The sequence below is a fragment of the Salmo salar genome, chromosome ssa01 (genome assembly GCF_905237065.1).
Source record: "Salmo salar chromosome ssa01, Ssal_v3.1, whole genome shotgun sequence".
NCBI classification, from domain to species: domain Eukaryota; kingdom Metazoa; phylum Chordata; class Actinopteri; order Salmoniformes; family Salmonidae; genus Salmo; species Salmo salar.
Window position 1 is genome coordinate 49,286,138 of NC_059442.1, and position 60,948 is coordinate 49,347,085.

General features: G+C 41.7%; 1 protein-coding gene across 1 annotated transcript; it reads left to right on the forward strand.

The window, feature by feature from the left end:
• Positions 1 to 30,912: 30,912 nt before the first annotated feature.
• On the forward strand, positions 30,913 to 60,453 carry LOC106604231 (V-set and transmembrane domain-containing protein 4). Its single transcript, XM_014198698.2, has 8 exons — positions 30,913 to 31,333; positions 45,292 to 45,750; positions 57,430 to 57,480; positions 57,647 to 57,757; positions 58,104 to 58,137; positions 58,353 to 58,492; positions 58,775 to 58,848; positions 59,595 to 60,453. The coding sequence occupies exons 1-8, from the start codon at positions 31,282 to 31,284 to the stop codon at positions 59,775 to 59,777; spliced, it is 1,104 nt and encodes a 367-aa protein (XP_014054173.1). The 5' UTR covers positions 30,913 to 31,281; the 3' UTR covers positions 59,778 to 60,453.
• Positions 60,454 to 60,948: the final 495 nt, after the last annotated feature.

Sequence of the window (60,948 nt, forward strand, 5' to 3'; positions counted from 1 at the left end):
TTTAAAACGTATTGGAACGAGAGTACCCAACATGAACTCGCGCGCCAGAGTCTAATCCGGCCACCACCGTTCCAAGGCTCTTGTTCGGTCAGATCTCACACTATAAGACTCAAAACACTTTGTAAAGACTGGTGACATCTAGTGGAAGCCATAGGAAGTGCTCAACAATTAATAAGCCCCTGTGTGTTTCAATGGCATAGGCTTAAAGGTAATTCAACACATCAGGTATCCACTTCCTGTCAGAATTTGTCTCAGGGTTTTGACTGCCATATGAGTTCTGTTATACTTACAGACACCATTCAAACAGTTTTAGAAAATTCGGAGTGTTTTCTATCCAAACCTGCACAATAATATGCATATTCTAGCTTCTGAGTTGGTGTAGGAGGCAGTTACAAATGGGCACATATTTTTTTCAAAATTCTCAATACTGCCCCCTAGCCCCAAGAGGTTTAAAGTTATCTTGGTATGCCGTAGAGAACTCAGACAGCTCTTTCTGCATGCTAATCAGAGCTGACTTGTCTCAGGAAGACTCATTTTTCCAGTCCCTGAGTTTTCCATCCATCCCCCCATCCCCACTTCCAAAGCCATCTGAGCTAAAATATTTGATGAGAGAGGAGACTCGGGGAGTGACTGCGGCACTACTGCCAGCTGGTGTCTGACCCGTTACTCAGGAAGGACAGTCTCTCCTCCCTCATAGTCTTCTCCTCCTGAGACACATCCATTAAGGAGCACTGGAATGTGGCAGGCCTAAAATTATTTTGTACTTTTGCCTAAATATATAGAATGAAAGTCTGTGTCTTCAAGACCATCAGTCTTTTTCTTTGTTGTCCTGAAAGGGAACATGCAAGTAAGTTGTCCCATATAGCTTTATATCAACCTACTATAAAGTGCATTAGGACGCCTCTGGTGCTCATTTAGTATTTGAACAAGAGCTATATTAAATTAAATCGATTTTCTGTGAATTAAGTAGCAATGTTTTGCATGTGTGACTGAAAACAGCCTGTACATTTTCCAGTGAGTTTATGTGACCTTCAGGTCCTAGTGGTGAACTGAGACAGCCAACTGTTGCTAGGCACAATAAAGACCTGACACAGGCAGTTGCTAGAGACACTAAAGACAGTGAGAGATCGACTCGCGTGAGTAATTTTAGGAAAGGAGGAAATTTCCCTTCCAAACCATGACGATCATCTAGCCAACCCCCCTCCCCCCTCACAGGCCCCCCAATAGAATGTGGTTCAATACCAAATCTAAAATGACTACCACTAGGACCTCCCACTAACCATCTCCAGTTAATCATTAGAAATTATTATGCAATTTTACCCAACACTTACAATGCCTTCTGAAACTATTCACACCTCTTGACTGTTTCCAGATTTTGCTGTTTTAGAGCCTGAATGTAACATTGATTACATTTAGATTTTGTAACACAACAAACTTTGGAAAAAGTCAATGGGTGTGTATACTAGCTGACCTGAAAGTGAGCCATAGTTCAGAAGGATTTTGAAGTAGCAGTGTCCATCAGTTAGTCAACAGTTAGTCAACGCGACGCCCCTCTAAGGCACTTCTGCTAGCTTGCTAGACCCGGCTTGCTAGCTGTCTGAATCGACGTGTCTCCAGCCAGCCCAACCACTCACTGGACCCCTATGATCACTCGGCTACGCATGCCTCTCCCTAATATCAATATGCCTTGTTCATTACTGTCCTGGTTAGTGATTATTGTCTTACTTCTCTGTAGAGCCTCTAGCCCTGCTCAATATGCCTTAACCAACCATTTAGTTCTACCTCCCACATATGCGGTGACATCACCTGGTTTAAAAGTCTCTAGAGACAATATCACTCTCATCATTACTCAATGCCTAGGTTTACCTCCAATGTACTCACATCCTACCAGACTCACATCCTACCATACCTTTGTCTGTATATTATGCCTTGAATCTATTCTATTGCGCCCAGAAACCTGCTCCTTTTACTCTCTGTTCCGAACGTACTAGACGACCAGTTCTTATAGCCTTTAGCCGTACCCTTATCCTAGTCCTCCTCTGTTCCTCTGGTGATGTAGAGGTTAATCCAGGCCCTGCAGTGCCTAGCTCCACTCCTATTCCCCAGGTGCTCTCATTTGTTGACTTCTGTAACCGTAAAAGCCTTGGTTTCATGCATGTTAACATTAGCACACTCTGCCAACCCGGATGTCCTAGCTGTGTCTGAATCCTGGCTTAGGAAGACCACCAAAAATCCTGAAATTTCCACCCCAAACGATAACATTTTCCGACAAGATAGAACTGCCAAAGGGGGCGGTGTTGCAATCTACTGCAGAGATAGCCTGCAGAGTTCTGTCTTACTATCCAGGTAAGTACCCAAAAAATTTGAGCTTCTACTTTTATAATCCACCTTTCCAGAAACAATTCTCTCACCGCTGCCGCTTGCTATAGACCATCCTCTGCCCCCAGCTGTGCCCTGGACACCATATGTGAATTGATTGCCCCCCATCTATCTTCAGAGCTCGTGCTGCTAGGTGACCTAAACTGGGACATGCTTAACACCCCGGCCATCCTACAATCTAAACTTGATACCCTCAATCTCACACAAATTATCAATGAACCCATCAGGTACAACCCCAAATCCGTAAACACGGGCACCCTCATAGATATCATCCCAACTAACTTGCCCTCCAAATACACCTCTGCTGTTTTCAACCAAGATCTCAGCGATCACTGCCTCATTGCCTGCATCCGTAATGGGTCTGCGGTCAAACGACCACCCCTCATCACTGTCAAACTCTCCCTAAAACACTTCAGCGAGCAGGCCTTTCTAATTGACCTGGCCCGGGTATCCTAGAAGGATATTGACCTCATCCCGTCAGTAGAGGATGCCTGGTTATTCTTTAAAAGTGCCTTCCTCACCATCTTAAATAAGCATGCCCCATTCAGAAAATGTAGAACCAGGAACAGATATAGCCCTTGGTTCTCTCCAGACCTGACTGCCCTTGACCAGCACAAAAACATCCTGTGGCGTTCTTCATTAGCAATGAATAGCCCCCGTGATATGCAACTTTTCAGGGCGAAACGGATGGGCTCTTTACTTGCAAGAACGCAACAAAGTTATTTTGAACTGGGTGACAAACCGCATAAATTATTAGCAAGACAGCTAAGGCATGTACAGGCATCTAGAGCTATTCACAAAATAAAAGACAAGAAGGGTAAAATAGTAACAGATCCGCAGGATATTAATAAATGCTTTGCACAGTTTTACTCGGAGCTATATCAATCAAAATGCGATGCTACACAAACTATGGAATGCTTTCTCGCTGATTGTGAACTTCCTAAACTAGACAGAGGGTCAGCTGCTGCACTCGATGCTGGGATAACTTTAGAGGAAATGAACACAGCAATAGCACAATTTCCAAACAGCAAGGCCCCTGGGCCAAATGGATATGTAATAGAATTCTATAAGAAATACTACACCAGTTTAGCTCCACTTATGTTGCGAATGTTTAAACAATCCAAAGAAAATGCCAAACTCCCGCAAACACTGTATGAAGCTACAATAGCACTGATCTTGAAAAAAGATAGAGATCCCATGAATATGTCATCTTATCGCCCCATTTCGTTACTCCCCATAGAAAATAAGGTGTTGACAAAGATATTGGCAAACCGATTGAAAAAATATATTTATGACATCATACACCCGGACCAGACAGGTTTTATCCCGGGCTGACTTATATACTACAATTTGAGACGCATTTTCAACATAATGTATCATGATCATAAAGTTGAGGCAGTGGTAATAGCTCTTGACGCAGAGAAGGCATTTGATCAGATTGAGTGGAAGTATATGATGTCGGTTCTGGAGCATTTCGGGTTTGGAAAGGAATTTATTAATTGGATAAGAATTATTTATGGCGTCCGTGGTAACCAATCAGGAAATGTCGCAGTCATTCCGCCTGTTCAAGGGCTGCCGACAGGGGTGCCCTATTTCACCTGTTCTCTTCGCTATAGCCATGGAACCCCTTGCTACTTGCGTTCGGGCATGTGCCGATATAGCTTCTGATAAAATAAGACACGCAACACAAAATTTCCCTATATGCAGACGATGTTCTTTTCTTTTTATACAAGCCTAAAACTTCTATTCCCCCTTACTTAACTTGATAAATACATTTAGCTCATTCTCTGGCTACAAGATCAACTGGCAAAAAGCGAATTGATGCTGATATCACGGCCTGTGGATATGCAATTTCTGCAATCTACCCCATTTAGAACAGTGATGGACAAGTTCACAAGCCTTGGCATTGTAGTGACAAGAGACCTTGATCAGCTATTGAAAGCGAATTGGGACATTAAAATTTATCAGCTTAAACAAAAAATAGATTTTTGGAAAACTCTGCCTATCTCCTTGGTTGGTCATATAAACGCTATTAAAATGGTTGTCCTACCCAGGTTTCTTCACCTCTTCCAATGTCTACCCAATTTCATACCACAAAGCTATTTTAAGAAACTGGATTCAATAGTAATTCCATTTTTATGGGATAACAAGGCAGCCAGAATTTCAAAGAAGCATTTATGCAAGTACAAGATAGAGGGGGGCTTTGGCCTTCCTCACTTTAAACTGTATTATTGGGCTGCTAATCTGAACATTGTGTCTTTCTGGAGGGAAAGTTTACCTGGGATGCGACAGAATGATATGCCTTCATGGCTTTTGATTGAGCAGGCCTCCTGTCAACATTCCTCACTCCCTGCACGTGTTAATAGTCCATCATATGTGGAAAAAAGCCACTTATGACTCTAATCAAGTCATTTGTCATACTCAGGATCTGGAAACAGATTAGGTGTTTTCTTAACACACCCACTGCATACATTGACAGCCTGATTTGCCTGAATCATGCTTTCCACCCTGCATTGGAGGATATGGTGTTTTCACAGTGGAGGGAGAAGGGGCTCACATCAATTTGTCATTTATACATGGATGGCCAGTTAGCTTCATTACAACAATTACAGGGAAAGTTCAACATGCCAACAACACATTTTTTCAGATACCTCCAAATCAGGAATTTCTTAAAGGACACATATCCCACAATATGGCATTAAGCCAAATAATCCTACATTAAATAGCCTGATCCTTGTCAAACCCCATTCAAAAGGGTCAGTCTCTAGACTGTATGATGTGCTACAGGCCCACATAGAGGTATCCACAGACACTATTAAAAGGGCTTGGGAACAAGAATTTAGTTCAGAAATCTCAGACGAGGACTGGGTAGAAGCTCTCAGGAATATAAACCACTGTTCAGTGAATGCCAGACACAACCTTGTACAGTTTAAGGTGATACACAGGTTACATTACTCAAAAGTGAAACTGCATAAAATATTCCCGGACACCTCACCACTGTGTGAGAGGTGCAAGCAGGATGAGGGGACGTTGACCTACTTATTTTGAACATGTCCTAAGTTACATGCTTACTGGGCTCTCATTTTTGATTACTTATCTAAAGCCTTTGATAGAGCTCTGTTTGGCACAGTTGATGGGAATAACCAGGAGGGGAAGGCTGTCGCTCTTTGTACTCTATTAGCCAAAAGGCTCATATGGAGACTGTACCTACCTTTGAAATGTAGTTACGAGATTTAGGGAATGTAATACATGGAAAAGATACGATACAATACCTCCAATAGAAGTCCATTGTTTTACAAAATACGGCAGCCGATACTGGATAAATGGTCTAGTCCCGCATCATAACTGGGTTGACGATCTGCTGCTACTCTGTGCTGTACTCCATTCAATATTTATTTTTGGCTTAACTTGCTTGTAATAACTATATGCTGTGTTCTTATACAATGACCACCTAATAGGATTTTGTTTTATTTTGTGTATGTGTGAGTTAAGTTTTGTTTTGTCATCTAAATTGGCCATCCCATTCAACAGTACAATGAATGTCAATGTTTGTATTGCTGTCTTTTGAATTTTTTTTTTTTTTAAATAATAAACATGTTATATAAAAAAAAAGAATCTCCAATCCAAAATTAAATCTAGAATTGGCTTCCTATTTCACAACAAAGCTTCTTTCACTCATGCTGCCAAACATACCTGTCACCAGGGGCGGAAATCCCGGGGGGGACGGGGGGGACACGACCCCCCCATCCTGGGAAAAATATGATTTGTCCCCCCAATATATCACAGAAACATAACTATGTAATTTAAATAATATTAATAATACGCAATGAAAGCAATTGTGCTGATTATAGACACTTAATAGCGCGTTTTTAAGTTTCAAAAGATTGCGACCCCCCCGCCCTTTGCCTCACAATGGTTTGATCCACTGCCAGTTCCTTAGCTTGTTACGTAACTGCCGTGAGGTTCATCCAGTCAATCGCGCACACACACACTAGCTGAATATGCAGAGCTAGCACGCAAATATTAACTATTAAGCTAGCTAGTACCTATTCCATTTATGTGGCGTCGTCAAAGATGGAATCAGCATGCAGATGATGTAAGTTAGTGCTTCAAAGTCCCTGTGATAAGGTTAGCGATAAACTGAAGTCCAAACTGAACAGAACTACACTCTCTTCTACCATTGTCTTAAATATATTTAATGGTCTCGTTGCAAAAGCTAAATTGTCGCAAGGGAACTTTTATTTATTTATTTTATTTCACCTTTATTTAACCCGGGTAGCAAAGATTATAGCAAACACCACTGAAACTGAATTGGTGCTCGCTAGCTTTGCAAATTCAGCTATTGTTGGAAGCCAGCCAATATGAAACAAACGATTAAAATTACAAAAGGTTGCAGCATATGTTGTGTAAATGGTGAACTCATACAGCTGTCAACTCTTGTCATTTTAATCCGTTTCACATTTGCTAGCTACCTTTTAGATCGAAGCCCATATAGAATGATTGAAGATGATAGAAGCCCATCTCCTACTGTAAATAACCTACACACTGTGTGTGTAGCCAGCCAGCCAGCCAGGTAGAAAAATGGCAGAAAAATAAGACGGACATCAGAGTATTTTTCAATACACCAAAACGCATAGTAAGAACCCTAGTAGCCTAATATCTCAAAGACTAGTTGATAAAATGTTCATAAGAAAGAAATGAAATTATAATGGAAATGTTTCACAATGATGTCATTAGGCAGAGCAGGCAGCAGATGGCACACAGACAGCAGAGTTGGGGACAGATATGCAGGGATAGACTGGCAGAGACAGGGAGTCTCAGGTAAGTTTGTTGAATCTTTGTTTGGCAACATTATGAAAGGTTCTCAATTTTTTTGACTTGTAAAATAGGAACATAATTGGAAAATGCCATGGATACCCCCACTCTCAACTTAAACTGGTGACTGAACTAAGATTTGTTAAAGGCAATGGTATTGCTGTTGTGATTAGTTGTGTCGTTTTGGGTACCGGTAGTTAGGAGTACGGCAAACACCTTATTTCTTTGGTTCCTCAATATACATTTACCATATTACAATGTAGGCTATGTGTTACAGCACTACTTTTGGTGTCCCCCTCAGGAATTGCTCTTGAGAAAATTTCATGTAATTGTCCCCTCCAAAGTGGATATCAGATTTTCGCCCCTGCCTGTCACGACTTCCGCCGAAGTCGAGTCCTCTCCTTGTTCGGGCGGCTTCGGCGGTCGGCGTTGCCGGTCTTCTAGCCATCATCTATCCATTTTTCATTTTCCATGTGTTTTGTCTTGTTTTTCCTCACACCTGGTTTCAATTCTCTCAATTACTTGTTGTGTATTTTACCCTCTATTCCCCCCATGTCTTTGTGTGGGATTGTTTATTGTAGTGCTTGTGCACGTTCCCCGAGAGCACACAATGGGTTATTTTTGTGCCCATTTATCTTGTTGTTCTGGATGCCGTTGGTTTTGCTTAATAAATCTCTGGTTATTACCCAGTTCTGCTCTCCTGCGCCTGACTTCTCTGCCGCCAATTACGCACCCCGCTACAATACCCTCGTAAAACTGACCATCCTACCGATCCTCGACTTCGGCGATGTAATTTACAAAATAGCCTCCAACACTCTACTCAACAAATTGGATGCACTCTATCACAGTGCCATCCGTTTTGTCACCAAAGCCCCATATACTAGCCACCACTACGACCTGTATGATCTCGTTGGCTGGCCCTCGCTTCATACTTGTTGCCAAACCCACTGGCTCTAGGTCATCTACAAGTCTCTGCTAGGTAAAGCCCCGCCTTATCTCAGCTCACTGGTCAACATAGCAGCACCCACCCGTAGCACACGCTCCAGCAGGTATATCTCACTGGTCACGCCAATTCTTCCTTCGACTGCCTTTCCTTCCAGTTCTCTGCTGCCAATGACTGGAACGAACTGCAAAAATCACTGAAGCTGGAGACTCATATCTCCCTCACTAGCTTTAAGCACCAGCTGGCAGAGAAGCTCACAGATCACTGCACCTGTACATAGCCCATCTGTAAAAAGCCCATCCAACTACCTCATCACCATACTGTATTTATTTATTTATTTATCTTGCTCCTTTGCACCCCAGTATCTCTACTTGCACATTCATCTTCTGCACATCTACCATTCCAGTGTTTAATTGCTATATTGTAATTACTTCACCACTGTGGCCTATTTATTGCCTTACCTCCCTTTTACCACTGTATTATTGACTGTATGTTTGTTTATTCCATGTATAACCCTGTGTTGTGGTATGTGTCGAACGGCTTTGCTTTATCTTGGCCAGGTCGCAGTTGTAAATGAGAACTTGTTCTCAACTAGCCTACCTGGTTAAATAAAGGTGAAATAAATAAAATCAAAAAACATTATAACATTATTTAGTCCTTCATATGAACCCCGGTAAGTGAATCACAATTTAGAATTGTTTGGACATAAACATTCTGTCATGGAGAAGTGGGTTTGGATCTCACTTCTGACACCATGTTATGTTATTAGCTACAGTGAGGGAAAAAAGTATTTGATCTCCTGTTGATTTGTACGTTTGCCCACTGTCACGACACCGACGGGCGGCGCTCGGCGGTCGTCGTCGCCGGCCTACTAGCTGCCATCGATCCTTTTTGTTTCACTTTCTGTTGGTTAGGTCTAGGTAGGCACGCACCTGTTTTGGTTTAGTTATTAGTAGGGGGGGTTAGTTAGTCTAGCAAGGTATGTCTGTGTTTGTGCGGGATTATTTTCGTCAGGTTGTACGTCTGGGGAACAGGTGTTTTTTCCCTTCTGCCTGTAGGTTTTGTGGCAGTGTGTTTTAGGCTGTGTCCCTACGCTGTGTTCGGGCTGTTTATGGGTATTTGTTTTACCTTGCCCTGCCCTACCGGTTTTTGGCAAGCGTGGATTATTTATTAAAAAGAAACGAGTGTTCACGGACTTGTGTCTCCTGCGCCTGACTTCAACCCTCCTGCTTCCTTGAGCATTCTGACACCCACAGACAAAGAAATGATCAGTCTATAATTTTAATGGTAGGTTTATTTGAACAGTGAGAGACAGAATAACAACAAAGAAATCCAGAAAAACTAATGTCAAAAATGTTATAAATTGATTTGCATTTTAATGAGGGAAATAAGTATTTGACCCCTCTGCAAAACATGACTTAGTACTTGGTGGCAAAACCCTTGTTGGCAATCACAGAGGTCAGACGTTTCTTGTAGTTGGCCACCAGGTTTGCACACATCTCAGGAGGGATTTTGTCCCACTCCTCTTTGCAGATCTTCTCCAAGTCATTAAGGTTTCGAGGCTGACGTTTGGCAACTCGAACCTTCAGCTCCCTCCACAGATTTTCTATGGGATTAAGGTCTGGAGACTGGCTAGGCCACTCCATCACCTTAACCTGTTATGGATAGGGGGCAGTATTTTCACAGCCGCATAAAAAACGTACCCGATTTAATATGATTATTATTCCTGCCCAGAAAGTAGAATATGCATATAATTATTAGCTTTGGATAGAAAACACTCCAAAGTTTCTAAAACTGTTTGAATGGTGTCTGTGAGTATAACAGAACTCATTTGGCAGGCCAAAACCTGAGAAGATTCTGGACAGGAAGTACCCTGTCTGACCATTTCTTGGCCTTCTTTGCCATCTCTATCCATTACAAAGGATCTCTGCTGTTACGTGACACTTCCTACGGCTGCCACAGGCTCTCAGAAGGCGGCAAAAAGCTGAATCGTGGCTTTGCAGGCTCTGGTTGAAAAAAAGTAGCGCGTTTGGGTAGTGGCTGGTTACAGTACTGTGAGACTCAGGCGCGTGCCCGCGTCGAGAGAATGCTTTGTTTTCTTTCCTCTGTTTAGCTAAACGCAGATTCCCAGTCGGAATATTATCGCTTTTTTACAAGAAAAATGGCATAAAAATTTATTTTAAACAGCGGTTGACATGCTTCGAAGTACGGTAATGGAATATTTAGAAATCTTTTGTCACGAATTGCGCCATGCTCGTAACCCTTATTTACACTTCGGATAGTGTCTAGAACGCACGAACAAAACGCCGCTATTTGGATATAACGATGGATTATTTTGGACCAAACCAACATTTGTTATTGAAGTAGCAGTCCTGGGAGTGCATTCTGACGTAGACAACAAAGGTAATCAAACTTTTGTAATAGTAAATTGGAGTTTGTTCAGGGCTAAACTTGGTCGGTGTCTAAATAGCTAGCCGTGATGGCTGGGCTTTCTACTGAGAATATTGCAAAATGTGCTTTCACCGAAAAGCTATTTTAAAATCGGACATATCGAGTGCATAGAGGAGTTCTGTATCTATAATTCTTAAAATAATTATGTTTTTTGTGAACATTTATCGTGAGTAATTTAGTAAATTCACCGGATGTTTGCGGGGGGTATGCTAACTCTGAACGTCACATGCTAATGTAAAAAAGCTGTTTTTTGATATAAATATGAACTTCATTGAACAAAACATGCATGCATTGTATAACATAATGTCCTAGGGTTGTCATCTGATGAAGATCATCAAAGGTTAGTGCTGCATTTAGCTGTGGTTTTGTTTTTTGTGACATTATATGCTAGCTTGAAAAATGGGTGTCTGATTATTTCTGGCTGGGTACTCTGCTGACATAATGTAATGTTTTGCTTTCGCTGTAAAGCCTTTTTGAAATCGGACAGTGTGGTTAGATTAACGAGAGTCTTGTCTTTAACCTGTTGGGTCTAGGTGGCAGCATTTGCACGTCTGGATAAAAAAAATGTACCCGATTTAATCTGGTTACTAATCCTACCCAGTAACTACAATATGCATATACTTATTATATATGGATAGAAAACACTCTAAAGTTTCCAAAACTGTTTGAATGGTGTCTGTGAGTATAACAGAACTCATTTGGCAGGCAAAACCCTGAGACATTTTCTGACAGGAAGTGGATACCTGATGTGTTGTATTGACTTTAAACCTATCCCATTGAAAAACACAGGGGTTTAGGAATATTTTGGCACTTCCTATTGCTTCCACTAGATGTCACCAGCCTTTACAAAGTGTTTTGAGTCTTCTGGAGGGAGATCTGACCGAACAAGAGCCATGGAACGATGATGGCCCATTAGACACCTTGCGCGCGAGTTGATGTTGGGTACCCTCGTTCCAATACGTTATAAAAGAGTATGCATTCGTCCACCTTGAATATTATTCATGTTCTGGTTAAAAAAGGCCCTAATGATTTATGCTATACAACGTTTGACATGTTTGAACGAACGGAAATATATTTTTTCCCCTCGTTCATGACGAGAAGTCCGGCTGGCTTACATCATGTGCTAACGAGACGGAGATTTTTGGACATAAATGATGAGCTTTTTTGAACAAAACTACATTCGTTATGGACCTGTGATACCTGGAAGTGACATCTGATGAAGAGAATCAAAGGTAATGGATTATTTACATAGTATTTTCGATTTTAGATCTCCCCAACATGACGTCTAGTCTGTATCGCAACGCGTATTTTTCTGGGCGCAGTGCTCAGATTATTGCAAAGTGTGATTTCCCAGTAAGGTTATTTTTAAATCTGGCAAGTTGATTGCGTTCAAAAGATGTAAATCTATAATTCTTTAAATGACAATATAATATTTTACCAATGTTTTCTAATTTTAATTATTTAATTTGTGACGCTGACTTGACTGCCGGTTATTGGAGGGAAACGATTTCCTCAACATCAATGCCATAGTAAAACGCTGTTTTTGGATATAAATATCAACTTGATAGAACTAAAAATGCATGCATTGTCTAACATAATGTCCTAGGAGTGTCATCTGATGGAGATTGTAAAAGGTTAGTGCATCATTTTAGCTGGTTTTATGGTTTTGGTGACCCTGTCTTTGACTTGACAAAACATTACACACAACTCTTGTAAATGTACTGTCCTAACATACTCTAAATTTATGCTTTCGCCGTAAAACCTTTTTGAAATCGTAAAACGTGGTTAGATTAAGGAGATGTTTATCTTTCAAATGGTGTAACATAGTTGTATTTTTGAAAAATTTGAATTTTGACATTTATTTGGATTCAAATTTGCCGCTCTTGAAATGCACCTGCTGTTGATGGAGTGCACCACGGGTGGCACGCTAGCGTCCCACCTAGCCCCAAGAGGTTAGAATGTTGTAAAATAGTCATATGTTTGAAAAATTGAAGTTTTCGGATTTTAGAGGAGTTTGTATTTCGCGCCACGCCCATCATTGGATATTGGAGCAGGTGTTCCGCTATCGGAACGTCTAGATGTAAGAGGTTTTAATGTGCTTCTCCTTGAGCTACTCCTTTGTTGCCTTGGCCGTGTGTTTTGGGGCATTGTCATGCTGGAATACCCACTCACGACCCATTTTCAATGCCTTGGCTGAGGGAAGGAGGTTTTCACCCAAGATTTGATGGTACATGGCCTCGTCCATCATCCCTTTGATGCGGTGAAGTTGTCCTGTCCCCTTAGCATAAAAACACCACCAAAGCATAATGTTTCCACTTCCATGTTTGACGGTGGGGATGGTGTTCTTGGGGTCATAGGCAGCATTCGGCGAGTTGAGTTGATGCCAAAGAGCTCCATTTTGGTCTCGTCTGACCACAACACTTTCACCCAGTTGTCCTCTGAATCATTCAGATGTTCATTGGCAAACTTCAGATGGGCATGTGTATGTGCTTTCTTGAGCAGGGGGACCTTGCGGGTGCTGCAGGATTTCAGTCCTTCACGGCGTAGTGTGTTACCAATTGTTTTCTTGGTGACTATGGTCCCAGCTGCCTTGAGATCATTGACAAGATCCTCCCGTGTAGTTCTGGGCTGATTCCTCACCGTTCTCAACTCCACGAGGTGAGATCTTGCATGGAGCCCCAGGCCGAGGGAGATTGACAGTTCTTTTGTGTTTCTTCCATTTGCGAATAATCGCACCAACTGTTGTCACCTTCTCACCAAGCTGCTTGGCGATGGTCTTGTAGCCCATTCCAGCCTTGTGTAGGTCTACAATCTTGTCCCTGACATCCTTGGAGAGCTGTTTGGTCTTAGCCATGATGGAGAGTTTGGAATCTGATTGATTGATGGTTTCTGTGGACAGGTGTCTTTTATACAGGTAACAAACTGAGATTAGGAGCACTCCCTTTAAGAGTGTGCTCCTAATCTCAGCTCATTACCTGTATGAAAGACACCTGGGAGCCAGAAATCTTTCTGATTGAGAGGGGGTCAAATACCTATTTCCCTCATTAAAATGCAAATCAATTTATAACATTTTTGACACACGTTTTTCAGGTTTTTTTTGTTGTTATTGTGTCTCTCACTGTTCAAATAAACATACCATTAAAATCATAGACTGATCATTTCTTTGTCAGTGGGCAAACGTACAAAATCAGCAGGGGATCAAATACTTTTTCCCTCACTGTATATGGATGAGTCAAAGAGATGTGAGTCAAGTTAAAATGTTTACTTAGGAAATAATATGACATCAATAAAGGTCATGCATCCATGGTCTTGACCAAAGTCATCATTACCACTTCATTATGAGATTTTACTCAACGTTAGTCGAGCCATTCATAAGAATACCTGTTCAATGGCTTAAATCTAAAACAAATAGTGATGTTGCATGTAGTGGTAGAGTGAAAAGAATTATAGACTGCTGGACGATACTTTCATTACACCAAATCTTTTTGATACGACCGACTTTGGTGCCATGTGTCCCTAATATGTATGGTATTACATGTTGGTTACACAAACCAAAATGTCAACAGGTAATTACGTAATCTGCAGGCAGGCTATAAAACCTGTAAGTAACCATATGTATCTTTTACACTGTAAATACACTATACCTGCCTCTGTAACTGCCATGTCAATACCAGAGGAGGCTCGTTCTGGGAGGTGCAGGAGAATGGTCTTCCATATAAATTAATTGCTACTTGCACAAGGATTATACAACAGCATGGTACCTGAAGCAGTCAAACATCAGCTCTCAGAACTTTAAGATAAGACATTAAATGGGAAATATGTTCTAATCAACGCAAACGATCACCTAATAATATCACTCAAATAATAACCTCTCGTGTCTCTAAAGAATAACTGATATCTGAAAATATCACGGCTCAGGATAAGACCCAGATATAGACAGTTCAAATCACAGATGCTTATTGACCAAACAGGGGGCAGGCAAAAGACAGGTCAAGGGCAGGCAGAGGTCCATAATCCAGAGGTCTGTAATCCAGGGCAGAGTCAGTAAGGTATAGAACGGTAGGTAGGCTCGGGGTCAGGGCAGACAGAGGTCAGTAATCCAGGGCAGTGGCATACAGGTACAGAATGGCAGGCTCAGGGTCAGGACTGTCAAAGTGCTCAAAACCGGAAAAACTAGAAAAACAAGGGCTAGAGAGAAACAGGAGTACGGGAAAAACACACTGGTATGCTTGACAAGACAAGACGAACTGGCAACAGACAAACAGAAAACACAGGTATAAATGCACATGGATAATGGGGAAAATGGGTGACACCTGGAGGGGGGATGAGACAAGCACAAGACAGGTGAAACAGATCAGGGTGTGACAGAAAATTATTAAAGTTGATAACAGCATTACAGTAGTGTGCACGTTCCCTTGGGAATTTAAAGCGATTACTTAACAGACATATTTTGTTGAGCTAGAATTACAGAGGTTCCATTCATCCTGAAATTATATGCTAGATTGCAAACACATCAATTTAACACATATTACATTAATATTTAAAAAAATGTTTAGTGGAACATCCATTTAAGCCTGATGCAGAGTTGAAACACTTGCTGTGTACTCACCTTGAATAGCAGTGCAATACAGTAATGAAGCAATGTAAAACGGGGTAATCATTGAGCAGGTAATACAGGGTGATCATCCTGGGTGATTCATTTTACTGCAGCTGCCAGGCAGTCTTCCCACGGCCCAGAATATCTACTGGTGGGTCGTTAATGCCTCCTAACCTGACCGGGAGTATCACACAGCACTCATTACATACCAGATACGCTATAATAGCTACAGTAGATGCAGACCACAAAACAGCCATACAGGGCTGATCTAATACTACAGAATATCTACTTTCCATTAGTAATCCTGACCTGGGGGACAACACATTCTGTCATCAGATACATTCATGACCGAAATTATTGGCACCCTTGGAAAAGATTAGCAAAGAATACTGCATAAAATAAATAATACAAATACTGACTTATATTGTATATTTTAAAACATTTGAAAATGATTTTAATACAATTGCTCAGAGAAAGAAAACATTTTTCTAAGAAAGATAAGGGTCAAAATTATTGACACTCCTGTTTTGAATACTCCCGCACCCTACGAGGATAATGGCAATGATCCTTTTTCTAAATTGGAGAACACATTTGGGAGGGATCTTAGATCATTCCTCCATACAGGATCTTTCAAGATGCTTGATATTCTTCATCTGCACTTACAGACTGCCCTCTTCCATACAAACTACAGGTATTCAATTGGGTTCAAGTCCGGAGATTAAGATGGCCATTGCAAAATGTTGATTTTATAGTAAATAAAACATTTCTTTGTGGAATTTGATCTGTGCTTGGGGTCAATGGCGCCCACCCGTGGATTATGTTTTAAATGCTCATAAAAGTGCAGTAAATGTGTACATTTTCTTGTTTCAAAAATATATTGTTCAAAACAAGCTGTTCAGTTCCATTCTTCTCTGCCCATCAGTGCCTGCTAGATCTGCTCTATCAGATACACATGGCGCTAAAGCAAAAAGCAAACTGTAATGAACTTGTAAATAATCAATCATAACAGTAATGGGAGCAAGGGACCTGATAAACCAGGCTTCTACTGTATATCTAACAAGAGTCGAAGGACAGAGGGAAACACTAGCTAGAACCTTCTCATCGCGGATCTGGTAGGACAAAAAAGTATGACGTGGATGGCCAATTTTATTGTTCATCAGGTTCAAATCAAAATCAAATCAAATTTTATTGGTCACATACACATGGTTAGCAGATGTCATTGCGAGTGTAGCGAAATGCTTGTGCTTTTAGTTCCGACAGTGCAGTAATATATAACAAGTAATCTAACAATTCCACAACAACTACCTTATACACACAAATCTAAGTAAAGGGATGGAATAAGAATATATAAATATAAATATATGGATGAGCGATGACCTAGAGGCATAGGCAAGATGCAATAGATGGTATAAAAATACAGTATATACATACGGGATGAGTAATGCAACATATGTAGACATTATTAAAGTGGCATTATTAAAGTGACTAGTGATCTATTTATTAAAGTGGCCAATGATTTCAAGTCGGTATGTAGACAGCAGCCTCTCTGTGTTAGTGACGGCTGTTTAACAGTCTGATGGCCTTGAGATAGAAGCTATTTTTCAGCCTCTCGGTCCCAGCTTTGAGGCAGCTGTACTGACCTCGCCTTCTGGATGGTAGCGGGGTGAACAGGCAGTGGCTCGGGTGGTTGTTGTCCTTGATGATCTTTTTGACCTTCTTGTGACAACGGGTGCTGTAGTTCAGTGGTTCCCAAACATTTTATAGTCCCGTACCCATTGAAACATTCAACCTCCAGCTGCGTACCCCCTCTAGCACCAGGGTCAGCGCACTCTCAAATGTTTTTTTTTGCCATCATTGTAAGCCTGCCACACACACACACTATACGATACATTTATTAAACATAAGAATGAGTGTGTCACGTCCTGACCAGTAAAGGGGTCTTTTGTCATTGTAGTTGGTCAGGGCGTGGCAGGGGGTGTTTGTTTTGTGTGTTTTGGGGTTTTTGGTCTAGGGGATTTTGGTTCTAGTTTTCATTTTCTATGTTTCGTTTTCCAGGTTTGGCCGAGTGTGGTTTCCAATCAGAGGCAGGTGTCTTTCGTTGTCTCTGATTGGAAGCCATACTTAGGCAGCCTGTTTTCATTGGGTTTTGTGGGTGGTTGTTTTCCATTTTGTGTAAGTATCTGACGGAACTGTCGGTTGTCGGTTTTGTTAATTTTTGTAAAAGAGTTATCTCATTAAAATTAAAGAAGATGAGCACTATACCCGCTGCGCCTTGGTCTATCCTTTACGACGCTCCTGACAGAGTGTGAGTTTTTGTTACAACCTGGCTCATGGGAAGTGACAAAAAGCTCTTATAGGACCATGGCACAAATAATAATATAATATTAATAAATCATTTTGCTGTTTATTTAACCATCTTACATATAAAACCTTATTTGTTCATCGAAAATTGTGAAAAACTCACCACAGGTGAGAAGGGTGTGCTTGAAAGGATGCACATAACTTTGCAATGTTGGGTTGTATTGGAGAGAGTCTCAGTCATAAATCATTTTTCCACACAGTCTGTACCTGTATTTAGTTTTCATGCTAGTTAGGGCCGAGAATCCACTCTCACATACAGTTGAAGTCAAAAGTTTACATACACCTTATCCAAATACACTTAAACTATGTTTTTCACAATTCCTGACATTTCATCCTAGTAAAAATGCCCTGTCTTAGGTCAGTTAGGATCACCACTTCATTTTAAGAATGTGAAATGTCAGAATAATAGTAAAGAGAATTACTTATTTTAGCTTTTGTTTCTTTCATACATTCCCAGTGGGTCAGAAGTTTACATACACTCAATTAGTATTTGGCAACATTGTCGTTAAATTGTTTAACTTGGGTCAAACGTTTCGGGGAGCCTTCCACAAGCTTCCCACAATAAGTTGGGTGAATTTTGGCCCATTCCTCCTGAAAGAGCTGGTGGAACTGAGTCAGGTTTGTAGGCCTCCTTGCTCGCACACGCTTTTTCAGTTCTGCCAACAAATTTTCTATGGAATTGAGGTCAGGGCTTTGTGATGGCCACTCCAATACCTTGACTTTGTTGTCCTTAAGCCATTTTGCCACAACTTTGGAAGTATCCTTGGGGTCATTGTCCATTTGGAAGACCCATTTGCAAACAAGCTTTAACTTCCTGACTGATGTCTTGAGATGTTGGTTCAGTATATTGACATGATTTTCCTACCTCATGATGTCATCTATTTTGTGAAGTGCACCAGTCCCTCCTGCAGCAAATCACCCCGACAACATTATGCTGCCTCCCCCGTGCTTCACGGTTGGGATGATGTTCTTTGGCTTGCAAGCCTCCCCCTTTTTCCTCCAAACATAACGATGGTCATTATGACCAAACAGTTCTATTTTTGTTTCATCAGACCATGACCAGGACATTTCGCCAAAAAGTACAATCTTTGTCCCCAAATGCAGTTGCAAACCGTAGTCTGGCTTTTTTATGGCGGTTTTGGAGCAGTGGCTTCTTCCTTCTCCTTGCGGCCTTTCAGGTTATGTCAATATAGGACTCGTTATACTGCGGATATAGATACGTTTGTACCTGTTTCCTCCAGCCTCTTCACAAGGTCCATTGCTGTTGTTATGGGATTGATTTGCACTTTTCACACCAATGTATGATCAACTCTAGGAGACAGAAAGCATCTCCTTCCTTAGTGGTATGATGGCTGCGTGGTCCCATGGTGTTTTTACTTGCGTACTATTGTTTGTACAGATGAATGTGGTACCTTCAGGCATTTGGAAATTGCTCCCAAGGATGAACCAGACTTGTGGAAGTCTACAATTGTTTTTCTGAGGTCTTGGCTGATATCAATTAGCATTTCAGAAGCTTCTAAAGCCATGACATAATTTATGGAATTTTCCAAGCTGTTTAAAGGCACAGTCAATTTAGTGTAAGTTCTGAACAACTGGAATTGTGATACATTGAATTTTAAGTGAAATAATCTGTCTGTTAACAATTGTTGGAAAAATTACTTGTGTCATGCACTAAGTTTGTTAACCTGTTAGGGCTAGGGGGCAGTATTGACACGGCCGGATAAAAAACGTACCCGATTTAATCTGGTTACTACTCCTGCCCAGTAACTAGAATATGCATATAATTATTGGCTTTGGATAGAAAACACCCTAACGTTTCTAAAACTGTTTGAATGGTGTCTGTGAGTATAACAGAACTCATATGGCAGGCAAAAACCTGAGAAGATTCCTTACAGGAAGTGGCCTGTCTGACAAGTTCTTGTTCTTCTTGACTCTCTTTATTGAAAACTGAGGATCTTTGCTGTAACGTGACACTTCCTACGGCTCCCATAGGCTCTCAGAACCCGGGAAAAAGATGAATGATGTAATTCCAGCCCCTGGCTGAAAAACATTAGCGCCTTTGGTAAGTGGTCTATGAGAGGACAATCAGACTGAGGTGTGTGCACGAGGCGACCCCATGTTTTTATTTTCTCTCTCTTTGAACGTAAACACGCTTTCCCGGTCAGAATATTATCGCTTTTTATGAGAAAAATTGCATAAAAATTGATTTTAAACAGCGGTTGACATGCTTCGAAGTAGGGTAATGGAATATTTAGAATTTTTTTGTCACGAAACGCGTCGTGCGCGTCACCCTTCTTTACACTTCGGAGAGTGTCTTGAACGCACAAACAAAACAGAGGATATTTGAACATAACTATGGATTATTTTGAACCAAACCAACATTTGTTATTGAAGTAGAAGTCCTGGGAGTGCATTCTGACGAAGAACAGCAAAGGTAATAAAATGTTTCTTATAGTATCTCTGATTTTGGTGAGGGCTAAACTTGGTGGGTGTCTAAATAGCTAGCCCTGTGATGCCGGGCTATCTACTTAGAATATTGCACATAGCGAGTGCATAGAGGAGTTCTGTATCTATAATTCTTAAAATAATTGTTGTGTTTTTTGTGAACGTTTATCGTGAGTAATTTAGTAAATTTACCAGGAGGTATGCTAGTTCTGAACGTCACATGCTAATGTAAAAAGCTGTTTTTTGATATAAATATGAACTTGATTGAACAAAACATGCATGTATTGTATAACATAATGTCCTAAGATTGTCATCTGATGAAGATCATCAAAGGTTAGTGCTGCATTTAGCTGTGGTTTGGGTTTATGTGACATTATATGCTAGCTTGAAAAATGGGTGTCTGATTATTTCTGGCTGGGTACTCTGCTGACATAATCTAATGTTTTGATTTCGTTGTAAAGCCTTTTTGAAATCGTGGTTAGATTAACGAGAGTCTTGTCTTTAAAATGGTGTAAAATAGTCATATGTTTGAGAAATTGAAGTAATAGCATTTCTAAGGTATTTGAATAACGCGCCATGGGATTCCACTGGCTGTTGAGTAGGTGGGACGAAATCGTCCCACTGGCCCTAGAGAAGTTAAAGAGGTGGGGTTTTAGATGTCTCCGGAAGGTGGTGATTGACTCCGCTGTCCTGGCGTCGTGAGGGAGCTTGTTCCACCATTGGGGTTCCAGAGCAGTGAACAGTTTTGACTGGGCTGAGCGGGAACTGTGCTTCCGCAGAGATAGGGAGGCGAGCAGGCCAGAGGTGGATGAACGCAGTGCCCTTCTTTGGGTGTAGGGACTGATCAGAGCCTGAAGGTACGGAGGTGCCGTTCCCCACACAGCTCCATAGGCAAGCACAATGGTCTTGTAGCAGATGCGAGCTTCAGCTGGAAGCCAGTGGAGTGTGCAGAGGAGCGGGGTGACGTGAGAGAACTTGGGAAGGTTGAACACCAGACGGGCTGCAGCGTTCTGGATGAGTTGTAGGGGTTTAATGGCACAGGCAGGGAGCCCCGCCAACAGCGAGTTGCAGTAATCCAGACGGGAGATGACAAGTGCCTGGATTAGGACTTGCGCCGCTTCCTGTGTAAGGCAGGGTCGTACTCTGCGAATGTTGTAGAGCATGAACCTACAGGATCGGGTCACCGCCTTGATGTTAGCGGAGAATGACAGGGTGTTGTCCAGGGTCACGCCAAGGCTATTAGCACTCTGGGAGAAGGACACAATGGAGTTGTCAACCGTGATGGCGAGATCATGGAATGGGCAGTCCTTCCCCAGGAGGAAGAGCAGCTCCGTCTTGCCGAGGTTTAGCTTGAGGTGGTGATCCGTCATCCACACTGATATGTCTGCCAGACATGCAGAGATGCGATTCGCCACCTGGTTATCAGAAGGGGGAAAGGAGAAGATGAATTGTATGTCGACTGCGTAGCAATGATAGGAGAGACCATGTGAGGATATGACAGAGCCAAGTGACTTGGTGTATAGCGAGAATAGGAGAGGGCCTAGAACTGAGCCCTGGGGGATACCAGTGGTGAGAGCACGTGGTGCGGAGACGGATTCTCGCCACGCCACCTGGTAGGAGCGACCTGTCAGGTAGGACGCAATCCAAGAGTGAGCCGCGCCGGAGATGTCCAACTCGGAGAGGGTGGAGAGGAGGATCTGATGGTTCACAGTATCAAAGGCAGCAGATAGGTCTAAAAGGATGAGAGCAGAGGAGAGAGAGTTAGCTTTAGCAGTGCGGAGAGCCTCCGTGACACAGAGAAGAGCAGTCTCAGTTGAATGACCAGTCTTGAAACCTGACTGATTTGCATCAAGAAGGTCATTCTGAGAGAGATAGCAAGAGAGCTGGCCAAGGACGGCACACTAAAGAGTTTTGGAGAGAAAAGAAAGAAGGGATACTGCTCTGTAGTTGTTGACATCGGCGGGATCGAGTGTAGGTTTTTTGAGAAGGGGTGCAACTCTCGCTCTCTTGAAGACGGAAGGGACGTAGCCAGCGGTCAAGGATGAGTTGATGAGTGTGGTGAGGTAAGGGAGAAGGTCTCCGGAAATGGTCTGGAGAAGAGAGGAGGGGATAGGGTCAAGCGGGCAGGTTGTTGGGCGGCCGGCCGTCACAAGTCGCAAGATTTCATCTGGAGAGAGAGGGGAGAAAGAGGTCAAAGCATAGGATAGGGCAATGTGAGCAGGACCAGCGGTGTCGTTTGACTTAACAAACGAGGATCGGATATCGTCAACCTTCTTTATAAAATGGTTGACGAAGTCATCCGCAGAGAGGGAGGAGGGGGGGGAGGAGGATTCAGGAGGGAGGAGAAGGTGGCCAAGAACTTCCTAGGGTTAGATGCAGATGCTTGGAATTTAGAGTGGTAGAAAGTGGCTTTAGCAGCGGAAACAGAGGAAGAAAATGTGGAGAGAAGGGAGTGAAAAGATGCCAGGTCCGCAGGGAGGCTAGTTTTCATCCATTTCCGCTCGGCTGCCCGGAGCCCTGTTCTGTGAGCTCGCAATGAGTCGTCAAGCCACGGAGCAGGAGGGGAGGACCGAGCCGGCCGGGAGGATAGGGGACATAGAGAGTCAAAGGATGCAGAAAGGGAGGAGAGGAGGGTTGAGGAGGCAGAATCAGGAGATTGGTTGGAGAAGGATGGAGCAGAGGGAAGAGATGATAGGATGGAAGAGGAGAGAGTAGCAGGAGAGAGAGAGCGAAGGTTGCGACGGCACAATACCATCTGAGTAGGGGCAGAGTGAGTAGTGTTGGAGGAGAGCGAGAGGGAAAAGGATACAAGGTAGTGGTCGGAGACTTGGAGGGGAGTTGCAGTGAGATTAGTAGAAGAACAGCATCTAGTAAAGATGAGGTCAAGCGTATTGCCTGCCTTGTGAGTAGGGGGGGACGGTGAGAGGGTGAGGTCAAAAGAGGAGAGGAGTGGAAAGGAGGAGGCAGAGAGAAATTAGTCAAAGGTAGACGTAGGGAGGTTAAAGTCACCCAGAATTGTGAGGGGTGAGCCATCCTCAGGAAAGGAACTTATCGAGGCGTCAAGCTCATTGATGAACTCTCCAAGGGAACCTGGAGGGCGATAAATGATAAGGATGTTAAGCTTGAATGGGCTAGTGACTGTGACAGCACGGAATTCAAAGGAGGAGATTGACAGATGGGTCAGGGGAGAAAGAAAGAATGTCCACTTGGGAGAGATGAGGATTCCAGTGCCACCACCCCGCTGACCAGATGCTCTCGGGGTATGCGAGAACACGTGGTCAGACGAGGAGAGAGCAGTAGGAGTAGCAGTGTTTTCTGTGGTAATCCATGTTTCCGTCAGCGCCAAGAAGTTGAGGGACTGGAGGGTATCATAGGCTGAGATGAACTCTGCCTTGTTGGCCGCGGACCGGCAGTTCCAGAGGCTGCCGGAGACCTGGAACTCCACGTGGGTCGTGCGCGCTGGGACCACCAGGTTAGAGTGGCAGCGGCCATGCGGTGTGAAGCGTTTGTGTAGCCTGTGCAGAGAGGAGAGAACAGGGATAGACAGACACATATGCTACGCTAATGCAAAGGATATTGGAATGAAAATTAACTAAACAACTGGGGAAGCGAGAGAGCAGGGCCTCCCTCACTAACCATTCACTGAAACACTCAAATATAACTTTTCCAACTTCCACTTTAGAAATTATAATTGATGTAAACTACAGTGGTTCAATGTTTCCAGGAATAGGCTCAAACTTAGTTTATTCAGCTAGATAACTTGGTACAGTATTCTTCCGTGAAACCCACCCAGTGCACCATATCCTATGACGCCGTAGCTAACTAGCATCCAATAACACACGGTTAGCACCAATACTTGGTTACAACAAACTACCAATGGATCATTCGTGTCTAGTTCCTTTCATAACGCAGAAGTAATTAAACGTTGGCTGGCTAACACAAAGTCAGTCCTGCTAGCTACACACGTGGACACACAACTCGAAAGTTCAGAAAGTGAAGCTTACGTTGCAAAAATCTTATTGACTAAAAATGATACAGTACTGCTAGCTGGTAGAGTTGGCTAGCTAGCAGTGGCTGCGTTTACCTTTATCTTTGATACAGAGACAACTATGTAGCTAGCTAACATTACAATAATCAAATAGTTCTGTTGTAATGTATTTAGTTTCTACAGTACTGCTAGTTGGTAAAGTTGGCTAGCTAGCAGTGGCTTTAAGTTGGCTACAGCTAGCAGTGGCTGTAGTACGCTTTAAATGCCAGGATGTCATACTCATTTCGGCTTTTCATCTTGTAGAATTCGCTGCTCACTATTGAGGAACATTATCGTCTTTCGAGACACAGTTGTACTGACAAAAGCTGATAATCAGGTGAGGGGACGCGATGTACCAAAATGAACAAATGGCGGGAATCAACGTAATTGCACATTAGATAAGTACACTCTTAGAAAAAAAGGTGCTATCTAGAACCTTAAAGGGTTCTTCGGCTGTCCCCATAGGGGAACCCTTTGAAGAACCCTTTTTGGTTCCAGGTAGAACCCTTTTGGTTTAAGGTAGAACCCTTTCAACAGAGGGTTCTACCTGGAACCCAAAAGAGTTCTACCTGGAACCAAAAACAAAAAGTGTTCTATCTGGAATCAAAAAGGGTTCTACCTGGATTTAAAAAAAGGGTTCTCCTATGGGGACAGCCAAAGAACCCTTTTGGTACCCTTTTTTCCAAGAGTGTAGTCGTCGTGTCCGAAACATGTCTTGCCCATATACTATTTAAAACATTTAGAACGTACGGTTTAGTAAAAACATATGCAGTAACCAACAAATATCAACATACTACTCATCCATACTGAGAATGCGTCATGTAATGCACAATCGAGCTTGTTCCACGGCATTCGTAAATGTTTGTAGAGCATGTCCCCTAATCTGATTATCAGCTGTTGTCAAATACACGTGGGTGTAAAAAGATGATTATTTTCCTCAATCGTGTGCAGCGAATTCTACTAGATGACAAGCCAAAACTAGTATGACATCCTTTCATTTAAAGCATACTACATTTCCGAAATGTCACATACTATAAAACGTTCTATTTTTGCATACCCAAAAATCATACTATTTAGAACGCAAGTATGCGTATTCGGACATGGTCATTCTTTCCTTCCTAAAAGGGTAGATTCATTAATCAATAGTATGTACAGTGCCTTCAGAAAGTATTCACACCCCTAGACTTTTTCCACATTTTGTTGTGTTATTGTCTGAATTTAAAATTGATTAAATTTAGTTTTTGTCACTGGCCTACACAGAATAACCCATAATGTCAAAGTGGAATTATGTTTTTTTACATTTTTACAAATGAATTAAAAATGAAAAGTCTAGAGTCAATAAGTAATAAACACCTTTTTTAAGGCAATTGTACATAAGTTCAGGAGTAAATATTAAGTCACACACACTCACTCTCTGTGCATTAATAATGTCTAACATGATTTTTGAATGACTACCTCATCTCTGTACCCAACACATACAATTATCTGTAAGGTCCCTCAGTTGAGAAGTGAAAAAGACCAGGGAGGTTTTCCAATGCATCGCTAAGAAGGGCACCTATTGGTAGATGGGTAAAACTATAAAAGCAGACATTGAATATCCCTTTGAGCATTGTGAAGTTATTAATTACACTTTGAATGGTGTATCAATACACGCAGTCATTACAAAAATGCAGGCGTCCTTCATAACTCAGTTTCTGAGAGGAAGGAAACCGCTCAGGGATTTCACCATGAGGCCAATGGTGACTATAAAACAGGTACAGAGTTTGATGGCCGTGATAGAAGAAAATTGAGGATTGATCAACAACATTGTAGATACTCCACAATACTAACCTAATTGAAAGAGTGAAAAGAAGCAAGCCTGTAGAATTAACTTTTTGTCCAGAATACAAAGTGTTATGCTTGGAGCAAATCCAACACAACACATTACTAAGTACCACACATCATATTTTCAAGCATAGTTTTGGAGAGTTTTCAGGATAAAAAAGAAACGGAATAGAGCTAAGCACAGGCAAAATTCTAGAGGAAAACCTGGTTCAGTCTGTTTTCCACCAGACACTGGGAGATGAATTCATCTTTCAGAAAGGACAATAACCTAAAACACAAGGCCAAATTTACACTGGAGTTGCTTACCAAGAAGACAGTGAATATTTGACTTACATCTACTTGAAAATTTAGCAAGGATCAACAAGCAATTTGACAGAGCTTAAACAATTTTGAAAAAGATAATGGCAAATGTTGCACAATCAAGTTGTGGAAAGCTCTTAGAGACTTACCCAGATAGCCTCACACCTGTAATCATTGTGAAAGGTGCTTCTACAAAGTATTGACTCAGGGCAGTAAATACTTGTGTAAACTAGATATTTCTGTATTTCATTTTTATACATTTGCAAAAATGTATTAAAACATATTTTCACTTTGTCATTATGGGGTATTGTGTGTAGATGGGTGAGAAAAAAAATATTTAATCCATTTTGAATTCAGGCTGTAACATAACAAAATGTGGAATAAGATAAGGGGTATGAATACTTTCTGAATTCACTGTACATACAGTTCATGATACAGTACAACTGTCCTGGTTGTGGTACCATAGCACTTCATGCTAATCATTAATGGTGATGAGGATGTTTAACCTTCTCACATTTTCTAAAGAAAAAGATACGGAATGAGAACCTACACGCTACCCCTCCTCCTCCTCCACTGTCCCCATGTCTCAGAGGCAGAAATGGGACTCTGTCTTTATCACACAGATAATTACCACAGTTCATTAGGGAGGTTTAAGTAATCACACTCTACACTGTTACTGTTGTCTCTCTAGGTCTCTTTCTCTCCCTCTCTCTCTCTTCTATTGAATCAACAACATCACCCTCTCTCTTTCCTACTCTTTCTTTATTGTTAGTGTGCGTTTGTGTGTGTATCTTTCCCATTGCTGTATAAACGACCCAAACGAGTTAAATGAGCGCCAACTGCCCCCAGAGGCCTGGAAGCTACAACTGCTATGAAAATGCCTTTCCTTTAATTTCCCCTGATCCACAACCTCACAAACAAACACACACACACACACACACACACACACACACACACACACACACACACACACACACACACACACACACACACACACACACACACACACACACACACACATATCCCTATTTGTTTCACAGTCTGACCTCTGAACTATGACATCAGAGGTCAGTACGTTAGGGGGTGCTTGGAATGGGGACATTGCGAACAAGTACAGTAGGCAGGTTCACTAGGCAACTTTGTGGGCAACCCGACCAAATTCACATAGAAATGTGAGTTGTAGATCTGACATTCTCATCGGAGGCAAGTCTGATAAGCGGTAGGTCTGGCTATGGGTGCTATTTCTATTCTTTGCAGTCGTTAAGTTTCACTTTTGCATCTTTTTACTGTTGGTTTTGTACATCAGCTTCAAACAGCTGAAAATACTATATTTTTGGTTATTGAAATTTCAGATCGGTTTAGATTGTACAGTGATTTATGTACAGTGAGCCATTGTACCTTTAAGTGTTTATCATCATAAGGAACACATCTGCCTCAAGGACCTGCCATATTGGATTTTCCTTCATTTTGGAAGATTTTTTAAAATCTTTAAAAACCTTATTTTCACCCTGAGTTTGTGAAAAGCTAAGACTTTCAAGAAAAGATGATCAAGAAAATGTAAATATTTATTCTTTTTTTTAAAGTACAGTTAAACATGGATTTTTGCAGGGACTGGGTGTATTGATACACCATCTAATGTGTAATTAATAACTTCAACATTCTCAAAGGGATATTTAGTGTTTGCTTTTTTGGGGTTTTGACCCATCTACCAATAGGTGCCCTTCTTTGCGAGGCATTGGAAAACCTCTCTGGTCTTTGTGGTTGAATCTGTGTTTGAAAATCACTGCTCGACTGAGGGACCTCCAATTAGGAGGAGGTCAGAGACCTGGCAGTGTGGTGCCAGGATAACAACCTCTCCCTCAACGTGATCAAGACAAAGGAGATGATTGTGGACTACAGGAAAAGATGGACCGAGCATGCCCCCATTCTCATCGACGGAGATGTAGTGGAGCAGGTTGAGAGCTTCAAGTTCCTTGGTGTCCACATCACCAACAAACTATCATGGTCCAAACACACCAAGACAGTTGTGAAGAAGGCACGACAAAGCCTATTCCTCCTCAGGAGACTGAAAATATTTGGCATGGGTCCTCAGATCCACAAAAAGTTATACAGCTGCACCATCGAGAGCGTCCTAACTGGTTGCATCACCGCCTGGTATGGCAACTGCTCGGCCTCTGACCGCAAGGCTCTACAGAGGGTAATGCGTACGGCCCAGTACATCACTGGGGCCAAGCTTCCTGCCATCCAGGACCTCAATATCAGGCGGTGTCAGAGGAAGGCTCTAAAAATTCCCAAAGACTACAGCCACCCTAGTCATAGACTGTTCTCTCTGCCACCACACAGCAAGCGGTATCGGAGCGCCAAGTCTAGGACCAAAAGGCTTTTTAACAGCTTCTACCCACAAGCCATAAGATTGCTGAACAGCTAATCAAATGGCTACCCGGACTATTTGCATTGCCCCACACCCCATTTTTACGCTGCTGCTACTCTCTGTTTATTATCCATGCATAGTCACTTTACCTCTACCTACATGTACATATTATCTCAACTTACCTGTGCCCCCGCACATTGACTCTGTACCGGTACCCCCTGTATATAGACTCGCTACTGTTATTTTATTGTTGCTTCTTAATTATTTGTTATTTTTCTTCTTTATTTATATATATATTTTATTTATCATTTTTTACTTCAGTTTATTTTAGTAAATACTTTCTTAACACTTATTTTTCTTAAAAATGCATTATTGGTTAAGGTCTTCACCCGTTGTATTCGGCGCATGTGACATATACAATTTGATTTGATTTGAAATATCATGAAGGCCTATTGTTATCCAAATGCTGACGAAGGCTATCGCCGAAACACGTACGTTTGCTTTGACCTCTACTGACATTACATTTTTTTATTTAAATAATATTTCAGTGAGCGCAGGTTTTTAATTTTCTCTGGAATAATCTGAATAGCTAGATCTAATTCCATGGTTGTACTGGTGTATAAAAGTGAGCCAAGTGAAAAGTAGCCTATTTTAACCACAGGGGGGCAGAGAGGAGCATAGTAGGTAGCAACAGGGAATACAAACAGAAGTGTGTGTGTGTGTGTGTGTGTGTGTGTGTGTGTGTGTGTGTGTGTGTGTGTGTGTGTGTGTGTGTGTGTGTGTGTGTGTGTGTGTGTGGTAGCAGATGGGTAGAAGCATCAATCTTATGTTTTATGTTAAGGGCCAGATGCCTACTCCTGGATTACAAGTAGCTTTATACTACATCAAATCAAATTTATTTTTATATAGCCCTTCGTACATCAGCTGATATTCTCAAAGTGCTGTACAGAAACCCAGCCTAAAACCCCAAACAGCAAGCAAAGCATGTGAAAGAAGCACGGTGGCTAGGAAAAACTCCCTAGGAAAAACTCCCTAGAAAGGCCAAAAACCTAGGAAGAAACCTAGAGAGGAACCAGGCTATGAGGGGTGGCCAGTCCTCTTCTGGCTGTGCAGGGTGGATATTATAACAGAACATGGTCAAAATGTTAAAATGTTCATAAATGACCAGCATGGTCAAATAATAATAATCATAGTAGTTGTCGACTGTTTGTTATCCTCCATCCCATGTTAATCAGAATCAATTGATTCCTCTGGGAGGGGAGACAGTACAGAGAGCTCCACATTTCACTTTAAAACCCTGTCAATGTGATTTACTGTATTTTAAGGTGTCTTAAAGCATCATGTGACCATTGCCAAGAATTTCCACATCTGGTTTCTCTATTCTATTCTATTCTGTTAACATTGTCTTACGTCAGATAGTGCGACAAACTGTCTGCAACTGTCAGTTGAGGGACGAGTGTCGAGTAGGCTTGACGCCACCTGTTGGAAGACATTGTTCTGTTGCTCTACAGTAAATTCATCTTTACAAAAGGAGTTAATGTAGGAAGAGCTTTCAATGTCATCCTGCACAACATTGGAAAAAGTGAAGTTTGCATGACTGTTACACCAGCCACATTTGACAAAGTGCTAACACTTTACATTAAGGTAGCTTTTATAACGTATTGGTCAAAATAGTGTGATAGCTGTTCAGTACATGCCAAATAATAAGCCAAATTTGACCTGCAGTTATTAATACTTTATAAAATGCACTTACACATGGTTATAACCTTTATCTGTCATCATGCAACCATAAAAAGGCTGGAAATGTCATTATTTTCAGTGTTCTATTCCTGAATTCCACAACTCAGCTCTGAGTTGGCTGCCAATTGTGGAGTCATCAGCTACAGTATAAAGGGAGGAAGGGAAGGAGGGAAAGGTGTAAACTACATGTGATTTCAGATTAATCTGCATGAAAAGTAAACAACACTATATAACAGAAATTGGAAAATATAAACAATTTTGAAAGAGTGATTCCTGAAGGCCGTTAGACATAGTATATAAAGGGTTGTGTGTTGTGTAACACCAGTGGGCTAGGCATGGCCTAGAGCCAGCAGTAATACTAGCTCAGCACTTTAGCCTGGCCATTAAACCAGCAGGCCTGGAGTCTACTGGACCAGTCTGACCACAGCCTGAGACGAACCTTGCCACTCGGTTGGAGAGACAGACACAGGGACAGGTCACACACACATGCGCGCGCACACACACACACACACACACACACACACACACACACACACACACACACACACACACACACACACACACACACACACACACACACACACACACACACACACACACACACACACACACACACACACACTAGGCCTGCCTAACGCTTCTTAGGCAGCTTCAGCTGGAAATCTGCGGCTGTTCCAAAACACCACTCAGGAAACGACATTTCCCTACATTTAACAGGGGAAGGAGAGAGAGAGAGAGAGTGAGAATGAGAAAGAAAGAACTGAGGGGAGTTTCTAAGTGAGAACAGAGCATATACTGTTTCATATTACACACACAGTGATTTTGGGAACGGAGAAAGAAAATGAGAGAGAAGAGACAAAACGAGAGAAAAATAGAGTAGGCTAGACGGTGGCCTGGGCTCTGGAGGATGGTGTAACTACTGGAGAGTTGTTATGTGGCTGTGTCTAGATGTATAGCTACATCTTGTTGTGTTGCGTAGTTTATTGTATAGGTGCAGTGTGCGTTTATGGATTGGTTGACTGTGGAAAATGAACTTCTCCTCTGTAATGTATGTTCTCTTGACTAGAGCTCTCATAGCAGGTAAGGTGCTCTACTTACATACTACCACTTTATTCACATACTGTACTACCTCTGTACTAACATACTACTACCCTGTACTTACTTGCTGTTAATTTATCTCTGTATAAATAGGGATAAACAAATAAATACTTTGCACATTCTTGAGTTCGAATTGTCAGGATACTCTTCACTCTCAACCATGTGAACTTATACAGTACATTGTCAGACCACTGTTTTATATGTTATCCCATACAAACATTCTTACATTAACAAAACAGAACCCTATACAGACGCCTTGGATTTCTTCACATTTTATTGTCTTACAAAGGGGATTAAAATTGATTTCATTGGAATTGTGGAAGAACCTCTTAATAAAAAAAAATATTAATAGAAATGAAACACCTAAAATATGGCTCCATGCATCAAATACATTTTAGAATCACCTATGGCATTGATTGCAGCTATGAGTCTTCTTGGGTAAGTCTATACTTGCTTTCCACACCTGGATTGTGAAATATTTTCCCATTATTCTTTTCAAAATTCTTCAAGCTCTGTCAAGATGTTGGGGATCAAGTCTTGCCATAGACTTTCAAGCAGATTTAAGTCAATACTGTAACTTGCCCACTCAGGAACATTCACTGTCTTCTTGGTAAGCAACTCCAGTTTAGATTTCGCCTTGTGTTGGAGGTTATTGTCCTGCTTAAAGGTGAATTATTCTCCCAGTTTCTGGTGTAAAGCATACTAAAGCCGACTGTGCTTAGCGCCATCCCATTTCTTTTAATCCTAAAAACTGGCCAGTATTTGCCGATGTAAAGCATACCTATACTATGACGCAGCCACCACCATGTTAGAAAATAAGGACGCAGATACTCAGTGATGTGTTGTGTTGGATTTGCCCCAAACACAAGGCTTTGCAATTCGGCCAAAAAGTGTATTCCTTTACTATGTTTTTTTTTGCAGTATTACTTTAGTGCCTTGTTGCATTCAAGATGCATGTTTTGGCATATATTGTATATTTCTATTCTTCTTTTCACCGTGTCATTTAGGTCATTATTGTGGAGTCACTAGTTTTCTCCCATCACATCCCTGGAGCAGTTTAATTCCTGTCCTGCAGCTCAGTTCAGAAGGATGACTATCTTTGATGTGTCTGGGTGGTTGAATATATGATCCACAGCATAATTATTAACTTGACCATGCATGAAGAGATAATAAATGTCTGATTTGTTATTGTTACCCATCTACCAATCACTGCCCTTTTTATGAGGCCTTCAAAAAGCTCCCTGGATCTTTGTAGTTGAATCTGTGCTTGAAATTCAATAGTTGACTGATTGACCTTACAGATGTTGGATGTATGGGCGACAGAGGAACGTCCAGTCATTCAAAAATCCTGTCAACCCCTATTATTTCACACAGAGTGACTCCATTTAACTTATTATGTGATTTGTTAAGCCACATGTTACTCCTGAACTAATTTAGGCTTGCCTAAACAAAGGGTCTGAATACTTATGCAATGACTATATTTTAGTTATGAACTTCCACTTTGACATTAGAGTATTTTGTGTAGATTTTTGACAAATAAAAATCATAATTCAATTAATTTTAATCCCACTTTGTTATACTTTTGCAAGGCACTGTATCTACCATCTGTCAGCAACAGGACATTAGCAGTCACTAACTCCTCATATATCAATTTTGAAGTTCAGAGTGCAAGCGTCTCAAAATCAACACATATCGAAAGTATGTAAGCGAGGTATATATATATATAGTATATTCCATTAAGCAGATGCTTTTATCCAAAGTGACTTACAGTCATTTGTGCATACATGTTTTACGTATGGGTGGAACCCACTATCCTGGCGTTGCAAGCACCATGCTCTACCAACTGAGCTACAGAGATGTGCGTGCGTGTGTTTTTGTGTGTGTGTGTGTGTGTGTGTGTGTGTGTGTGTGTGTGTGTGTGTGTGTGTGTGTGTGTGTGTGTGTGTGTGTGTGTGTGTGTGTGTGTGTGTGTGTGTGTGTGCGCGCAGTGGTTTTGTAAACAAAGAAACATCGCAGACATAGCTGTGGTTTGGTTGAATTCAGCCCTTGTTCTGACTTCACTGTGTCACCCTATTCCGAATAGTGCACTACTTTTGACCAGAGCCCATGTATGATGACCTGTGGGCTTTTGTCTCTATGATGTGGTTATGGACAACATATGAACATGGTTATGACATAAAGATATTCCGTACATACACTGCAAAATAAATCTAGTTGTTTCAACTAATTATTCTTAAGTAACTGGTTCCACAGCCATTTTGTTGTTAATTCAACTTTTCGGTCCAAGTGTTTGTCATGTCCTGACCAGTATAAGGGGTTGTTTGTTATTGTAGTTTGGTCAGGGCGTGGCAGGGGTGTGTTTGTTTTGTGTTGTCGGGGTTTTTGGGTATTTTTCTATGTTTTGTATTTCTATGTTGTGTATTTCTTTGTGTTGGCCAGGTATGGCTCTCAATCAGGGACAGCTGTACATCGTTGTTGCTGATTGGGAGCCATACTTAGGTAGCCCTTTTTTCACCTGTCTTTTGTGGGAAGTTGTTTTTGCACTGCTGTATTTTAGCCTGCAGAACTGTTTAGCTGTCGTTCGTTTTTGTTCGTTTTCTTGTTTTGTGTCGTGTTCTCAATAAAAGTTAATATGAGCATTCACGTACCCGCTGCATTTTGGTCCAATCCTACGACGGCCGTGACAGAACTTCCCACCACAAAAGGACCAAACAGTGGAGTAAGGAGCTGGAGAGGAGCTTTCTGGAGTCGTGGACTTTGGAGGAGATCCTAGCCGGAGAGGGACCATGGAGGAAGGCTGGAGAAGACCGGGAGTGTTATGCTGGAACACGGCTGGCATGGAAGCCTGAGAGGCAGCCCCAAAATACATTTTGGGGGGGGGGCACATGGGTAGTTTGGCTGGGCCAGGGTTGAGCCCTAAGCCAACTCCCCGTGCTTACCGGAGGCAGCGTGGTACTGGTCAGGCCCCGTGCTAAGGGGTGATGCGCACGGCGTCAGGCCGAGCATCCACAGGCCGGTGTGCTCAGTGCCAGCGTCCTGCATTTGCCGGGGGGAAGCGGGCACCCAGCCAGTAGGGGTGGTGCCAGTTTCTGCGCTCGAGACCGCCTGTCCGCCTCCACGGCCCAGTGTATCCTGTTCCCGCTCCCCGCACTAGCCCTGAGGTGCGTGTCTCCAGTCTGGCGCCTCCAAAGCCAGCACCACGCACCAGGCCTCCAGTGCGTCAGCCCAGTCCAGTACGTCCTGTTCCCGCTCCTCGCACTAGCCTTGGGGTGCGTATCTCCAGTCTGGTATCTCCAGTACCAGCCCCACGCACCAGGCCTCCAGTGCGTCAGCCCAGTCCAGTTCATCCTGCTCCTGCTCCTCACACTAGCCCTGTGGTGTGTGAAAATAGTCTGGCGCCTCCTAAGCCAGCCCCACGCATCAGGCCTTCAGTGCGCAGCTCCAGTCCAGAGCTTCTGATGACAGTTCCCCGTCCAGAGCTTCTGACGACAGTTCCCCATCCAGAGCTTCCGGCAACAGTTCCCCGTCTAGAGCTTCCGGCGACAGTGCCCCGTCTAGAGCATCCAGTGACAGTTCCCCGTCCAGTGCGTCCGGCGACGTCCTGCAGTCTGGAGCCTGCAAAGACGGCCCGCAGTCCGGAGCCGACAGAGACGGCCCACAGTCCGAAGCCGACAGAGACGGCCCACAGTCCAGAGCCGACAGAGACGGCCCTCAGTCCGGAGCCGACAGAGACGCCCTACAGTCCGGAACCGGCGCAGCCAGAGTCGCCCCCCAGTCCGGAACCGGCGCAGCCAGAGTCGCCCCCCAGTCCGGAACCGGCGCAGCCAGAGTCGCCCTCCAGTCCGGAACCGGCGCAGCCAGAGTCGCCCTCCAGTCCGGAACCGGCGAAGCCAGAGTCGCCCTCCAGTCCGGAACCGGCGCAGCCAGAGTCGCCCTCCAGTCCGGAGGTCCCAGAGTCGCCCTCCAGTCCGGAGGTCCCAGAGTCGCCCTCCAGTCCGGAGCTCCCAGAGTCGCCCTCCAGTCTGGAGCTCCCAGAGTCGCCCTCCAGTCCGGAGCTTCCAGAGTTGCGCATCAGCCCGAGATCTCCAGCGATGCGCATCAGCCCGAGATCTCCAGCGATGCGCATCAGCCCTCAGGGCTAAGGCGCGTCTCCAGCGACGCGCCTTAGCCCTGAGCCTTCAGCGGGGGTGGACAGGTTAGGTTGGGGACTAAGGCCGGAGCCTGAGCCACCTCCCTGGTAGGAGGATTGGGGAGGGGGGGGGGGGGGGTGTTGCACAAAATCAAATCAAATCAAATGTATTTATATAGCCCTTCGTACATCAGCTGATATCTCAAAGTGCTGTACAGAAACCCAGCCTAAAACCCCAAACAGCAAGCAATGCATGTGAAAGAAGCACGGTGGCTAGGAAAAACTCCCTAGGAAAAACTCCCATGAAAGGCCAAAAACCTAGGAAGAAACCTAGAGAGGAACCAGGCTATGAGGGGTGGCCAGTCCTCTTCTGGCTGTGCAGAGTGGATATTATAACAGAACATGGTCAAGATGTTAAAATGTTCATAAATGACCAGCATGGTCAAATAATAATAATCATAGTAGTTGTCGAGGGTGCAACAAGCACGTCCGGTGAACAGGTCAGGGTTCCATAGCCGCAGGCAGAACAGATAAACTGGAGCAGCAGCACGGCCAGGTGGACTTGGGACAGCAAGGAGTCATCATACCAGGTAGTCCTGAGGCATGGTCCTAGGGCTCAGGTCCTCCGAGAGAAAGACAGAAAGAGAGAAAGAGAGAATTAGAGAGAGCATATTTAAATTCACACAGGACACCGGATAAGACAAGAGAAATACTCCAGATGTAACAGACTGACCCTAGCCCCCCGACACATAAACTACTGCAGTATAAATACTGGAGGCTGAGACAGGAGGGATCAGAAGACACTGTGGCCCCATCCGTTGATACCCCCGGACAGGGCCAAACATGCAGGATATAACCCCACCGACTTTGCCAAAGCACAGCCCCTACACCACTAGAGGGATGTCTCCAACCACCAACTTACCGTCCTAAGACAAGGCCGAGTATAGCCCACAACGATCTCCGCCATGGCACAACCCAAGGGGGGGCGCCAACCCAGACAGGAAGACCACGTCAGTGACTCAACCCACTCAAGTGACGCACCCCTCCCATGGACGGCATGGAAGAACACCAGTAAGCCAGTGACTCAGCCCCTGTAAAAGGGTTAGAGGCAGAGAATCCCAGTGGAAAGAGGGGAACCGGCAAGGCAGAGACAGCAAGGGCGGTTCGTTGCTCCAGCCTTTCCGTTCACCTTCACACTCCTGGGCCAGACTATACTTAATCATAGGACCTACTGAAGAGATGAGTCTTCAGTAAAGACTTAAAGGTTTAGACTGAGTCTGCGTCTCTCACATTGGTAGGCAGACCATTCCATAAAAATGGAGCTCTATAGGAGAAAGCCCTACCTCCAGCCGTTTGCTTAGAAATTCTAGGGACAATTAGGAGGCCTGCGTCTTGTGACCGTAGCGTACGTGTAGGTATGTATGGCAGGACCAAATCGGAAAGATAGGTAGGAGCAAGCACATGTAATGCTTTGTAGGTCAGCAGTAAAACCTTGAAATCAGCCCTTGCTTTAACAGGAAGTCAGTGTAGGGAGGCTAGCACTGGAGTAATATGATCAAATTTTTTGGTTCTAGTCTGGATTCTAGCAGCCGTATTTAGCACTAACTGAAGTTTGTTTAGTGCTTTATCCGGGTAGCCGGAAAGTAGAGCATTGCAGTAGTCCAGCCTAGAAGTAACAAAAGCATGGATACATTTTTCTGCGTCATTTTTGGACAGAAAGTTTCTAATTTTTGCAATGTTACGTAGATGGAAAAAAGCTGTCCTTGAAACAGTCTTGATATGTTCTTCAAAAGAGAGATCAGGGTCCAGAGTAACGCCGAGGTCCTTCACAGTTTTATTTGAGACGACTGTACAACCATCCAGATTAATTGTCAGATTCAACAGAAGATCTCTTTGTTTCTTGGGACCTAGAACAAGCATCTCTGTTTTGTCCGAGTTTAAAAGTAGAAAGTTTGCAGCCATCCACTTCTTTATGTCTGAAACACAGGCTTCTAGTGAGGGCAATTTTGGGGCTTCACCATGTTTCATTGAAATGTACAGCTGTGTGTCGTCCGCATAGCAGTGAAATTTAACATTATGTTTTCGAATGACATCCCCAAGAGGTAAAATATATAGTGAAAACAATAGTGGTCCTAAAACGGAACCTTGAGGAACACCGAAATTTACAATTGATTTGTCAGAGGACAAACCATTCACAGAGACAAACTGATATATTTCCGACAGATAAGATTTAAACCAGGCCAGAACTTGTCCATGTAGACCAATTTGGGTTTCCAATCTCTCCAAAAGAATGTGGTGATCGATGGTATCAAAAGCGGCACTAAGATCTAGGAGCACGAGGACAGATGCAGAGCCTCGGTCTGACGTCATTAAAAGGTCATTTACCACCTTCACAAGTGCAGTCTCAGTGCTATGATGGGGTCTAAAACCAGACTGAAGCGTTTCGTATACATTGTTTGTCTTCAGGAAGGCAGTGAGTTGCTGTGCAACAGCTTTTTCTCAAATTTTTGAGAGGAATGGAAGATTCGATATAGGCCGATAGTTTTTTATAATTTCTGGGTCAAGATTCGGCTTTTTCAAGAGAGGCTTTATTACTGCCACTTTTAGTGAAGAACCGTCGGTGACGGTGGCCACCCACAAGAACCGTCGGTGACGGTGGCCACCCTCCCTTCCCTTCCCTGTAGTTTTTGGATTTTTGTATTTTTTATTTTTTGTTGTGGGTTATTGTTTTGTTAGTTTTTGTTTCAGGTGCATCCGGGGTATGCACCTTTGGGGGGGGGGGGGGTACTGTCACGTCCTGACCAGTATAAGGGGTTATTTGTTATTGTAGTTTGGTCAGGGCGTGGCAGGGGTGTGTTTGTTTTGTGTTGTCTGGGTTTTTGGGTATTGTTCTATGTTTTGTATTTCTATGTTTTTTCTATGTTGTGTATTTCTTTGTGTTGGCCGGGTATGGCTCTCAATCAGGGACAGCTGTACATCGTTGTTGCTGATTGGGAGCCATACTTAGGTAGCCCTTTTTTCCACCTGTCTTTTGTGGGAAGTTGTTTTTGCACTGCTGTATTTTAACCTGCAGAACTGTTTAGCTGTCGTTCGTTTTTGTTCGTTTTCTTGTTTTGTGTCGTGTTCTCAATAAAAGTTAATATGACCATTCACGTACGCACTGCATTTTGGTCCAATCCTTACGATGGCCGTGATAGTGCCACCTGAACTAAAAAAAACATTAGTTGGCCAAGACTTAGCTCAAACTTGAGAAAACTTTGACAAAAATGCAGTACATTTTAAATTATATGTTTTCTCAATTTGTCTTCTCATTCAATTATAAATTATTATCTGAGCATCTTAATCTTACATCTAGACGTTCCGCTAGCGGAACACCTGCTCCAATATCCAATGATGGGCGTGGCGCGAAATACAAACACCTCTAAAATACAAAAACTTCAATTTTTCAAACATATGACTATTTCACAGCATTTTAAAGATAAGACTCTCCTTTATCTAACCACACTGTCTGATTTCAAACAGGATTTACAACGAAAGCAAAACATTAGATTATGTCAGCAGAGTACCAAGCCAGAAATAATCAGACACCCATTTTTCAAGCTAGCATATAATGTCACAAAAACCCAGAAGACAGCTAAATGCAGCACTCACCTTTGATGATCTTCATCAGATGACAACCCTAGGACATTATGTTATACAATACATGCATGTTTTGTTCAATCAAGTTCATATTTATATCAAAAACCAGCTTTTTACAATAGCATGTGACGTTCAGAACTAGCATACCCCCCGCAAACTTCCGGGGAATTCGCTAACATTTTACTAAATTACTCACGATAAACGTTCACAAAAAGCATAACAATTATTTTAAGAATTATAGATACAGACCTCCTCTATGCACTCGATATGTCCGATTTTAAAATAGCTTTTTGGTGAAAGCACATTTTGCAATATTCTAAGTACATAGCCCAGGCATCACGGGCTAGCTATTTAGACACCCGGCAAGTTTAGCACTCACCAATATCAGCTTTACTATTATAAAAGTTTCATTACCTTTTGTTGTCTTCGTCAGAATGCACACCCAGGACTGCTACTTCAATAACAAATGTTGGTTTGGTCCAAAATAATCCATCGTTATATCCGAATAGCGGCGTTTTGTTCGTGCATTCCAGACACTATCCGAAATGGTAAAGAAGGGTCGTGCGCATGGCGCAATTCGTGACAAAAAAATTCTAAATATTCCATTACCGTACTTCGAAGCATGTCAACCGCTGTTTAAAATCAATTTTTACGCCATTTTTCTCATAGAAAAGCGATAATATTCCGACAGGGAATCTCCTTTTCGGCAAACAGAGGAAAAAATCACAAAGGCGGGGGCGGTCGGGTCACGCGCCTAAGCCCAGAGTCCCTTGATCGGCCACTTGAGAAAGGCGATAATGTGTTTCAGCCTGGGGCTGGGATGACGACATTCTGTTTTTTCCCGGGCTCTGAGCGCCTATGGACGACGTAGGAAGTGTCACGTTAGAGCAGAGATCCTTAGTAAAAGATAGAGATGGAAAAGAAGTTCAAGAAATGGTCAGACAGGCCACTTCCTGTAAAGGAATCTCTCAGGTTTTGACCTGCCATTTGAGTTCTGTTATACTCACAGACACCATTCAAACAGTTTTAGAAACTTTAGGGTGTTTTCTATCCATATGTAATAAGTATATGCATATTCTAGTTACTGGGTAGGAGTGGTAACCAGATTAAATCGGGTATGTTTTTTATCCAGCAGTGAAAATACTGCCCCCTAGCCATAACAGGTTAACTAAAAAAGGCTGTGTAATTAGTTACACACACAGTGCTTTTAACATACAAAGCGTTGAACTTACATGATTACATTGTGCATGTTAATTTATACAGTAATTACTATTCAACATTTCCTCACCTTGGATTTGAATTCACAATCTCTTGGTTCATGGCATTCTGATCTTGCTGCTACACAGCTATGTCTGTGTTCATTTTCTGTTAATCTTACTATTCTCTCATCATTGACTTATGTCAGCAATTTTTGTTTTTTCTGTAAAGTTGTCTAATGTTGGTGGGGCACATTATTCAGTTGTAATGTTACTCCTTAATCACTATGATCAATAAAATCAGTTTTCTTGAGTGTACTTTTAGTGTACTTTTACTTTGAACTGCTAAGTGTAGCAACACAGGTGAAATCAGGCATTGACACAGACATGGTTGATTGGAATGCTGTGAATCAAGAGGTTGTGAGTTTAACTCCCAGGTGAAGACATGTTGAATATTAATTACTGTTTAAATGAGCATGCACAATATAGTAATGTACTGTGTGTCAAATATGTAAATTGAAAACATTGTATGTTAAAAGCACTGTGTGTGCAACTAATTCCACAGCCTTTCTTAGGTAAGAAGCACAAATAATAATTCATACTTGAATGAACAGACAAGTTAAACAAACATATTTTGTAACCTGTTAGGGCTAGGGGGCAGTATTGACACGGCTGGATAAAAAACGTACCCGATTTAATCTGGTTACTACTCCTGCCCAGTAACTAGAATATGCATATAATTATTGGCTTTGGATAGAAAACACTCCAAAGTTTCTAAAACTGTTTGAATGGTGTCTGTGAGTATAACAGAACTCAAATGGCAGGTCAAAACCTGAGAAGATTCTGTACAGGAAGTACCCTGTCTGACCATTTCTTGGCCTTCTTTGCCATCTCTATCCATTACAAAGGATCTCTGCTGTTACGTGACACTTCCTACGGCTCACATGGGCTCTCAGAAGGCGGCAAAAAGCTGAATCGTGGCTTTGCAGGCTCTGGCTGAAACAAAGTAGCGCGTTTGGGTAGTGGCTGGTTACAGTACTGTGAGACTCAGGCTCGTGCCCGCGTCGACAGAATGCTTTGTTTTCTTTCCTCTGTTTACCTAAACGCAGATTCCCGGTCGGAATATTATCGCTTTTTTACGAGAAAAATGGCATAAAAATGGATTTTAAACAGTGGTTGACATGCTTCGAAGTACGGTAATGGCATATTTAGAATTTTTTTGTCACGAATTGCGCCATGCTCGTAACCCTGATTTACCATTTCGGATAGTGTCTGGAACGCACGAACAAAACGCCGCTATTTGGATATAATGATGGATTATTTTGGACCAAACCAACATTTGTTATTGAAGTAGCAGTCCTGGGAGTGCATTCTGACGAAGACAACAAAGGTAATCAAACTTTTGCAATAGTAAATCTGACTTTGGTCAGGGCATTAACTTGGTCGGTGTCTAAATGGCTAGCCGTGATGGCTGGGCTATCTACTGAGAATATTGCAAAATGTGCTGTCACCGAAAAGCTATTTTAAAATCGGACACCTCGATTGCACAAAGGAGTTCTGTATCTATAATTCTTGAAATAATTGTTATGTTTTTTGTGAACGTTTATCGTGAGTAATTTAGTAAATTGTTAGTAAATTCCCGGAAGTTTGCGGGGTATGCTAGTTCTGAACGTCACATGCTAATGTAAAAGCTGGTTTTTGATATAAATATGAACTCGATTGAACAAAACATGCATGTATTGTATAACATAATGTCCTAGGTGTGTCATCTGATGAAGATCATCAGAGTTAGTGCTGCATTTAGCTGTCTTCTGGGTTTTTGTGACATTATATGCTAGCTTGAAAAATGGGTGTCTGATTATTTCTGGCTGGGTACTCTGCTGACATAATCTAATGTTTTGCTTTCGTTGTAAAGCCTTTTTGAAATCGGACGATGTGGTTAGATAAAGGAGAGTCTTGTCTTTAAAATGCTGTAAAATAGTCATATGTTTGAGAAATTGAAGTAATAGCATTTCTAAGGTATTTGAAAATCGCGCCACGGGATTCAACTGGCTGTTGCGTAGGTGGGACGAATTCGTCCCGCCTAGCCCAGAGAGGTTAATATACTTTTTTTGCAGATAACACCGAACTGTTGAGTAAACAAAAAAAAGCCAGTGGAACCAGTTACTTAACTTCCCTGGGCTAGGGTGGGACGCAAGTCAACAGCCAGTGGAATCACGTGGCGCGAAATACAAATACCTCAAAAATGCTATAACTTCAATTTATCAAACATATGACTATTTTACACCATTTTAAAGACAAGACTCTCGTTAATCCAAACACATTGTCGGATTTCAAAAAGGCTTTACAGCTAAAGCAAAACATTAGATTATGTCAGGAGAGTACCCTGCCAAAAATAATCACACAGCCATTTTCAAAGCAAGCATAAATGTCACAAATACCAAAACCACAGCTAAATGCAGCACTAACCTTTGATGATCTTCATCAGATGACACTCCTAGGACATTATGTAAAACAATACATGCATGTTTTGTTCAATCAAGTTCATATTTATATCAAAAAACAGCTTTTTACATAAGCATGTGATGTTCAGAACTAGCATACCCACCGAAAACTTCCGGTGAATTTACTAAATTACTCATGATAAACGTTCACAAAATACATAACAATAATTTTAAGAATTATAGATACAGAACTCCTTTATGCAATTGCGGTGTCAGATTTTAAAATAGCTTTTCAGCGAAAGCACATTTTGCAATATTCTGAGTACATAGCTCGGCCATCAAGTTTGGGACTCACTAAACTCAGAATTACTATTAGAAAAATTGGATTACCTTTGCTGTTCTTCGTCAGAATGCACTCCCAGGACTTCTACTTCAACAACAAATGTTGTTTTGGTTCCAAATAATCCATAGTTATATTCAAATAGCTCCGTTTTGTTTGTGCGTTCAGGTCACTATCCGAAGGGTGATGCGCGAGCGCATTTCGTGACAAAACATTTCAAAATATTCCATTACCGTACTTAGAAACATGTCAAACGCTGTTTAAAATAAATGTTGATGCTATTTTTCTCGTAAAATAGCGATAATATTCCAACCAGGCAACGTTGTATTCATTCAAAGGCTGAAAGAAAAAAATTGAGAATTCTCCTGAACGCGCATCTCAGTCTCACTGTCCCCAGGCTGACCACTCACAAACAGAGCTGTTGTACTTTGCCCAGAGACAGCAGACACCCCATTCCACTTTCTGGCGGCTTTAGAGAGCCAATGGGAGCCTTAGAAAGTGTCACGTTACAGCACAGATGCTGTATTTTTGATAGAGATGCAACAGAAGGACAACAAATTGTTAGACAGGGCACTCCCTGTATGGAATCTTCTCAGGTTTTGGCCTGCCATATGAGTTCTGTTATACTCACAGACACCATTCAAACAGTTGTAGAAACTTTAGAGTGTTTTCTATCCAAATCTACTCATTATATTCAGAATCTCGTTTCTGGGCAAGAGTAGTAACCAGTTTAAATCGGGTACGTTTTTTATCCGGCCGTGCAAATACTGCCCCCTAGCCCCAACAGGTTTTAACAATAATTAGTTGAAACAACTAAAACATATTTTTTTACAGATGTAACTTATCAGATGCATAGAGCAATTCATATTTACAGTGAACATACATCATATAGCCTTTAGTGGTTATGACGTAAACATATGTGCATGATGCGCTGTGCTAGTTCATGAAGGAAACCAGAGTATTGGCATCAGCTGATAGCACCAATTAGATTCGTCACTCCACGTTAATATGGCAGTCTATTTAGTCCACCAGGTTCTGCACACACTTCTCTGATGGCTGCCATGCGCAAACTATACACCGGTGTTTTTGGTGACATGCTATTGCAGGAACATGCGTTACTCGCATGCATGTCTGTTACTTGCTTTCCCACCACCCATCCCAGCCTCCACCTTTTTGGTTCTGTGTTTCCTTCCTGCAGGTGAATTAGTATAGCATGCTCTCTGCCTGTAATTATTATTATCTTAACAATATGCATGCTCTGGCAGTGAGCTACCCTGAATGAGCAGAGCCTAACGCCAAGACTAACGTATTGCATGTATTGTAATCTTTCTTATAAATGGTTAATTTAATACGTCGCGTTTCCTGTCTGAAATGTGTAACATATGAACTCTCAGGCCATGGACAGACTGTAGGGGTACTAGGGGCCCCCAGAGGCCTGGAAGCTACAACTGCTATGAAAATGCCTTTCCTTTCATTTCCCCTGATCCACAACCTCACAAACAAACACACACACACACACACACACACACACACACACACACACACACACACACACACACACACACACACACACACACACACACACACACACACACACACACACACACACACACACACACACACACACTATTTACGGAACACAGATGGTCCTTGTTATCCTGTCGTGTTTCTCTCTCTTCCCCCTTTCTCTCAGTGTACAGTAGATACATGTGTTCCACCTGTAGCTGTTCTGTCTCCTCTGGCAAATTGTCCATATTGTTTCCAGACAGACTGACTCCCCTGAACAGACCTGACCCAGCTGGCAGCACTGGGCATCAACACACAACCCCCCTTTAGAAAGTGTACAGTCTGTAAACAAGTCAAACTCTATGGACTTCTTTTAAACCTCTCCAGACCCTGTCTGGATTTTTATTTATCTATAAATGTACTGGAGTGTTACAGTATGAATGTTACAGTTGTTATTCAAGAGGTGATAATGTATTTAGAATCTCAGATAGAGTATATTTGAGCAATAGTGTCAGTACAGTCTCTGAGTAGGTGTGTGTGTGTGGGCATGTATGCGTACATGCATGTGTGTGTGTGTGTGTGTGTGTGTGTGTGTGTGTGTGTGTGTGTGTGTGTGTGTGTGTGTGTGTGTGTGTGTGTGTGTGTGTGTGGTGTGTGTGTGTGTGTGTGTATGTTTGTCCCCACAGGTGTGTGTGAGGCCTTGAATGTGACCGTGACCCCTGGGCCAGTTGTCATGGTTAGGGAGGGAGAGAACCTGACCCTGTCCTGCCTCGTCTCCCAGAAGAAGAGGAGCAACAGCTTCCTCGTCCTCCGATGGCTCTTCTCTCCTCCTCCTCCCTCTTTCCCTCCTCTCCCTCCATCCCCCTCTCCTCCTCTTCCTGAACAGCTGATTGTGAAGTTGACCATGAAGAAGATACAGATCTATGGGAACTACAGTTGCCGGCTCTCCCAGCCCAAGTTCCATCTGTATGAGGAGAGAGAGGGGAGAGAGGGAAAGACAGAGGAGGGAGAGGTGTATGGACTGCTGGTTCTGAATGTGACTCGAAGGGACCGAGGGTTCTACACCTGCAGGGTCCAGGAGATACGCAGACACAGAAACAGCTGGAAGGCTTCGTCTAATGGCACCTCTGCAGCCCAGCTCACTGGTAAGAGTATGTGAGTTGTGTATGTGTGTTTTTTCATGTGTACCGATGGGTGTGTTCATGTGCTTGTGTGTGTGTGTGTGTTACTGCCCAGGACTGCTCTATGGCTATGTAAAGAAGGATCAAAATCAGAGAGAGGTTACCTCTAGACAGTCACAGCTCTCAGAATAGAGCTATCCTGGCCCTAGTTGTTATGCCACATATAACTGAATACCAGTATAACTATCTACTTGTGTATACACACACACACAATAATTTCCACTCTTTAAGATTTTCCTGCCAATGTACAGTAAACATGCCTGTAGGCTAACAATATGAAGCATGGGGAGACCTGGGACCAACGTATGGAGATATATTTTAAACAATTTGATAGAAATCTATGAGTAGGGAGTCACAAACAAAAGAGGTCTTGTGCAAATAAAGAATTAACTTTTAAATAAAAATCAGTCTTTAAATATACCCCTATAGTTTCACAAACATATGCCATGATCCAAAAGCAAATTAGTCAAAAACAAAATGCTGATTACAAAATAAATGCAAGACAGATTTTTTTCTGATTAACACAGCACATTACTACTGTAGTATATTTCTTACCTTGCAAACACAATGTGAATGTGAAAACATTTGTGACAGGTTACAGGATCTGAGGCGTTTGACGCCAGTTCCTACTTCACAGTAGGGCTGTTTTGCAGAAAAATGCCTTCTTGAACTTTCATGTGGCTTACTTACAAAGTTGAATAGGATACGAAAATATGTATACAAATGTTAAATTATGAGCCTAATTTAGCTAAGTAGAAAGCACTGCGCTATACAGCGAGAAAGAAAGGATCCTTCCTGGCTGAAATAGTGGAGTGGTTGCACATGCCGAGATATGAGTCCTGATTGGTCTGTCATGTCACAGGCTTCCTTAGTCAGTATATACAGTGCCTGCAGAAAGTACTTTCTCCACATTTTGTTGTTTTACAGACTGAATTTAAAATTGATAAAATTGTCACTGGCGTACACATAGTAAATACCCCATAATGTCAAAGTGAAATTATGTTTTGGGATTTATTTCTTTTTTTACAAATGAATTAAAAGTGAAATGATGAAAAGTCTTGAGTGAATAAGTAATCAACCCCTTTGTTATGGCAAGCCTAAATAAGTTCAGGAGTAAAGATTTGCTTAACAAGTCACAATAAGTTTCATGGACTCACTTTGTGTGGAATAATAGTGTTTAACATGAGTTTTGAATGAATATCTCATCTCTGTACCCCATACATAGAATTATCTGTAAGGTACCTCAGTCAAGCAGTGCATTTCAAACACAGATTCAACCACAAAGACCAGGGAGGTTTTCCAATGCCTCACAAAGAAGGGCACCTGTTGGTAGATGGGTAAACATTTAAAAAGCAGACATTGAATATCCCTTTGAGCATGGTGAAGTTATTAATTACACTTTGAATGATGTATCAATACATCCATGTCACTACAAAGATAAAGGTGTCCTTCCTAACTCAGTTGCCGGTAAGGAAGGAAACCGCTCAGGGGTTTCACCACCATAAAACAGTTAAAGAGTTTAAAGGTTGTGATAAGAGAAAACTGAGGATGGATCAACAACATTTTAGTTACTCCACAATACTAACCTAATTTACAGAATGAAAAGGAGCCTGTACAGAATTTTTAAAAATTGCAACAAGGCACTACAGTACTAATGTCTGAATACAAATAATTATGTTTGGGTCAAATCCAATACAACACACTGAGTACCACTCCATATTTTCAAGCATAGTGATGGCTGCATCATGTTATGTGTATGCTTGTAATAATTTATGACTGGGTAGTTTTACAGGATAAAAAATAAATGTAATAGAGTTAAGGACTGGGCAGTTTTTCAGGATAAAACATTTACGGAATGGACTTCCTAGAGGAAAACCTGGTTCAGTCTGCTTTCCACCAAACACTGGGAGATGACTTCACCTTTCAGCAGAAAAATTACCTAAAACACAAGGCCAAACATACACTGAAGGCAGTGAATATCCCTGAGTGTCCGAGTTATAGTTTTTATTTAAATCTGCTTGAAAAAAAGGCTTGAAATTCTATAGCAAGACCTGAAAATGGTTGACTAGCAATGATCAACCACCAATATGACGGAGTTTGACAAATTTTGAAAAGAATAATGGGCAAATGTTGCACAATCCAGGTGTAGAAAGCTCTTAGAGACTTACTCCAGAAAGACTCACAACTTTAATTGCTGCCAGATAATACTTTCTGGAAGACAATGCCATGCTGACTCATGTGTTTACATGTGTGGGTGTGTTGCGGCTAAGTCTTAAGAGGAACGATGGGCATTTTCTCCTACTTGTCTCTTAAGTTGAATAACAACTTTACGCACTTTTAAAGGTCCAATGCAGCCATTTTTACCTCAATATCATATAATTTCTGGATAACAATTAAGTACCTTACTGTGATTGTTATAAATAAAAATGGTAAAAAAGAAACAAAAAAGGTATTCTTAGCAAATAGCAATTTCTCAAGCATGAATTTTACTAGGAGTATCGGGGAGTGGGAAGGGGAAAACTGAAAACTAACTGTTATTGGCAGAGAGGTTTGGAAACCTCTTTTTTATTGGTATATTAGTAAGGTATAATCAATGAGGGGCTATGCCTTATATGGAAAATAATGAATGACGTGGAATGTGTGTTCCAAACGGAGTGGAACTCACCTTCCACGGAGTTGCATTATTTTTCACAGATAGTATAGAGCCCCTCTAGAAATGTGTTCATTTGCTGGTAGAAATGTGTTCAACATCCACTGAAGTAGCTAGCAAGTTGTGTGATAGCTACAGTAGTTGCCTTGGTAAGCTTAACTAACCAAACTATCAGTCCTAGTTGCTATTATGAAAAACAAATTCACCAATGCCAATAATGTCTTCAATTATGCTTTGAAAAGCAGCTTAAACATACTGTAGAACATGTAAGAATGAACTTCATAGCCATTGAATTATACTGTGCATTATAGGGAAATAATGCACACTCTAAAATGGCCTTCAAGCCAATCAGAAATGATACAGTGTACAGTATGTAAGTTGGCTCACTTATTCGTGAGTTGCGTTTTACAGATCAGTTTGCGCAGATTAATGATACGGCATCCATATTAGGACATCCTCAGTTCTCAAGCCAATTTTCCTCAGTTCCTCCTTCTACAAAACTTCTACAGTCATACAACTAAGACTACTACTATTGCAGTGTGACTTTGGGTATTCTATACTACTACGACTGCTACTATTACAGTGACTTTAACAGTAGCAGCAAATCAGTGGCGAAGTGGTAGAGTGTCCACCCTAAGATTGGAAGGGTGGGGGTTCGATCTCTGGTTGAGTCATACTAAAGACTAAATAAATGTGACCTGATGCCTCTTTGCTTGGCACTCAGCATTAAGGAGATGGATTGGGGGTAAAGCCATACGACAGACTAGTGTCCTGTCCAAGAGGTCTACTTGTACGTCAAGCTACCTCACACTACAGAATTTGGAGATGGGCCGTTCTGGCTTGGACAAAACTTACGTGTCCAAGGCTTACTTACAACAGTAGCAGCAGCAGCAGTGACAATAGTAATAGTAGTGGGTCTGACTCGTCACTTGACACCAATGCTTAGTACATTTGGCCTGGGCTTGAGGGCAGACTGACTGCTCTATCTATTCTAAGGTGCAATAACAACCATTGGTTGTTAGTCAAACGTTGGTGCCTCACTGTAGCCTACCATCAGTTAGCAAATGGGACACTGCCATTTTGTCCAGCAGTACAATGTGGAGGATCCAATGGCTTACCAACCAACCATTTCAAAACTGGCAGCGCCAAAATGTTTTATTATAACAGGAAGGAAGGAAAACGCATCTCTGCCATATTCTAAGGCACTGCATCTCAGTGATAGAGGCGTCACTACAGACCCTGGTTCGATTCCAGGCTGTATCACAACCAGCCGTGATTGGGAATCCCATAGGGCGTCGCACAATTGGCCCAGTGTCGTCCGAGTTATGGTTTGGCCGGGGTAGGCCATCATTGTAAATAATAATTTGTTCTTAACTGACTTGCCTAGTTAAATAAAGGTTATGTATATATATAAAACCAAAGTCACAGTGGGTTTTAGGAGAACATTGAAATTGAGTTCAATAGCTGCAATAGCTGTGTAAGTCTCTACCCTATGGTGATTAGAGCAGTATAACAACCCCATCCCTTACTTTAAAACTTTGAATCTATGAAAAGCCATCTGACATTAGAATCTTGAAGTGTTGCACACTCTATAGCCATCATGGTTATTATCTGACCGTGCGGGTCATCTATGAACATCTTGAAAAACGATCTGGCCTTAATGGCCACATGTACTTTTAAATCTGGATTGGCCACTTCTCGGCGCCTGATTCCTCTCTAAGCTTTATCCATTTCATAGTAATACGTTTTTCTGCTAATTTTATCATACGGGCAACTTTTTCCCGCTTTTTCTTTATATCTGAATGGTGTTGCCGGTATCAAAGCCAAAACTTTTCTTTCTGCCAGACGACCTTGTAATCATTTCGGTAAAGTTTTACAGCTTAATATGAAACGTAGCCCTAATGCTGATGCGGCTTTGGCACGCACTATACCCTTAAACTCTTGATGGTTGCTAGGCAGCGCCGGTTAACCATCCTCTTGCCAGTTCCAAACTTTGCAACGCATGTCACTTCGCCCATCTCTTCGCATAGCCCACCACTAAGCATGCACTGTTTTCTTAACCACAACAGGATGGATCCATAAATAATTACAGTGGGAATAAATATCACTGAATGATGAAAATATTGGATAAAGTAGGCTAATCCAATTGAAAGCATGTATCAAACTGTTGCTTACTGAACTCCGAAAGTGATCCAATCCTTGTAATAAATTTGAAGCAATAGCTTACCCATGTGTGGTCATCGAGATGATTTCAGCGCCATTTTGATTGGGATAGCGCCATCGTGTTGCTTTTAGACAAGTGTGGGGACTCATCTTGATATATCAATAAATGTCAGATTTTTGTTAACCGTGAATTTCCGTTTGGATGGTTAGGCTACAATTAGGCTGGGGAAATGTTAGCTAAGTTGAGGTGAGTGCTGCCCATGATCATCTTGTCTAGTTGGCTCATTTATTAGAACATTTTGCCATGTTATGTAGTTTAACAAGTGGATTCTTTTGCTCTTCATGTGTAGACTCTTAGTAGCGTAGGCCTACTCCCAACCAAAAGCCTGTGACTTCACTGACTTGTCTGATAATCAATCAATGTGATTTTGTTTCACAGAATCTCCATCTGTATAGGCTATTTGCTTAACTGGTTCTGGCTGGGCAAATAAGTGGAGGTGGTATAGCTCATCTATTCGTTTGCTCACTGATTAGAAACATTTGCATGCAAAAATGTAGCCAAAATCAAGTGTAGGCCTATTATTTAGCTCAATCGTATATAGGCAACTCCAAAACTCCGTGGAGGTTCTGAAATATGAAGGAGACTCACATGCTTTTGAAAATAGGAATTCTATCATTTTCAATCGGTATCATGATGAAGGTAAGACCATAGGCCTGCTCCCTAACAAAGCGGAGTGGGGGGTAAGAAAGAGATGAAAAAAGCATGGGCTTGGGCTCTGTTTAAAAATATCACTTTCTTTATATGACAGCTGTTCCACACGTTCCTGTCACACAAGTTGTGTGGTAAAAAAAATTGTTGTATTTTATTCTGTTAAATTCCATTATATTCTTACCATAAAATATGTGTGTTGACTGTGATTGGGTAGCTGTGTCTTGCCTGTTAAATAAACAAAATATCAAACTATGATTTCATTTGGATGGCGCAGCCATGGCTGCACAGACAGGCCTAATTAAACAAAAAATATGCTATTCTATTGTTTTGAAAAGGCATTTTATTAGCCTTATAATGTTTCTTAGGACCTGTCTAAACAAATTAATAATGGATTTATTTTGATTGTGTATATTCTCAATGGATTTATTAAATTAGATGCCCACCTACATCTGCACACTACTACTGCCACAGTCATTGTACGCTGATGATTCATGCTTTCCTTTAAATCCACAATTTGGATCCCTCCACAGCCTCATAGATGATCTAAGATACTTTTTCAAACCTCTCTGGATTAAAACCAAAATAAGATAAGATAAGATACATAAGATATATCTCAAGATGTCTGGAGATTTTGCTTAAATATATCTACATAATTTTCCTTCCTCATGATGCCATCTATATTGTGAAGTGCACCAGCCTCTGCTGTAGCAAAGCACCCCCACAACATGATGCTGCCACCCCCGTGCTTCACGGTTGGGATGGTGTTTTCGGCTTACAAGCCTCCCCCTTTTTCCTCCAAACATAATGATGGTCATTATGGCCAAACAGTTCTATTTTTGTTTCGTCAGACCAGCGGACATTTCTCCAAAAAGTACGATCTTTGTCCCCATGTACAGTTGAAACCGTAGTCTGGCTTTTTTATGGCGATTTTGGAGCAGTGGCTTCTTCCTCGTTGAGCGGCCTTTCAGGTTATGTCGATATAGGACTCGTTTTACTGTGGATATAGATACTTTTGTACCTGTTTCCGCCAGCATCTTCACAAGGTCCTTTGCTGTTGTTCTGAGATTGATTTGCACTTTTCGCACCAAAGTACGTTCATCTCTAGGAGACAGAACGCATCTCCTTCCTGAGAGGTATGACGGCTGCGTGGTCTCATGGTGTTTTTACTTGCATACTATTGTTTGTACAGATGAACGCGATATCTTCAGGCATTTGGAAATTGCTCCCAAGGATGAACCAGACTTGTGGAGGTCTACAATTTTTTTTTCTGAGGTCTTGGCTGATCTCTTTTGATTTTCCCATTATGTCAAGCAAAGAGGCACAGAGTTTGAAGGTAGGCCTTGAAATACATCCACAGGTGCACCTCCGATGGACACAAATTTTGTCAATTAGCCTATCAGAAGCTTCTAAAGCCATGACATCACTTTCTGGAATTTTCCAAGCTGTTTAAAGACACAGTCAACTTCGTGTATATAAACTTCTGACCCACTGGAATTTTAATACAGTGAATTATAAGTGAAATAATCTGTCTGTAAGCAATTGTTGGAAAAATGACTTGTGTCATGCACAAAGTAGATGTCCTAACCGACTTGCCAAAACTATAGTTAGTTCACAAGAAATTTGTGGAGTGGTTGAAAAACTAGTTTTAATGACTCCAACCTAAGTGTATGTAAACTTCCGACTTCAACTGTATCTCTTAACACCATCCATATTTTTATTTCAATTTGCCATGTGCTGGGATATTTCACAAAAGTTCTGAAGCTCTCTATTCTCATAGTTTCTACAGATTTTAAGTTAAAGATAAACATTATACTTATAGCTAAAATAAAAATATTCCATATATTCATTAAAAAAAAATACAAAAATGTTTTGCCTAAAAGGGATGATGAGAACTGAGGAAGTCCTAATATGCATGCTGTGTTTTGATCTGCACAGCAACTCAGAAATATGTGAGCCAAATTGTAAATATGGGAGGGCAGTCACAAATGTAATGCAAGTCACAAATACATAAAATGCAAATCACAAAAGTAATCTGTTGAGTCACAAATGTTGTCACATTCACGAAAACATATTTGACAACTGTTGTGTTCGCAAAGTAACAAACATAGTACGTTTGTAAAGTGTGGCGTGTTAATCAGAAAAAAAATGTCTTGCATTTATTTGCGAATCATCATTTGTTGACTCATTTGCTTTTGGATCATGACATATGTTTGTAAAACTATATGGGAAAATGTACAGACTGTGATTTTTATTTAAAAGTTAAAAGCATTTTATATTTGCACGACATGTTTTGTTTGTGACTCACTACTTGTATATTGTTTTCTATATACAGTATATATATAAATCTCCATACCGACGCCACACACACACACACACACACACACACACACACACACACACACACACACACACACACACACACACAGTGTGGTTTTGCCTGTTTGAACTCATTGTTTTGACATGGAAATGCCTGAAGCATACTGGGGTTAAGCTAGACTCACAGAGAGACAGACTAATTTCTTCCATCCATTCAGTGTTTCCTTGTGAATTACAGGGAATTCCTGGGTTTCCATTAAATTAAAATAGTCTATAATTTAGCTTTCACTTGTCTTTAGCAAATTAATTCTACCTGACGTCAGCTAACTAGCTTGTTTTTGTACTTGGGTCCAGGATCCCAGGCAAACTCATTTAGACTTGTGTTATATTCATTAAGGAAAACCTTATTATTATTATTATTATTGCTAAATACTGCATAATTTAAACACTTGTCCCCTAATCCCCCCCGTCCCCAAAACATGTGTAAATATTGGACTATAACTTCTGCCTTCCTGTATTATACTTATGTTAAAATGTTTATTCTATTTTACTGAGCCATTTACTTTATGTTCTTATTATTATATTATTTCTAATTGCTGTTGCATTGTCGAGTAGGAACCTGCAAGTAAGCATTTAGCTGGACAGTGTATACCATGTGCGTCCTGTACGACTAATAAAACTATTTTGTAATGGAAAATTATATTTATTGGAGGACAACTTCAGGTAGTCCCTCCCTGTTTCAGTAAGGTTGTTTTTCTCTGTTTAGTGCCCAATGAATACGACCCCGGATTCTCAACACAGCAGGATGAGTGGGTCGTGGCATGAAAAAATGCCCCGGGCCCAGTTTCCTGATAGTGATGGAACAATAATGATAGAGTAGGATCGAAAGAAAGGGAGTGCTGCTCACGGATCAGCTTTCTCCATTCAAATCTTTCCTTAACATTATAATTATTTCACAATACTGACAACGGATCAGCTCCCACAGAGATATTTCTACCTACGGCTGCAAATATTGAGGCGGCTTATTATAATGCTTAGCCTATGAAAATGCACAAAATCACAGATTTGGCACATCGTTGCGCACATGTTAGGTTACACATCATAAAATATATTGAGGCAAATACAGACAGTAGCCTACAAATAGCAAAATATAACTAAATTGATTAAAATAGTCTACTGTTTCTTTTTTTAATGCGGTCATTTCTGTTTTCATTTGAAGCATATTTTTATATGTCGCTTGTTTATATCAATTGCAAATACATTGGCAACTTTGTATAAACCTTTGGCAATGTACTTACTGTAGAAAAACGCACGCAAGACAGTCTGAAAGAAGATCGAGAGAGAGAGTGAGAGAGAGAAAGAGGGGAGAGAGGGGGAGAGAGAACGAAAGAGAGAGAGAAAGAGAAAGGGGGGAAGAGAGAGGGGGGAGAGAAGAGAGCGAGAGGCGAGACATGAAGTGTAGTTGACTGTTCAACTCAGTCCCTTTCAGTCAGAAAACAAAGACTACACCCTGCTGAGACAGCCCACTCACTCACCTCGGAACAAATATGCTATACCAGATAGCCAACTGTTGCCCACACACTTAATCCTAACCCAAACCAGTCAGAGCAGAGATGCTGTAGCAAGCAGAGAGATGGCCAACTCTCGCCCACACACTCACCCCAGACCACTGTCTGCAGTCAAATGCTGACTTCTGCTCTTTTCAACTACGTTGCGGAGAACAGTCAGTGCTGTTCATAGACATGAACATAATCTTTCATTCAGTATGTTTATATGACATCATTGGTGCTGTTACATACAATCGCTCAACTGCCTTTTGACTACAGCAAACAGTATAAAAGGTTGAACATCTGGCCTCAGAAATGCTTTTATATTCTCAATGCACATCTGTCTGATGTAGAAGCTATAGGGCTAGTAGAAACAGCTGAAACCATGGCTGTGTCCAAATATCCATACCTGTGTTCTAAATAGTACACTGATTGGGTATGCTAAAATAGAACGTTTTTATGGTAGCCCATGTGATATTTAGAAAATTGAGTATGATTTAAATGCCAGGACGTCATACTCATTCCGGCTTTTCATCTTGTAGAATTCACTGCACGCTATTGATGAAGAGAATCGTCTTTTCAGATCCATGGGTGTTTGACAACAGCTGATAATCAGATAAGGGTATGCACAGTACCAAAATGAACAAATGGCGGTAAACAATGCATTTGCATATTAGATAATGCATCCTCAGTATAGGTGAGCCTAGTATTTTGATATTTGTTCCTTACTACATACAGCTTTACTAAACAGTGCGTTATAAATAGTGTGTAGTATGATAAGTACACAGTAAGCAGTTTTAGTATGTAGTAGGTGAGACAGATTTCTGACACGGCCCATGTCAATCAATCAATAAATGTATTTATAAAGCTCTTTTTACATCAGCAGATGTCACAAAGTGCTTTTACAGAAACCCAGCCTAAAACCCCAAAGAGCAAGCAATGCAGATGGAGAAGTACAGTGGCTAGGAAAAACTCCCTAGAAAGGTAGGAACCTAGGAAGAAACCTAGAGAGGAACCTGGCTCTGAGGGGTGGTCAGTCCTCTTCTGGCTGTGCTGGGTGGAAATTATAAGAGTACATGGCCATTAAGGCCAGATCGTTCTTCAAGATGTTCAAACATAAATATTTAGTACTGTGTGTGTGTGTCTGTGTGTGTGAGCCCCTCACTAACAAGCCTGTACCTCATCTTTCTTGGAACAGCCCTCCGCATCACTTCAGTTATCAGCAAGGTTAGCCTCTGTTCAGACAAATACAGCTGTATGCGCTTTATCTCTACAGTATATCACTAACTATTACTGAGATACTGTACATGTCAATATTTAGGTAAAAATTTAAACATGACAGCATTATCTCAATGTACCTGGAGCAGATATGCTATATGGGTGGTAAGAATAGAAAGCCATCTCAGGTTAACTGAAGTGAGTGAGTATTAATGTTGTATCACTCCCTGTTTTAAAGAGGCATATTAAAATCCCATTTACAGGTTCAGAGGCTAAGTATGTAGAACACCTCTCATCTCTCCTCTCCTTTGTCTATCCTCCATCTCTCCTCCATCTCTCCTCAATCTCACTCCTCTCCTCTGTTCTCCTAAATGCCCTTGGCTCATACTGAAAGCCTTATCTGGCACACTCATATCCACACACATTCATACTCATATCCACAAACGTTCATATTCATGCACACACTCATTCATAATCATGCACACAATCATATGTGCACGCCCGCACAAGCTCAGTAGACTTGAAGATGGGGGAACCCCCTCACTCTCCAGCCAGCCCTGTTTGTGGGGTTGTGTGGGTTTGGCAAGCCCTGCAGTCATCTCTCTCTGCCTCAGTCTGATGGCGGTCTGGGCCTGGGTGTATTTCAGTGTATTTCTGTAAACTACTGAGGGAGTCTGTCTGCTGCCATGGGTGAATGCACACAAAGAATGTACCATTTCACTAACATACATATTTCAGTTTTCCTCTGTCTTCAGCAAACACTCTACTGTTTTCATTGAGTTTCTTAGACTACATTAGATGAAATGCTAATGTTCAGACCTGGGTCAAATACATACAGTACACAAAATAGTATGACAAACACTTGATTTAGCACTTGAGGTGCACTTGATGTCAATTGAAACCAATTGAAAAGTCTAAAAAAGTGCTAACTCTGCCCACCCTGCACACAGGTGAGTAAAATAAAGCACTTGACATTTATATTACCAATGTCTACTGATTTTTCACTTACTGTATCCAATGTTCTCTTTTTATGTCAGTATACATCCCACTGGACAGGAGCGATGAGGGAGTGTGGCGTCTATTTGGAGGTAGAGTTTTCTCATTTGTCTTTACTCAGCCCATCATTGTCCTGTACTGACAACATTAGCGCTAGTGTTACACTTCTTTCATGACATTCCTGTGCCTGTCTTACTCTTCCAGATGTGTTATAGATGTGTCCCCACTTTGATAGTAAAACATGTATGTGTGTTCCAGATGTGTACCTGTGTGCAGTGCTCCTCTGCTCCTTGGGACTGCTCTCCATCTTGCTGTTCACGCTGGTCCTCACCTGCCAGTACCTGCACACACGTCACACACTCAAAAAAGGTACACACACACTCAAAGGTTACAATTTTTCTTCCCCGTCACTTGTGTTTCGTAGCCTTGTGTGCCTGGTTTACAGAAAGAAACAGTGTTTCACTGTAATGCTGTACCATCATTGTTTTTTTAATCTTTATTTAACTAGGCAAGTCAGTTAAGAACCATTTTTTTTTTCAATGACAGCCTAGGAACAGTGGGTTAACTGCCTTGTTCAGGGGCAGAACAATATATTTTTACCTTGTCAGCTCGGGGATTCGATCTATCAACCTTTCGGTTACTGGTCCAACACTCTAACCACTAGGCTACCTGCCGCCCCCTGTTAGCCCCTAACTCTGACTTCTCTTCTCTACAGCCAGTTATTACCTGGTCAAGTGTCCAGAGAGCTGGTAAGTCTTTACCATGAATTCATAATCTCCATGATCAATGGCTAACACTCACATTAATACTGTACACAACTTGGAAGATCATAGATTAATACAATTTAGACAACTTCCAAAATTACGTCTTTCTAAAATAACTTATATCTTACAAGGGTGATTGATGGTCGTTGCTGCTTAAACACCCATTAATGTTAACCCCTGCTGTTCCTGTGTAACCCCAGCTCTGGAGAGACGGTGACCAGTTCAGTGAGCTCCGCCAGCCTGTCTTCTGGAAACTACAGGAAGGAGAAGAGACACAAAGCATGCAGGAGAGACACACCCAAAGAACCAGAGGAGACACCGCCACACATACCAGAGAAAGGTACAATACATCTGTGTACTCAAGAATGACCTCACAACAGTAGCATTCAAATATAATGACTAGAACGGGGAAACCCCTTTAGACCATGGCAATTTGACAATACATTCATGGCTATGTCCAAATTGGGCACCGGTCCGCAACCAGCACAGAACGTTGACCAGAATGGGAATGTCCATTCTAATATTTCTGTGAGAATAGATAGATAATCCTAGATAAACAAGAACTTAGAATACCTATTACAGTTTCGACCTAGTAGAAATCAATCATGTTCTTCTGTTCCAGTGCCTGTAGCTGCAGAGAGACAGAGTCCCAGGAAACCTCTACGCTTAAAGAGCCAGCCCAGGAGGCCGGTTAGGGTAAGAGCTCCTCTTATTGTTCACCCACACCCTCAGCCCATTACAACACATTAGTAATGTTGTATTATTACATTACAGGATTTCTGCCTTCTGAGTCATATCCTTTATTAATAATTTTCTCAGTTTATTCTTTTTGTTACAAATTGTATAAGGTTTACATTTAAAAAGCACATTTTCCTATATTTTTCAATTGAGTTATTGGGTGTAGAAGCTAAGAAGGGAGCTGGTCTCAGAGGGCTGTTGTGTGTGTTCTCTACTGTTATTATTGCTGTTCTGTCCTCCTGTTATGAGCCCGCTAATTCTAGTCAATTTTATTGCTTCCCCAACACAATTATTTATTCAGTCATAAAAATATTGACCATAACAAAAAAATCAGAGGATCACCAATCATTTTTCAATCTGTCGATAGCTAAGGGTTGCTCTAATTGGTTGTAATTCACCTGGTCTGAATTTGATTGGCCAGGAAGGAGTCGCTCGCCGCAGATTGCTGATTGGATTAGTGTGACTAGAAAGGGATCTGAGGATATGGGATAGAGGTCCTTTTATACCGAATAATCTATCACTACACAAAATTCCCCCTCCTTAGATCCCTGTCCAGTTCTTCCACTACACAGAATGTTCTCCTGTTATACTAAATGGTATCCTGTTATAAAACAAATACCTTCAATGACTGCAAATTATAGGGAGAGAGGTTTTAACTATGTCAACCTTTAACTCTCCTTTTCCACTCCTCTCCTCTCTTCCAGTCGAGCGTCTATGAGGAGGACAGCCTGACGTATGCAGAGTTGGAGCTAGTACGACCCAGGCCTGAACCTCCCTCCTCCTCCACCTCTCCGTCTTCTCTCTCCATCCCCGAGCCTCTAGCCTCCAGCCCTTCCAGCTCTGACACTGTCTACGCCCAGATCCTATTCCGGGAGAAACCGCTGTAGATGTCTTATTTAACCAGGAAAGGACTTTGAGTTTGAAAACATATTTTTGTGTAGGCGACCTGGCAAGATACAGTACATAGACTCATCGGATCTTTGGCACTGCCTTTTGGCCATTGATGTGCGCCAATAGACTGTGTTAGCCTGCTGAGCCAAAGTTTTGGCACAAGCTATGAACCTTCGAGGTTTCAGACAGAGCATAGTTCACCGAATCACATCCATTAAACAAACCATTATTATTTCAAAGGACTCAACGAGATAAACAAGAAAAACCTGCTTCACACCTTGACTCTGTTGACGAAATATCTATGAGGTTTTGTGTGTTGTTTGTTTGCATCGCTGGTGGTTTTGTCTAGGTGCCAGATTTTCTGTGTTAGAGATGTGTGTAAAATAATTGTTTCTGCATTCAGCAATGCTAGCTACATGCTAGCTACTGTATATCATTACATTGCAAACATATTGGCAAAACAACAAGTTGGCTCAGGCAGAAAGCATTGGAACTCTGTTTAATGTTGAAATGTGTAAATAGGCTATTAATGTATCTAACGATTGTGGAGATGTTTCATATATAAATTGCTGTATACATCATTTTATAACTGAATTTAACCTGAAATACATATGATATGGTCCTTCTTTTCATATTTGTTTCCTGTTTCAATAAACTGTTTGAGTTCGTAAACAACTGTCCATGTTCTTTATACTCTCTTGAGCATATAGACCCACATCTACATCAGGGTAATCAGGAAAATATATGGCAGAAAATCTAAGGCTAAACACTAGAAATAGCTTATAGACAGAGATCTCATGGGACAGAAAGACAGACATCTTACTTAAGCACAGCAGCACTCCTCATTTTCAGTCTATGTTCTAGATTTTCAACAACACACCCATCATAAACACCACAGACATAAACAAATGTGACTCATCCCGGAGGTAGGAGGTTCCATGCTCTACTGCCCACCAGGAGTGAAGGAGGAGGCCATTTTGTGAAGGTCAGATTGTGAAGGATGGATGGAGTGATGGGATGGATGGAGAGAACGAGAGAGAGAAAGTGGGGGCAAAGAGCGAGAAGAGCGATATGAAGGAGGAGGAGGTGGAGTCAGTGACTGGGATGAACCCTCTAATGGGAACATTTATTCAAATTAAATGAATTGTAATCACGCTTAATAATTAT

Bases quoted from the DNA above. Each gene is read 5' to 3' on its own strand.
- LOC106604231 (XM_014198698.2), top strand. From the start codon at position 31,282: ATGAACTTCTCCTCTGTAATGTATGTTCTCTTGACTAGAGCTCTCATA. The intron at 57,758-58,103 runs GTACACACACAC...TCTTCTCTACAG, and splicing joins ACGTCACACACTCAAAAAAG to CCAGTTATTACCTGGTCAAG. The intron at 58,849-59,594 runs GTAAGAGCTCCT...CCTCTCTTCCAG, and splicing joins AGCCCAGGAGGCCGGTTAGG to TCGAGCGTCTATGAGGAGGA.